Below are 71,541 nucleotides of genomic sequence, written 5' to 3'. Positions count from 1 at the left end.
AAGCATGTACTTTCGTTACTGATTTGCTCAAAGATGTCTTTGAACTGTCAGAAGAACCAAGAATAGACGTCGCTAACCGAGTTGGGTATGTTGCACAAGGAAAAAAGTATTCAAGACAGATAATCGTGAAATTCCGTGACATCTCTTCAGTGGAATTTATATTGAAAAAGATCATTCATGGCAAGAAGCTAACATACCGTGGGGATAATTTGCGAATATTTCGTGATTACTCTCCTGAGGTAGTCCAGAAAATGAGATTGTTTACACCGGCAAGACACACTTTGAGGGATGTCCCGGGAGTAAGATATGGAATTTACTTTCCCGGAAAAATGAAGATATCTTATAATGGCGTTGAACGCTCATTTGCAGTGCCCGGAAAAGCTTTAAATTATGCAGAGGACATCGCTAAGAAAACATCGGGGCAAGCTGCCGACAAAGAAGAAGATTGAACTTTTTACAGAGCTTTGAACTGATTAAAATGGCCGAGCTAACCAGACAATTAAAAAGCTTATCTCGTTGGAATGTGTTATTCAGAGAGCTTGGTTATATTCAACCTTGGATGAAAAGCTCAAAGTTTAACCCCTTGGCACCTGCCTGTACGGTAGTTAACCCTTTGGTACCGGCCTGTATGATGTATGGTAGTTATAGAAAGGGATATTATGTAAGAATCCTGGGGGGATATATATTGGAAAGTTTAGATTAGACTAAGATTGGATAATTGGAAGGACATATATACTTATATAAAATCGTGTATATGTTGTGTTCTATATTTGTTTTGGGTTTTTTTTTACTCTTTATGTCTCTTCCTGGTAACTTTTTTTTTTAAATTTTTTATTTTTTCTCTCGGCTGTCACTCACTGGTTTGATAAACTCATATAAGAAAAGACAAAATATGAAACGGTATGTAACTTTTTATGAGGATTCACCAAGGGGGAGGAGCTCAATGTATAACAACATCACGGAGGTCGATACATTTTTTGCCATCATTGATGGCTATTCGTCCTTAAGGTATCTTCCCTTAGATACCTTAATAGCACCTTTTTTTTTTTAAAGCACAATTTTTATCTGTTTAATTTTTTTGAAAGTAATTGTATATCACATTCTTTTTTTCTTTTTCTAAGGCACTTTACAAGAAGGAGATGCAATATAAATCTAATGAACCGGGATGACCACCCAAGTCCTAAAATTCTGAGGTATTTGGTTGCACCATATGATTCAGGAATATTACCCTGATTACAATGCAAGACGATAGACAAATAAAGAATGGAGGAATTACATTTTGTAGTTGGAATATAAGGGGTGCCAACGAACCAATTAAGAGGGGTAAAATTTTTGCCCAACTAAAATCGTTGAAAAGCGACATAATGTTTTTGCAGGAGACCCACATGAAACAACAAACACAAATAAGATTAAAGGCGAATTGGATAGGCCAAACATACTACTCCTCATTTACTTCTAAATCTAGGGGTACAGCTATTCTTATTAGGAAAGGTATTCCTTTTAAATTAAAGAATACTATATCAGATAAAGAGGGAAGGTATACTATAGTCTCGGGTGAAATTTATGCAACCCCACTAACTTTGATAAATATTTATGCTCCGAATTTTGATAACCCCCAATTTTTTGATAAAATTATTGATATAATATCAGAGTTTAATTACCAAAATGTGATAATAGGGGGGGACTTTAACTGTGTTTTAGATTCATATCTAGATAAGTCATCAAAACAAAAGAAGAGTAATTTAAAATCTAAAACTAGCGAACTTCTAAATACATATATAAAAAATACTAATATAATAGATGTATGGAGATCTGCTAATCCAGTTGGAAGGGAATACTCGTTTTACTCTCCGGTGCATAAAACTTATTCAAGAATTGATTATTTTTTAGTGGACATGAAATTAATGCCTTATACAAAACAACCCAACATACCACATTAGTAGTATCTCAGATCATTCTCCGTTGACATTCTCAGTAAAATTTGAGGGAATGCCGGGTAAAAAAAATTTTTTGGAGGTTTAATACACATATTTTAAATGACGTGCAAGGATATCAATATTTAAAACAACAAATGAAACTTTTTTTCGATACAAATGATATACCAGGTACTTCGCCTTCTTTATTATGGGAAACTTTTAAGGCATTTATGAGAGGAATTATAATTTCATACCAAAGTTTTCAAAATAAAAAGAATAAGACAGAACAATTGTTGTTAGAACAAGAAATCAGACAGTTAGAGTTGGATAATGCCAAAGATTCCACGACAGATAAACACAATAAGATAGTATTACTGAAATTTAAACTTAATCGAATTTTATCGGCAAGAGTAATAAGACTATTCCAAATTACAAAACAGGAACATTTTGAGTTTGGTGACAAGCCACATAAACTTTTAGCTCGCCAATTGAAAAAACAAGAAAGGGAAAATACTATAACCAAAATTAAATCAGAGAAAGGCGAATTACTAATATTACCTAAAGATATTAATAATAGATTTGCCCAATTTTACCAAAACTTATATACATCTAAAATTAAAATAGAAGATAGTAAAATAAAAAAATTTCTAGATAACTGTAATCTTCCAATACTGGACCCTTTGGAACAAGAGGAACTAGGAGCTCAAATTACAATCAAAGAAATAAGTGAAACAATAAAATCGCTGAAAAATGGTAAGACACCGGGACCAGATGGTTTTAATAATGAATTTTATAAAAAATTTCAGGAGATAACGGCCCCTTATTTATTTAATTTATACTCCCATGCTTTTAAAGAAAACAAACTACCTGAAACACTAACAGAATCAACTATTACGCTTATTCCAAAAAAAGATAAAGATTTAGAAGATCCGGGCTCGTACAGAGCTATATCACTTTTAAATACAGATCAGAAAATTTTAGCAAAGATTTTAGCAAGTAGATTAAGCAAATATATTAGTAAACTGATAAACCCTGATCAAACGGGGTTTATACCTAAAAGATACTCATTTAATAATCTGAGACGTCTGTTTAATATAATGTACTCGCATAAAGTAGAGGAAGAAGATATATCAATTATTTCTTTGGATGCAGAGAAAGCATTTGATCAGGTAGAGTGGCAATATTTATATAAAGTACTACAAAAATTTAACATGGGAGAGAATTTTATAACATGGGTAAAATTATTATATGATAAACCGATGGCAAGAATTTTAACTAATAACATGTTATCTCAAAAATTTCAACTATCAAGGGGTAATAGGCAGGGATGTGCACTATCACCCCTGCTATTTGCCCTTATGATAGAACCTCTGGCTGAAAGTATAAGAATTCATCCGAATATTCAGGGCTATAATACCAGGGACTCAAAGAATAAAATCTCATTATATGCAGACGATATACTTTTATATATTACAAAGTCACAAACGAGCATACCAAATTTATTAAACTTAATAGAGGAATTTGGGTCTTTTTCTGGATATAGAATAAACTGGAACAAAAGCGAAATCATGACATTAAAACCTCAAGAACCTACACACTTACTGAAGTTCCCCTTTAAAATCGCAACAGAAAAATTTAAATATTTGGGTATTCAGATTACTAGAAAATATAAAGCATTATTCAATGCTAATTTCATACCTTTATTAAATAAACTTAATACACAGATTAAATTTTGGAAAACACTTCCCTTATCATTATTAGGTAGAATAAATGCAATAAAAATGATCTTCCTACCACAATTACTATACCTATTTCAGTCTATACCGGTATATATACCAAAATATTTTTTAAAAAAATTAGACTCTAACATTACAAATTATATTTGGGACTATAAATCACATAGAATCACAAAAAAACACTTATGTAAACCAAAAGAGGTCGGGGGACTTTCACTTCCGAATTTTATGTATTATTACTGGGCAGTGCATATTAAGAATATGATTTATTGGTTGGATAGTTCTACACAACAGACAGAATGGATAAAAATGGAGAAGGAGGATTGTCATCCTTGTAATATAGGAACGATCCTCTTTTCCCCCAAAAAAAACTGAATAACACAATATATAAGAAGAACCCAATTATATATGGTACAATAAGAATTTGGAAACAAATAAAATTATCTTTAAAATTAAGAAATCTATCACTGTTAATGCCAATTGCGAATAACCCTTTATTTAAACCATCTCTTATTGATAAGACATATAACCAATGGGAAAGTCTCGGAATTAGAAGGATCAGGGATATGTACGAAACAGGAAACCTACTATCATTCCAACAACTACAATTAAAATTTAAATTGAAAAACAATCAATATTTTAAATATCTTCAGATTTGCGACTTTGTGAAAAAATATATACAAGGATATCAAAAAGTAACTCCTGACTTATTGGAAGAAGCAATGAATATTGAAGCTGACTCACAAAAATTAATATCCTATTTATATAATAGTATTCTAAATATAGACCTACCATCGACAGAGGTACTTAGAGAAGAGTGGGAACGGGAATTAATGATAAAAATTACGAAGGTTAAATGGGAAAAATACCTGATATATATTCACAAATGTTCAATTAATGTAAGACATAATCTAATACAATTTAAAATTGTACATAGATTATATTATTCAAAAACAAGATTGAACAAATTTTATCCAAATATATCCGCCACTTGTGATAAATGTCTAGCCCAAAAGGCAACTATAACACACTCCTTAGTTTCCTGCATAAAACTTTATAGATTTTGGAATGATATTTTTGAAATACTTACAAAATTATTCAAGACAAGAATGGAACCTAATACTGAAATGATTATATTTGGTGTAATGGAAGATGGGAATAAATTGAACACATCTCAAAATCTATTCCTTAATTATGGTTTAATAATAGCAAAAAAATTAATACTTAAATTTTGGAAGGGTACATCAATACCAACGCTTAAAATGTGGATTGCAAGTATGTTGGACACTGCTCATCTTGAGGAAATGCGATTCCTCCTAATGGATAAATCAGACCAATTCATAACGAGTTGGTCTCCATTCGTCGTTTTTTTGGAATCATATGGTGTAACACAATTGTAAAAAATAACTGTTTCAGGACTGGACGAGGGTTGGTTGGTCAAGACTATAAATAATGATCTCCTTTTCTTTTCACTATTTTCTCTCTCAACTTTCTTCATTTACTCGTTTTCTTTCTTCACACACTTATATATTTCACATTTTTCTATCCTTTACTATCTAACCTCTTTTTCTTATTCTCATCTTTTTTCAATGTAACAAAAAAAAAAAAAAAGAAGTTGTACATAAAATGTATTATGAAAATATATATTAGGCACTTTGGTGCCATATGACTGTGCTTACTTCTAATAAAATAAAATATAAAAAAAAAAAAAAAAAAAAAAAAAAGAACTTCTTCATCCAATTTACTTCCCCTGAATTGAATACAGAAACTTGGTCTGCCCTAACACTGGGGAAGGTGAGCATTCAGTGGTGTGTGTGGGACCTGGAGTCTCCCCCCAGGAGCAATGGTCCTGGTTCCAGGCTCCCCGCACCTTGGAGCCCTTCCCCTCTCTCTTCCCGCCTGTCTGAATGAGAGCCTGTGGACTGTGTGCAACACCCGCTGGTTTGCAGCTTTGTCGGTGGTCGTCACCAGTTCCCCGGGTTCAGCCTGAAGCCGTGCGGTCGGGGGGAAACTGGACGCGGTTCGCAATCAGCACAGCACGGAACTGTCTCCAACGGCTGTTCAACGACAATGCCACAGATAAAGTGATATCAGTACCGGCCCCTCCCTGTGGCACCGGACACACCACAAGGAACTGCTAAACTTTATATGATATCAACTATTATAACATAAACAGGCATGAGATCTGTATTTCTTTTATTCAATGATATAAATATTAAAGGTTTGAATAGGAAAAAAAAAAAAAAAAAAAAAAAAAAAAAAAAAAAAAAAAAAAAAAAAAAAAAAGAAAAAAATGGGATAGGTTGACAAAATGTTTTTAGTTCAGTTGAGAGATACAGCGTGGAAACTGGCCCTTCGGCCCACAGAGTTCACACCGACCAGCGATCCCCGCACACTAACACTTTCCTACACACACCAGGGACATTATTTATAAATTTGCCAAGCCAATTAGCCTACCTGTAAGACTTTAGAGGCAACTGGAGCACCTGGAGAAAACCCGCGCAGGGAGAACATACAAACTCCACACAGACAGCATCCAGAGTCAGGATGGAAGCCGGGTCTCTGGTGCTGTAAGGCAGCAACTCTACCGCTGCGAAGCCGTGCCACCCAAGTGAAGCAAAATGAAAGAGTCAGGAGTGTTTAATTGTCCAGTCCAACAAAACAATGAAATTCTTGCTTGTAGCTGCATAACAAGGATGTAAACACAATACTCACAGACAACACACAATAACCAAATAAAATCAATTAACAGATAACCTCCAGTACTAATGCATCAAAGCTCAGTCTTTAGTGGAAGAAGAGTTGTGGTTTAAGGTGTTCAGGAGCCTGGTGGTGTTGGGCAGACACTATTTCTGAACCTACTGGTCACGGATTCAGTCTCCTGTATCTTCTTCCCGAAAGTTGGAGTGAAATGAGAGCATGGCCAGAGTGGTGTGTGTGTTTGATGATGTTAGCTGCCTTTTTGAGGCATTGCCTCCTGTAGATCCCTTCAATGGTGGGGAGGTCAGTAACCCGTGATGGACTGGGCAGTGTTCATCACGTTTTATAATCTGCTTAGTTCTTGGGTGTTCAAGTTGTCAAACCAGGCTGTGAGGCAACCCGACATTATGCTCTCTCCCGTATACCTGAAGAAATTCAGGAGAGCATTCGTCAACATACATGTCCTTTGACAACTGATTTCTCGCTAAAATCAATAAAGACCGCATTGCCCTCATCAACCTTTTTGGTTACTTCTTCAAAAACTCACAGATATGTGAGACACAATTTCCCACACACAAAACCATGCTGACTATCACTAATCAACCCGTCTATCCAATGCAAACATATCTTATCCATCAGAATAATCTCGGGTAATGTAATGTTAGGCTCACCAGTCTATAGTTCCCAGGCTTTTCCTTGCAGCCCTTGCAAATTAAGGCACAACATTAGCCACCCTCCAGTCTTCTGTCACTGCACCTGAATCTAATGATGAATCATATATCTCAGCCAGGATGCCTGCAATTTCATCCCAAGCTTCCCAAGGTGTCCTAGGATTTACCTGATCATGTCTGGGAGAATTATCTATCTTAATACACTCTAGCACGTTCAGTATCTCCTTGACCATAATACAGGCTTTACTCAAGACAGATTGAAGAAGGGTCTTGACCTGAAACCTCACCTATTCCCTTTCTTCAGAGATGCTGTCTGATCGTTGAGTTACTCCAGCATTTTATATCAATCTTCTGATCTCATGACACATGTATTAACTGTCCCAAGGTCCACAGTCTTTGTGTGTTTCTCCACAGTAAAGCCAGGGTTGAGACACTCATTGAAGACTTTGCCCATCTCCTGTGGATCCACACAGAAGTGACCACTTCGACCTCTGAGGGGCCCTACCCTCTCTCTAGTCACCCTCTTTCCCCTAATTGACATCAAATCTCTTTGGATTTCCCTTAACTTTATCTAGCAGAACTATCTGATCGCTTCATCTGTAAAAATGAGCAAGCTATGAGGGCTGATTCCATGGCTAAGAAGCTGCTAAGTAACAATGCTACAGATTTTTGAAAGGAAGTGAGAGCTCTTAGCAGTTGCAAAACATCTCTACCATGTACTGTAGATGGAATCTCCGGAACAGCTAATATCGCGGAGTTATGGCGACAACATTATAGCACTTTATTCAACTGTGTCCAAGGTGACTTGTATAGGGTGGAAAATATTGAGAGTAATGACTTGATGGTGATTATGTCACATGAGGTGTATCATGCCATGAACAAGCTGTCCAACAACAAAGCAAGTGGCTTGGATCATATCTCTGCTGAACATCTTAAGTATGCGAGTATGAGGATAGCTCCTCTCCTAGCTATTTGTTTTACTGGCTTTATGATTCATGGCTTGTTACCAGACTCAATGTTGTCTGTCCTGTTAATGCCGGTCATTAAGGAGAAAGCTGGTAAAGTAGGCAGCCTAAATAATTACAGGCCCATAGCTTTAGCCAGCATATTGTCAAAAGTCTTAGAAAGAGTTCTGCTGGATAGAATAAATGAGTTTGTTAACTCCACAAATAACCAGTTAGGCTTTAAAGCTAAACATGGCACTGACATGCATATATGCCCTAAAGGAGATTGTAAACAAATATAGAGGCAAAAACTCTTCAATCCTTATGTGCTTTGTTGATGCTTCCAAAGCCTTTGACCGTGTTAATCACAGAAAGCTGTTTGGTAAACGAGTCAAAGAGGGGTGCCTGAATACACTGTTAGAATTCTGGCCTACTGGTATGCCCACCAGACTATGCAAATAAAATGGGGCAATAGGGTCTCAGCCCCATTTGGGGTTAGCAATGGTGTTAGACAAGGGGACATTTTGTCCCCAGTCCTTTTTAATCTATATATTGATGATCTGTCTAAACAATTGAAAGCCTGTAACACTGGGTGCGTGATTGGTAATATTTTAGTGAACCATATTATGTATGCAGATGATCTTGTGGTCTTTAGTCCATCTAGCGCTGGTCTCCAGCAGCTCCTTACTATATGTTCCGTGTATGGTGTGGAACATGACATTAAATATAATGCTAGTAAGAGTGCTGTTATGGTCTGTAGAACCAAAGAGGATAAATGCCTAAAATATCCTGTTTTTAAATTGTCTGACAACAATCTTAGTGTCTGTAATAAGATAAAATATCTAGGGCATATTATTACAGGACAAATGACAGATGATGAGGATATTAATAGGCAACGACGCATGCTGTATGTACAGGCAAATATCTTCTTGCGTAAATTTGGTGCGTGTGCAGATGTGGTGAAGATGTCGCTATTTAGAGCATACTGCACACCCCTCTACACTGCGCACCTGTGGTCGAACTATTTAAAGTCAAGTATGCAGAGACTAAAGGTGGCATATAACGATGCCATGAGAACACTGCTAAGGCAACCTAGATGGTGTAGTGCCAGTAATATGTTTGTGGCTGCAGGAGTCAGTACTTTAGAAGCTATCCTAAGACACCACATGTATAAATTCATTTGCAGGATAAATGACTCTAAAAATGTGCTTATTGGGGCCTTGACAAACATAAGGGTTAGCACTACACGCTACGAATCCCAGTTGTGGAGACACTGGTATCGTTGTCTCGTTGTAGGATATTGATCATCTTTTAATCTGGATTTTTAACTTAAGTATTGTGGGTTTTAAAAATATATAAATTATGATGTTTTTATGTGATATACCATGATTTTATATGTATTTATGATATTTGATATGCAATGCATTTTTAATGTAATGTTGCCCCTTGTCTGGGCCTTGAGTCCGTAATAAAGATTATTATTATTATTGTTATTATTATTATCTCCTGCCCCCTTTTATGCCCTCCAGATCTCCTTCTTAATTATGCTTCTCAGTTCCTGAATCTCCTCCAGGGATACACTTGATCCCAGCTACCTTCCTCTTCCACCAGTACCTCAATTTCTCTTCTGAATTGAATACAGAAACTTGGTTGCAGTCTGCCCTAACTCTGGGGAAGGTGAGCATTCAGTGGTGTGTGTGTGGGACCTGGAGTCTCCCCCCAAGAGCATTGGTCCTGGTTCTTGTCGGTGGTCATCACCAGTTCCCCGGGTTGAGCCTGAAGCCGTGCGGTCGGGGGGAAACTGGACGCGGCTCGCAATCAGCACATCACGGAACTGTCTCCAACGGCTGTTCAGAGCCAGCCAATGCCACAGATAAAGTACTGATATCAGTAGTGGCCCTCCCTGTGGTACCGGATACCACAAGGAACTGCTGAACTTTATACGATATCAACTATTACAAAATACTATGACCACGTGAGCTCTGTACTCAAACACAGCTTTAACTATTTAGTTTAGTTTAGAGAATCAGAGTCCGCACTGACCAGCAATCCCGACACATTAATCAATGGCTCGAAGGGCCGAATGGCCCACTCCTGCACCTATTATGTATTGTCTAATACCCTACACACATTAGGGACATTTTACACCAATAGGGTGATTTCACGAAAGGTCACTGGATCATAGATCCTCACCCACGTGGACGCTAAATTTAACTGTTTAAATAATCGTAAACCATAAATGCGTTTTGAAATGAATTTGACTCAGATGCAAGCTAAGGAATGGGATAATTGTCAGCTGCTAATTGGACAAAATCAGGACATTTTATTATTATTATCCAATTAACAGCTGACAATTATCCCATTCCTTAGCTTGCATCTAAAATTCATTTCAAAACGCATTTATGGTTTACGATTATTTAAATGGTAAATGTAGCTTCAGAAGCATTTTCTTTTTGCATGTTAAAACCCACCTGAGAACCATGGAAGATTTTGCAATTTTAATGATGGATTTTCCACTTTTAAAACTTATTAAATAACAAATTAATAAAGATAAAACACAATGCCTTACTTTTGATGAAATGCATTGAGCAAACGCGATAATTCCCAATATTTTCTATGGTTATATCTCCACGGCCAATGTTTGCTAACCACTTCCGCTGTTGTTGCCCCTTCAGCTCCCTCTTGTCTTTACCTTCGTTTTTCTGTATCTTCTGGACTCTAAAGTAAGATAACTGTGCCTCACGGTCACCCCGACTGGCACAGTTATTTACAGCTCAAAAACGGGCCGTTTTCGCGGTTTTTAACGGGTGTGAAAGTATGCGTTTCCAGCATCAATAACATGTACCGGAAGTGACGTTTGTACCCCAGTTAAATTTTGCGTCCACGTGAGTGAGGATCTATGATCTAGTGACCTTTCATGAAATCACCCTATACCAAGCCAATTTACCTACAAACCTGTACGTCTTTGGAGCGTGGGAGGAAATTGAAGATCTCAGAGAAAACCCACGCGGTCACGGGGAGAACGTACAAACTCCGTACAGACAGCACCCGTGGTCGGGATCGAACCCGTGTCTCCGGGTAAGGCAGCAACTCTACCGCTGCGCCACCGTGCCGCCCTGTAACTGAATTCATTGTAACTGAATCTTCAATAAACATCTGCCTGTCCACAACTCCATCACCCAGAGAAACTCAATTCCATCTGTAAAGGGGATGCCTCTGTCTGAATAGCTCAGTTACTCCAGCACAACCCATGGATATTCATCGGTTACACAGAAAAGCTGGAGAAACTCAGCGGGTGCAGCAGCATCTATGGAGCGAAGGAAATAGGCAACGTTTCGGGCCGAAACCCTTCTTCAGACTGATCGGGGGTGGGGGTGGGTCGGGACAAGAAAGGGAAAAGGAGGAGTAGCCAGAAGGCTGGAGGGTGGGAGGAGATAGTAGGGGAGCTGAGGAAGGGGAGGAGACAGCAAGGACTAACAGAATTGGGAGAATTCGATGTTCATGCCCCGGGGGTGCAAACTCCCCAAACGGAATATGAGGTGCTGTTCCTCCAATTTCCGGTGCTGCTCGCTGTGGCCATGGAGGAGACCCAGGACAGAGAGGTCGAAATCAATATTCATATCACTGGGATGTAAGCTGCCCAAGTGAAATATTATATAAGATGCTGTTCCTCCAATTTGCTTTTCGCCTCATACGTGCGTATGGCGTGCACAGCCTAAAGTTGTTCTATTTGATCTTATTTGATTGCGCACGCCAGGTTGATTGCATTCATCGAAACAGGGCGGACCACGTGAAGGTTGCAATCTCCCACCCCATTTTGATACACTCAGTGACCCCACTGCCTTCTGTCTATTTACAACATTTGATTTTCAAATATTCTCTTTTTGAACCACCTACAGTTAGAAATAAATTTCCCTTCACAAGTACATGGTAGGTTCACTGTATTACATAGAATAGAGAGCACGGAACAGTACAGCAGGAACAGACCCTTCAGCCCACAATGTTTATGCTGAGCATGATGTAAATATAAATTAATATTATCTCCTGCACATGATCCACATCCCTGCATTCCCAGCAAATCCATGTGCTTATCTGAAAGCCTATTAAACACCTTTATCGTATCGGCCTCCAACACCAACTCTGTAGCATGTTCCAGGCACCCACCACTCTGTAAAAAAAAAAGCCTCACACATCTCCTCTAAATTAGTTAAGTCACCTCCGGATGTGGTTGCAGACACCAGCGACTTCCAAGTAAGTAGGCAAATCGAGTTAGCCACAGGTGAGGTCAGGCTGTTCCTGCACCAGGCAGCAGCCCTCGTTGACATGCAACGTGGCAACAGAATGGGCAGTGAGGTGTAGAGAAGGGGACAGCAGAAGCTGGAAGACAAAAGTGCTGGAGAAACTCAGCGGGTGCAGCAGCATCTATGGAGCGAAGGAAACAGGCAACGTTTCGGGCCGAAACCCTTCTTCAGACTACAGCATCTAACATGCAGAAGCTGATTGTCCAGACAAAGTGTGGGTGAAGGAGAGTGAAGCCATCACTGGAGCTGACTGCAAGACCACCAGGGCCGAGACCCAAACCGTTGACTCACCAAGTTAGAACAAAGAACATCGACAGGAACTGGCCCTGTGGCCCACATACAGTATCTGTGCCGTACATGATGCCAAGTTAAATTATCTCCTCTGCTCGTGATCCACATTCCTCTGTTCACTGCATTTCCATGTTCCTTCCTAAAAGCCTGAGGGCAGTGGGCAGGTGGTATAGACCTGCACGGGAATGTATACGCGTGGGAAGGCAGTCCATCTAGGAGATGGAAAACTCTGATTTAAAACCTCCACTGCCTTGTGGCAATATCCAGTCATGGAAAAGGCTCCTGGAGTAAACCTTAAGAAAATCCGGCATCGGAGCCTCTAAGGCAGTTTGTCGTTGTCTACAACCTCGCTCTGGGACGGCGCTGGTGCCAAACTGTAATGACCCTGCTGTTCCTTTGGATCGATCAGCGACGTGGAAAGGGGGGACGTGCTACATGGGCAACAGCCTGTCCTCCATGTGACATCGCCCAGGCTTGCATCCGACCAGGATGCATTGCCAATGGTCAGTCATGACCGAGAGGGGCCTACTACTACCTAAAAGCCTCTTCAACACCACTATCATATCTGCCTACACCACCAACTCTGGCACCCACTGTGTAAAACACAGTGTGAACACCTCCTTTAAGTCTTTCCCTCTGATCTTAAAGCTATGCCCCCTGTCTTTGACATTTACTCCCTGGGAGAAAGGCTCTGACTTGCAACCTTCCCTGTGCCTCTCATTATATATACATTGGTGAAGTCCTCCCTCAACCTCTGGCTTTCTGGAGAAAACAGATGTTTGTCCAGCCTATTCACATAGTTAATACTCTCTTGGCTCCCCATCAGATTTGTCAGGCATAATTTCCCACACACAAAGCCATGCAGACTATTGCTAATCCATCCTTGCCTTTCCATGTGCTGCCAGATACTGTTCCTCAGAATCCTCTCCAGTAACCTTCCCCCCACTGACGTTAGGCTCGCTGGCCTGTAGTTCCCTGGCTGTAGTAGCCTTTCTGAAGCAAAGACACAACTTTACTTCACCCTCCAGTGTCCCGCTCCTTCCCTCTTGGCTATGGTTGATGCAATCACTCTCTAATGTGTCCTTTCAGTCCCACAATGTCCCAGGATACAATTGATCAGGACACAGGCTTTTATCCACCTGACAAGAGGATAACCGAGGAGAAGGTGTTGCATTTTGGGATGGCTAACAAGGCCAGGATCTGCACAATGAATGGTAGGCCTCTGGGTAGTGTTGTAGTGCAGAGGGATCTAGGATTGCAGGTCCTTGAAGGTCGACTCGCAGGTAGATGAGGTGGTCAAAAAGGCTTTTGGCATATTGGCTTTCATCAGTCAAGAGTATTGAGTATAGAGGTTGGGAGGTCATGTTGCAGTTGTATAAGACGTTGGTGAGTGCATTTAGAGTATTGTGTTCAGTTCAGGGCACCGTGTTCTGGAAAAGGTATTGTCAAGCTTGAACGAGTTCAGAGAAGATTTACAAGGATGTTACCAGGACAAGAGGGTCTGGGCTATAGGGAGAGGTTGAGTAGGCTGGGTTTCTAATGCTTGGAGCACAGAAGGATGAGGGATGATCTTATAGAGGTGTATAAAATCATGAGAGGAATAGATCGGGTAGATGCACAGAATCTCTTGCCCAAAGTAGGGGAATCGAGGACCTGCGGGCATAGGTTCAAGGTGAAGGGGAAAAGATTCTGAGGCGCAACTGATGGTGCAAAGCTGAGGTGATACAGACACACACCGCGATGAACAGGAAGGTTGGCGCTGTAATTAAGACTGCTAGTACAGTGTACAGTAAGTCCTTTAAAAGAAAGTATCTGTTGGGGGGGGGGGGGGGGGGGGGGGGGGGGGCAGGGGGGGGGGGCAGAAAGGAAACATATGAGATGCAGTACGTGTATTTCATTGTAATTGTAGTCTGTGCAAGTGTATCCCAGTCTTGTGCAAGGGTGATATTTGTGGTGTTACAAGCTTAATAATGGGCTCGGATTAGTGGAAGATAGGATACAGGTGTTTAGCATTTGTTCTTGGATGCCAGACCCAATTGTTGAGCCTTCCTGAGGTGTCGTGGCCCTAACTCAACGAAGCACCAATGATGGGAGTTGCCCACTTGATAACCGCAATGATATATTTGCATCTACAGGATTTGTATGTTGGTTTTAAGAGCTAATTAATATGTAGGTAGCTGGGAGGTTTTTTTTGCATATGGTGTCATTTATTGTAAATTGGTGTATTTAGTTAGATCATACTTTGGTTTTGTGCTTGCTTTTCTTAGTTGAGTGCTTACCCTGGAGTACTTTGTACTTTGCACAAGTACTTTATGTTTTAATTGTAATTTAAATTGAGGGGCAACCTTTTCACACAAAGGGTGGTGGGTGTACGGAACAAGCTGCCAGAGGAGGAAGTTGAGGCTGGGACTGTCCTAACATTTAAGAAACAGTTAGACAGGTACATGTATAGGACAGGATTGGAGGAATATGGACCAAGCGCAGGGTAGGTGGGACTACACCAGGGGCGCCATACGATAGCAGCCTCTGCCTATAGTCTGTCTGTTTTTTCATCTTTTTGTTATTTTTAGTCTGTTTAAAAATATGTTTTTGGAGGTTTCTTAGTCTTTTTATGTGGGGTAGATGGGAAGGGCAAGGAGGAAACCGTTTCTCAGTCACTTCCTGGTCGAGGATGCGTCTATTCTCTGAGTCGCGTTTTCGCATTTGATAAAGTTCCGCATGGTAGGGTGACTCAGAGAATTAAGATGCATGGACTCCTTGGTGACTCGAGGGCCTGTCCCACATGGGCATAATTTGCGTCTCATTTACGTGTCATGTAGAAAATTGGTCGACGCGTGGGGGGGCGTGTGGGTGACACGCGCATAGCGCATGGTGAGGCTTGGAATCACATGTAGTACCACGCGGTACCACGCGGCGCTCCAGAATTTCGTAGCGTACATAAATCCTCGTGCGCCACCTGTGTGATGTATCACTTGCGCACGCTGGTGCATTGGCCTCGCACGCTGTATCGCATGGTGACGCATGGTTACGTCATCGTGCATCAACGTCCGCAAACATGCACCGCTGCGTGACGCCCATAAGCAGTCGGCCTGTCTTTTACACGTCATGTAACCTCTAACCTCGTCCACACTGACCTCTTCCTGGGTTTCTTGCTCACCTTTCTTGTTGTGCTCCTGCCTGGCTGATCTGTCAGTATGAGGGCTGCTGCTAACAGAGGTCTCTGTTGAAGTAGCAGTAAAATCTGGAGTTCTTCCATGATGGTCATGATGCAGAATAGGGAAGCAGGGTTTGCTAATGACGTCACGCGCACTAGACGGCTGTGCTGACGCATGATCTGTGCTCTACAGTCTCGCGACCGCCGCACATCAGTCACTACCGGCCTGACGCGTAAATGACGTGCAAATGACGCCCAAGTGGGACAGGCCTTTCAGTCGTTTGGATTCAGAACTGGCTTAATCACAGAAGGCAGAGGGTTGAGGATGAATGGCGTTATTCTGCCTGGAGGTCTTTGACCAGTGGAGTTCAGCAGGGATCTGTGCTGAGACCTCTGTTGTTTGTGATATACATAAAGGACATGGACATAAATGTAGACTTGTTGGTTGGTACGTCTGCGGACCTCACCAAAATTGGTAGAGATGCGGACAGTGAGGAAGGCTGTCAGAGTATACATCGGGATATAAAGCAGCTACAGAAATAGGTGCAGAAAAAGCAGGTGGAGGTTAATTTGGCCAAACATCAGAAGTTGCACTTTGAAAGGTTGTGGGAAAGTCTGCAGTTAATGACGACAACCTCAGCAGCATTGATTAACAGTCCAAGTCCATAACTCTCTGAAAGTGGCAACACAAATGTTTAGAATGGGAAAGAATATGGTTGGCATTGAGCACAAGGGTCGGTAAGTAAAGATGCATATTTATAAGACTCTGATTTGGCCACATTTGGGGTATTGTGGACACTTTTGGTTGCCCTATAACAGAAGGATGTAGAGGCTTTGGAGAGGATGCTGAAGAGGTCCACCGGAATGATGCCTGGATTATAGAGTATTAGCTATGAGGAGAGGCTGAACAGACTCGGATTGGCGTCTCTGGATCACTGGAGGTTGGGGAGAGACTTCATAGAGCTATATAAAATGATGTGAGTCATAGATATGGACCTATTTCCTAGGGTGGAGGGCTTAGCTTTAAGATGAGACGGGCAACATTTTAAGATCATAATATCATAAGTGATAGCACAGAATTAGGCCGTTTGGTCCATCAAGTGTATACCGCCAGTCAATCATGGCTGATCTGTCTCTTATCTTAACCCCATTCTCCTGCCTTCTCCCCATAGTCTCTGACACCCGTGTGTGTGTGTGCGTGGCAAGATTTATACGCAGAAGGTGGTGAGTGTATGGAATGTGTTGGCAGAGATGGTGATGGAGGAAGATATTCGAGAGGTTGCAGGGAATAGGGGATATAGAGCACATGCGAGCAGAGAACATTATTTTAACTTTGCATCATGTTGGGCACAGACATTGTAGCTCGAAAGGCCAGTTCCTGTGATGTACTCTTCTGTGTTCTATGGTGTAATATGGTGAGTCGATAGTTTGGGACTCCACCCGGTGTCGGCTTCACTCTCCTTCACCCACACTTCGCCAGCTCTGGTGTTGGACAATCAGCGTCTGCTGTCCCCTTCTTTACATCCCACTGCCAGACGTTGCCCATTCTGTCTCCACATTGCATGTCAACGAGGGCTGCTGCCTGGAGCAGGAACAGCCTGACCTCACCTGTGGCCAACTCGATTTGCCTACTTACTTGGATGTCGCTGGTGTCTGCAACCACATCTGCCGGTGACTTAACTAATTAGCCTTGTCAATTTGTTAAGCAAATCTATTAAGTGCACCATCCCGCATCCCCTCTCCTGCCCGCTGTCAGATTTTGAGGAATGCAAGTCTTCTTTTATACTTCGTACCGTGAGCTACATCTGCTTGCTAAATAATTGTGTTTGAAGCGTCTGGATCCTGAGATCACTTTGTGGATCAACATTGTGTAGTCACGCTTTGTCTAATTAATATTTCTGTTTTCATTCTTCCTTCCAAAGGTGGGAAACCACAAATATTCTCACATTATGTTCCATCTGCCAACTTATTGTCAACAGTTGAGGCCCCAGATCTAATCCTCGTTTGTTGTAAAATGTACTTGGTTAAGAAAGTATGATTATGATTGTGTCTCAATGTGAGTTACTGAGTGACCCATTTATTGGTCTCTATGCTGTTATTTACTCACGCCACTCTCTGTGCCTGTGCATCAGCACAACCCCGTCTGCCCTTTGTGCTCTCCATGTAGTCGGGTGAATTGGTTTAGGTCATTATCTCACTGAAACCAATGCCCCGACAATATAATGCAGACGTGCGATTATAAAACAAAACCAACATACTGTTGGAAACATCTCAATACCTGGTGTGACTCCAATATGTTTCTCCCCAGTTGGGTTTGCCTCACTTAGTGTTAGCCCAGCTGTGGTGTCCTCTGTTCAATTCTAGGTCCTGTCCTTGTAGAGCTCCTGTTGCTTGTTTCACTTCCAGACCAACACTCTCCCTCCTCTCCTGGTTCTTTCTCAGATTTGTTAGTCATAATTTCCAAGACATGAAGCCGTGCTGAGTGCTTCTGTCCTTCAGAATCCCCTCCATTAACCTTTCCACCACTGGCGTTAGGCCTTCCTGGCCTGTAGTTTCCTGGCTTTTCTTTGCAGCCCTTCAACCTTCGCCACCATCTCGCGTCCCGCTCCCTCCCCCATGGCTAACGCTGATGCAGTCTCTCTGCCGGGCCCCTGTAACTTCACCCCTCACTACCCGCAATGTCCCAGGATACACTGGCTCACGCTCCAGGGGTTTATCTAACCTTGCATTAAGGTAACCAGAGTAAAGATAGGATCACTCAAGCATAAAGTACAGTACATGTCCCTGGAGTCAGAGGTACTAAACAAGTACTTTGCAGCTGTATTCACCAAGGAGGGCTCGGAGGACAGTGACATCAATGTGGGGAATATTAATATGCAAGGGCAGTTTGAGATCAATAAGGAGGTGGTGGTGGAGCTCTTGAAGAACATTAAGATGGATAGATTCCCAGGGCCTGATGGGATCTATCACATTACGGAGAGAATCAAGAGAGGAAATAGCAAAGGCATTCATGAAGAAGGTCTTTGCATCCTCATCCAGTCACAGATGATGTCTGGGGGAATGGAGGTTTGCCAATGTCATTCATGTGTTTTACAAGGTAGTTGACATTTTCCAGGGAATTATTAGCCAGTCAGCTTGATGTTGGTGGTAGGAAGTCCTGGCCCACGTGAAGGAAGATGTACCCACACAGTCAGCTGATTAAACACCTTCGCACAAATGAATGAAGGGAGCAACCAGGTATCTTTGCAAGCATTCCTGGAATCAGCTGTCGGATGTCATGACAAAATCCTAACCACAAGAATCTAGATTCTGATGTTGACACTCAGATTAATGGCAGCAGAGTTTGCTCCACACCCTCAGTTCCAACCTGCGATTGGGTGTGACTGGGTTCAGCGGAATATAAATTGCAGCATCTTGTGCCCAGACTATTGGACCCTCCCCTGAGGTGAAACCGGCTTGTTGGAGACGGACACAGTGAGTACCAGAGGGACTGTTTGTGCGTTGCTGACACACGGGACTGGCTGCTGGGGTGGAAGATTGCAACCTTCAGGTGGTCCGCCCTGTTTCGACTAATGCAATCAACTCGACGTGCACAAACGGAAGATCAAATAGAACAAGTTGTTGAACAACTCTAGGCTGTGCACGCCACATGAAAGAAGAAGGGACTGGCTGCTGGTTCTTATTTTCAATTGATTGGCACCAAGTGAAATGAAATGAATTGGGAATTCTTTCTTTGAACAGGTCGGAGACAGGATGAAGCCCTTCGTTACAATTGTGCTTGTGATGTGCATTTACCTGTCGGGATCAGATGCAGGTGCAGGTTTGTAGAAGTTTTAATTGTGTGTTTGGACAGTGTGCGTCTGTACTGAACTTGGTGCCACCAATTCCACCTCCTTGCATATGGTCTGGACCCTTCTGTTCCTATATGTTCGTGTGGCTCTCTAAACACTATTGTATCTGTTTCTACCAACCCATGGCAGTGTATTTCATAATTTACTTAAGTCCTGAGCCGAATTAGGCAATTTGGCCCTTCAAATCTACCATTCCACCTTTCAATCATGGCTGATCTATCTTTCCCTCTCAATCCTATTCTTCTGCCTTCTTCCCATAACCTTTGTCATCTTTACTAATCAAAAATCTGTCTGTCCACTTTAAAAATACCCAATAACTTGACCTCCACAGCAGTCTGTGGCAATCAATTCCACAGATTCACCACCCTCTGACTTTCTATGAGGCTGTGCCCTTTGGTGCTATGAGGCAGTGCCCTGCACATCCACTCGAGCCGGGCCTTTCACTATTCGGTAAGTTTCAATGAGTCCTCCCTCGCCCTTCTAAACTCCAGCGATTACAGGCCCAGAGCCATCAAACGATCATCATACATTAACCCACTCATCCTGGGATCATTCTCAAAATATCACCAATCATTGAAGTCAGGCTAACCAGCCTATAGTGTCTCTCTTTTGCTTTGCAGCCTTCTTGAACAGTGGAGTAAAATTTGCAATTTTCCAGTCCTCTGGGTCCACTCCAGACTCTAGTGATTCTTGAAAGAACACCATTAATGTCTCCACAATCTCTAAAGATACACCTTTCAGAAACCTAGGTAGACACAAAATGCCGGAGTAATTCAACAGGTCAGGCAGCATCTCTGGAGAGAAGGAATGGGTGACGTTTCAGGTCGAGACCCTTCCTCAGACTGATGTCAGGGGAGGGGGCGGGACAAAGATAGAATGTAGTCGGAGACAGTGACCCTGGGGTGTAGACCATCTAGTCCAGGTGACAGCTTCCAAAATGCGTTCTCCTTAGTAATAACAACTCCACTAACCGTTGCCCCCTGAATCTCTTGAATCCCAGGCACGTTGCTGGTGTCTTCCCTGTGAAGACTGCATGAAAAACGTATACAATTCATCAGCCATTTCTGTATTCCCCATTATGACTCCTCCAGCATAATTTTCCAGTGGTCCAATGTCCATTCTTGCCTCTGATACTCCAGGCAACTTCCATTCTGTAAACAATACAAAAAACTTGCCTTTTACATCTCGTTTTAACTTTCACCCTCGCTGTTTAAACCTGTACCCTCTGGTACTTGTCTCTATACCTTGTGGAAGATTGTCTCTATACCTTGTGCTCCATCTCAGATGACAATGTTACCATTTCAAACAGAGATTTAACAATCTAATTCTTTATATTCCACAGGAATGTACGGGAAATCAGTGGTATTCCCAGCCAAGACATCCAACAGCTTTGTCATGCTGCGTACACCTGATTTCTCCAGTTTGTCTGCTTTTACTCTCTGCTTCAGGGCAGCCTCTGAAGCGACTCGCTCTTACAGTTTGTTCTCCTACGCAACAGACTCTGACGCCAATGAACTGCTGCTTTGGCAACATTCTAAAATAGAACTCCGGGTGGAATTCAGAAGCCACAAATCTGTGTTTATCCTCTCAGAAATGAATTCTTTACTAAGACACATCTGTGTGACCTGGGAGTCTCAAGAGGGGGCGGTAACAGTCTGGGTCAATGGGAGACGCAGTGTACGGAAGGTTGGTGGAAAGGGTTGGGTTATAAAAGGGCTTGGTCAGTTTATTCTAGGTCAGGATCAGGACTCAGTCGGTGGAGGGTTTGACGCCAGTCAGTCCTTTGTCGGAGAGATCTCTGATGTTCACCTGTGGGATCATGTTCTCCAATCCAATAAGATTAAGAACGTCAGTCAGGGTTGTCTCAGGAAAGGAGGGAACATCATTGACTGGGGATCAACACATTATACATTTGATGGGATTGTGGAAATTAAAGACAATAAGGATTGCCCAAATTAGATACAGTAAACATTTAAATGTGCAGAGTGGAACACAATCTCCTCGAACTACTCTAGCTGAATATAACCTTGCTTTGCGATCTTTCCTCTTTAAACCAGATCAGTAGTAGAAGTACTGATGTTGATTCCAGAATAAAGGGCTGTTTATGTCGGGGTAAGGGACAACTCACTGAGTCCGTCCAGTTTATCTTCAAACTCAAAACACAAGAGTCTCGGCCATTCTCCGTCACACATTGAGAGAGGGATGGGGAGCGGGGAACCATGGTGGATGTCTACAGGGATCAGCAGGGTGTAAACCCCAGGGCACTGCCCCACACACTGACCCTTGACTGAAGCACAGGGACTGCTCAGAACAGACAAGTCCGCCCTCTTTAACCCGACTCCCCTCCTCGTCCAATCTGCTGGAGCCCTTCCTCAAACCCCACTGGGAATAGTTGGGCATCCCAGTTAAAAGGTTTGTTCCTGTCTTGATTTAAATTGTGCTGATTGGAATTATTACTGTCTCTCTCTGTATTACCCTATTGATTTCACATTGTTTGTTACACCAAGGTTTGGGAAGCTCACAATGTGTTCTGTGCTTCCAGTGAATGTGATTGAACTGTAACATTGCAGTTTCATCAGCTTAATAAACAAGCATCAAAACAACAAAGATCTTCTCTAAGAAATGACTCTGTGTTTGTGCGTGCATGTGTGTGTGTGTGTGTGTGTGTGTGTTTGTGCGTGCGTGTGTGTGTGTTTGTTCCAGTTAATGCACTCAGTACACTCTCAGTGTCCATCACTAAATCGACTCCTGACACAGCCCAGTGTGGAGCTGATCTGCTGACAGTAAGATCACTTTAATCTGAGAGACGATGAAACAACCCGGGTGAATGTGAATCCGTGGGGAACTGGGCAGAACTCCACTGGCTGGTGTAAGGTGTAGCACCATGCTGGCCAGTCGAGGCCATTGACACCCAGTCATTGTCCTTTTCCTGATAACTTTGTTCAAACAAAGGGAGGTAAGAAGAACATCTATTGCCCCCACCTCATTGGGAAGGAGATGATGAGCCACTGCTTGGGACCACTGCAACCTTATGGTCAAAGCCCTCCCACTGTCTTGCCTAGGGACTCGCAGGAGTTGGACCCAGTAACAATGATGGAACAACATACTTCATCGGACAGAGGGTATTCCAGTGTCCACGGGCTTCAGTGGTTCATGTCGCTCTGAGAGGTGAAACATAGAAAAAATATGTGCAGGAGTAGGCCGTTCGGCCCTTTGAGCCAGCATCGCCATTCAATAAAATCAGTACCCCGTTCCTGCTTTTACCCCATATCCCTTGATTCCTTTAGCCCTAAGAGCGAAATCTAACTCCCACTTGAAAACATCCAGTGAATTGGCCTCCACTGCCTTCTGTGTCAGAACATTCCACAGATTCACAACTCTCTGGGTGGAAAAAGCTTTTCCTCCACTTATCGCACTGATCATGCGATGGTTTGTTGCCGGTTGTCACTTGGAGCGCAGGAGGATGAAGGGTAATTCTCTTGGAGGTGTACAAGATCATGAGAGGAATAGATCAGGTAAATGCACAGAGTAGGGTAATGGGGGAAAAGGTTTAAGGTGAGGGAAGAAAGATTAAATAGGAACCTGAGGGGTGATGTTTTTTTACACAAGGGTTGGTGGGAACATGGAATGAGCTGCCAGAGGAGGTAGTTGAGGCAGGTACTATCATAATGTTTAAGAGCAATTTATACAAGTACATGGATAGGATGGGTTTCGAGGGTTATGGGACAAGGTAGGTGTGTGTGCGTGTGTGTGCGTGTGTGTGCGTGTGTGCGTGTGTGTGTGGTTTTGATAGGCAGATGGTTGGACAAAAGCCAGAGATGAAAAGACAGAAGAAGGGAGAGAAAAGGATTGAAGAGTTGTGAATGATGAAACTAAACAAAGGAATGGAGGGGAGGGAGAAATAGTTAGGGCACAAGTAAGAAATTGGGGGGGGGGGGGGGGGGGGAGAGATGTGGGTGGGCGGGGGTGACATTCCAAATACGTACAGATTTGTAGGTTAATTGTCTTGGTAAATGTAAATTGTCCCTCGTGGGTGTAGGATCGTGTTAATGTGCAGGGATCGCCGGTCAACGTGGAACCAGTGGGCCGAAGGGCCCGTTTCCCTGCTGTATCTTTAAAATAAACAAAACTAAACAATACAAATAGGCTGCACAGACCCTTGATAATACTTGCCGGTGTTAGGAAGTAGCGCTATAACTTTAGCTGGTGAGTGGGAAAGCTGCCAGTGTCCTCAGCTCATCATGACTATCAGATATTCACTGGTGGATTACACATTCCCCTCTACCAAGTGCATAGTGATTAGTTGTCAAGGCTACACTGGTACCACGTCTAAAACCTGTGACCTCCACTGTCAAGGAGAACAAAGGCACATGCATCACAGGGACACTGGTAGCAGAAGATCGCCGTCAAAGTCAAAGTCAAAGTCAAAGTATCCTTTATTATCATTCAGACCTTTGGGTCTGAACGAAATTTTGGTCCCTTGCAGTCATACATATAATAAAATAACAAAAACACACAATAAACACAAATTTAACATCCACCACAATGAGTTCACCAGACACCTCCTCACTGTGATGGAAGGAAAAACTAGCTGTTTCAGCTACGAAACTCATATTTGAGGAATTGGGGTTTAGCACGGTGGCAGATACCAGATCACGTAAATTTAATGATCACACGGAGTGGATGTTAGATCACAAAGTGTTTAACGACATTATTGCTCATTATGGAACACCTGATATTGATTTGTTTGCATCTAGGCTTAATCACCAATTGCCAAGATATGTAGCATGGGAGCCAGACCCAGGGGCGGAGTTATTGATGCATTCTCATTAGACTGGGGGGAATGTTCTTCTATGCCTTCCCTCCATTTTGCCTCATCAGTCGGTACTCGTAAAAAATCATGCAAGACTTGGCTTCGGGTATTGTAGTAGAGCCTAACTGGACTACGAAACCATGGTTCCCATTACTGTTAGGAATGCTAACAGAACCACATATGGTTGTTCATAAACATAAATACTTACTTATTCATCCCGTCTCTCGGGAATCTCATCCTCTGCATGACAGAATCAACCGATTAATTTGCAGAGTCTAAGAAGACCTTTTCTGGGGCTCGGATTATCCGACCGAATGGTGGACGTAATCACTGCAGCTTGGCGGGAAGGCACTAAGAAGCAGTACATTTCCTACATCAAACAATGGAAAGTTTTTTGTCTCAATTCACATATAAGTTACGTTACGGCGGATATAGCCGATGTGTTGGAATTCCTTTCAACTTTATATTTTGACAAAAAATTTATTTACAGGGCTATTAGCACTGCTCGAAGTGTTTTATCGTCATACTTGCTGCTGGGATCGGGGCACCATCCTATCGGCCCTCACCCATTGGTATCCAAATTTATGAGGGGTATTTTTAACCAGGCCCAGATATACGGAGGTATGCGACATAAAATTAGTATTAACGCTGCTTCGCAGTTGGGCACCAGCTGCATCTTTATCTTTGGCCCAGCTCACCTACAAATCTGAAGCTCCCGGTGGCTTCAGAAAACCGCTTCTTGCTAGTAGAGGCGTAGGGGTGCTGACGCCGGAAGAGCGGAGACTTGCTCATTGGAAATGCTTTAATCAATCCTGCTGCTCTAGATTCATTGTGCAAGTCATTGACCTGCTTACTCAGGTCTTCTCTGAAGAGGAGATTAGGAGGCTGAACATTACTGGCCCTGCACAGATGTGCAAACTTCGGGTTCAGTACTCGCCTGATAGCGTCTTTCCAGAAACAATTTATTTCGAAATAGGCGTTGCACATCAGCGCCATAGCATCTTGCTGAACATCAGATAATGGACCGCCATCGATCGACCTGGCAAAAGCCGTGATGCCTGCAGACAATAACTTCAGGATGCGTTGGAGCTTCATCTCTTTGGCTTTGATGTTAGGCCCAATATAACCCCAAATAAAGGCGTTGACTAAAGGCACATTTAAAGTTGCACAATTCTCTGGAGTGGGGTATTTTGCATTCATTCCCACCATAGTTTTCTCTTATGGTTGCTGAAGCTTGAGGCCAATTCCCCAAGAAGTGGTTTTCCTGTGTGTGAAGGAACAGCAAATTTGGAGGCCAGAGCGGGCAACTCTTGTATATGTAACTCCGCATATCATGCATTGCAGCATGAGCCTCCGACACACATCCATATTCGGAGTCAGCTGTATAACGATCTCCTAAACTCTCCTCATCCGAGTGGGAGGAAATAAGCAGCCCTGTACCAGGAGCTGCGACAGGTGTTAGAATAGGGCTGCCTGGATATGCCTCCATACCACGGAGCATAATGTGTGTCAGCATCCTCTCCATGAGGTGCTCCATCTGTGATAAACGGCCGAGCACATCAGTCATTGATGTGGGAGCAGTATCCTCCTGGCCTGAATCATCAGAGAGTACATGCCTGATAGATTTCTGTTTGGACTTACCCCCCTTCGGGGTTGCCAAGCTGCTCCCTGCAGGAACTAAATCCGAGGTAGCTGAGCAAACTGCCAGCGACTTTGAGGATGAAATAGACGGCCGCCGGCTTTCCGCACGCCCGCGGTCTCCTGCAGCCGGTTTTACCGCGGCCCGTCTAGTTTTATTGGTCCGAGGTTTTTCCATAACTAATACATAATTATTAAATGAAAATTATACAAGAGGAATATTTATTAAAAAAACATCAATGCTTTCTGCAATATTAAGTGTTCAACATTCCAGGACCAACTTCACCAGCATCCCGCTAAGTTGCATTAAAACTTCCCTACTTTTACACATCATAACTTTCGAAATTAAGACCAACATAATGTGATCTTCCAATTACCTGCTACATCTGCCTGCTAAATATATGTGTTTGATGCATTTGGATCACATGATCGCTCTGTGGATCACCATTTTTTAGTCTCACTCAGTTCAATTAATATTTGTGTTTACATTCGTCATTCTAAAAGTGGGAAACCTCACATTTTCTCACATTATGCTCCATCTGCCAACTTATTGTCCACTCAGTTAACCTGTCCATATCCCTTTCCAGGCTCCTTGTGCCCTCCTTACAACTTGTTCATCCACCAGTCTTTGTTCACCATAAATCTGTCTACAGTTCACTCAGTTGCTTCATCTATCACTAATGTGGAATGTTGTGGCCCCATCTCCTCGTGAACTCCCACAAGTTACTGAGTGACCCATTTATTGGTCTCTATGCTGATATTTACTCACTCCACTCTCTATGCCTGTGCATCAGCACAACCCCGTCTGCCCTTTGTGCTCTCCATGTAGTCGGTTGAATTGGTTTAGGTCATTAACTCACTGAAACCAATGCCCCGACAATATAATGCAGACGTGCGATTATAAAACAAAACCAACATACTGTTGGAAACATCTCAAAACCTGGAGTGATTCCAATATGGTTCTCTCCAGTCGGGATTGCCTCATTGCTAGTGTTGGCCCAGCTGCCATCTCCTCTGTTCAATCCTTGGTCCTGTCCTTGCAGAGGCCCAGTTGCTTGGTTCACTTCCAGACCAACACTCTCCCTCCTCTCCTGGTTCTCTCTCAGATTTGTTAGTCACAATTTCCCAGACATGAAGCCATGCTGAATGCTTCTGTCCTTCAGAATCCCCTTCATTAACCTTTGCATCACTGACGTTAGGCCTTCCTGGCCTGTAGTTTGCTGGCTTATCTCTGCAGCCCTTCAACTTTTGCCACCCTCCAGTATCCCGCTCCCTCCTCCGTGGCTAACAATGATGCAGTCTCTCTGCCGGGCCCCTATAATTTCTCCCCCCACTTCCTACAATGTCTCATGATACACTGGATCACGCTCCAGGGATTTATCTAACTTTACATGAAGGTAACCAGTGTAAAGATTGGACCACTCAAGGATAAAGTACAGTACATGTCCCTGGGAATTATTGGCCTGTCAGCCTCACGCCTGTGGTAGGAAGTCCAGGTCCATGAGAAGGAAGTTGTACCCACTGAAGCAACTGATTGAACACGTTTGCACAAAGGAATGAAAGTAGCATCAAAGTTGCTTTGCAAGCATTCCTGGAATCAGCTGTCAGAGATCGATAAAATTCTGGACTCTGATGTTGACAAAAATCTGGACTCTGATGTTGACTGATGTTGACACACAGATCAATGGCGACTCTCGGACTGTCTGTTGGCCGCCAGGTTTTTCACCCCCTCTGTTTCTTCTGCGATTGCCTGTGACTGGGTTCAGCAGGATATAAATTGCAGCATCTTGTGCCCAGGGTATTGGACCCCCCGATGTGAAACCGGCTTGTTGGAGTCAGACACAGTGAGTACCAGAGGGGCTGTTTGTGTGTTGCTGACACACGGGACTGGCTGCTGGTTCTCAGTTTCAATCGATTGGCACCAAGTGAAATGAAATGAATTAGAGATTCTTTGTTTCAACAGGTTGGACACAGAATGAAGCCCTTCGTTACAATTGTGCTTGTGATGTGCATTTACCTGCCAGGATCGGACAGTATAGGTATGTATGAGGTTTAATTGTGTGTTTGGACAGTGTGTGTCTGTACTGAACTTGGTGCCACCAATTCCACCTCCTTGCACATGGTCTGGACCCTTCTATTCCTGTATGTTCGTGTGTCTCTCTAAACACTTAACCACTGCTATTGTATCTGTTTCCACCAACCCATGGCAGTGTGTTTCATAAGTCTCATAAGTCCTGAGCCGAATTAGGCAATTTAGCCCCTCAAATTTACTCCACCATTCAATCATGGCTGATCTATCTTTCCCACTCAATCCTATTCTCCTGCCTCCCCCCATAACCTTTATCACGTTTACTAATCAAAAATCTGTTTCGCCACTTTATAAATACCCAATGCCTTGGCTTCCACAGCAGTCTGTGGCAATCAATTCCACAGATTCACCACCCTCTAACTAAATAAATCTCTCCCAATGGGGCCCTAAATTTCTCACAATACTCCAAATGCTGTCTGACCACAGCCTAATAAAGGTAGACATAAAATGTTGGAGAAACTCAGCGGGTGAGGCATCTATGAAGGAATAGGTAACGTTTCGGGTCGAGACCCTTCTTCAGATTGATGTGGGGCTCTTAACCCAAAACGTCACCTATTCCTTCACTCCATCGATGCTGCGTCACCAATTGAGTTTCTCCAGCATTTTTGTCCACCTTTGATTTTTCCAGCATCTGCCGTTCTTTCTTAAACACAACAGCCTAATAAAGACTCAGCATTACATCCCTGTATTTATACTCTTGTCCCCTCTAAATAAATGTCAGTTGTCTTCCTCGCTACCAATTCAACGTGTAAATGAACCTTTTGGGAAACCTGCAACAGCAAGTCCCAAGTCCCGTCGCACCACTGATTTCTGAATCCTCTCAATTAGAAAATAGTCTAGGCCTTTATTCCTCCCATCAAAATGCATGAGTGCACACACCTTGCTGTGCTGTATTCCATTTCCACTTATTTGGCCACTCTCGCAACCTGTCCAAGTTATTCTGTAGAGTCCCTGCTTCCTCTACACTACCTGCTCCTCCATCTTTGTATCATCCACAAATTTGCCCATAAATTCCCTCATCCAACTCATTGATAAACAACGTGAGGAGTAGCGGCCCCAGCACCGACTCCAGCGAACACCACTGGACACTGGCGGCCAACCAGAAGAAAAACCTTTTTACCCCACTCTTTGCCTTCTGCCATCCAGCCAACCTATCCATGAAAGTTTCTTACCTCTCATACCATGGGCTCTCATTTTCTTTAGCAGCCTCACGTGGGCCATGTTATCAAAGGCCTTCTCAAAATCCAGGTAAACCACGTCCACCGACCCTGTATCTCTATCCTGCACTTGACTTCCTCTAAGAATTCCAACAGATTTATCAGGCAAGGTCTCCCCTTCATAAAACCATGCTGACTTCAGCCTATTTTATCGTATTCGGAAACCTCATCCTTAATAATGGACTCTGAAATATTACCAACCATTGAAGTCAGGCTAACCAGCCTATAGTGTCTCTCTTTTGCTTTGTAGCCTTCTTGAACAGTGGAGTAAAATTTGCAATTTTCCAATCCTCTGGGTCCACTCCAGACTCTAGTGATTCTTGAAAGAACACCATTAATGTCTCCACAATCTCTAAAGATACACCTTTCAGAAACCTAGGTGGACACAAAATGCTGGGGTAACTCAGTGGGTCAGGCAGCATCTCTGGAGTAGGTGACGTTTCAGGTCGAGACCTTTCTTCAGACTCTTCTTCCTCGTGTCCGGCCATCTTCTATATCACGTCTTTCCGGTCGGTCAGTGACGGTTGACGGTCGGTTATTGCAGAATTGGCTACTTCAGTCAGTCACCGTGGTACAGTTTCTGTCGTCAGCACTGCCCGGGATGCGCCACCTGGAGGCTTCTGCTTGCATCCCTTCTTCAGACTGATGTCAGGGGAGGGGGCGGGACAAAGATAGAATGTAGTCGGAGACAGTGACATGGGGTGTAGACCATCTAATCCAGGTGACATCCACCTTCGGACCTTTCAGCTTCCAAGTCACCTTCTCCTTAGTAATAACAACTCCACTCACCGTTGCCCCCTGAATCTCTTGAATTCCAGGCACGTTGCTGGTGTCTTCCCTGTGAAGACTGCATGAAAAACGTATACAATTCATCAGCCATTTCTGTATTCCCCATTATGACTCCTCCAGCATCATTTGCATTGGTCCAATGTCCATTCTTGCCTCTGGTACTCTAGGCACCTACCATTCTGTAAACAATACAAAATAACTTGCCTTTTACATATCGTTTTAACTTTCTCCCTCGCTGTTTAAACCTGTACCCTCTGGTACTTGTAATTCCCATCTTGGGGGAAAAAGATTGTCTCTATACCTTGTGCTCCAGCCCAGATGACAATGTTACCATTTCAAACAGAGATTCAACAATCTAATTCTTTATATTCTACAGGAATGTACGGGAAATCAGTGCATTTCCCAGCCAAGACAGCCAACAGCTTCGTCAGGTTGCATGCACCTGATTTCTCCAGTTTGACTGCTTTTACTGTCTGCCTCAGGGCAGCCTCTGAAGAGACTCGCAATTACGGTTTGTTCTCCTACGCAACAGACTCTAACCCCAATGAACTGCTGCTTTGGCAAGAATCTAAAACACATCTCCGGGTGGAATTAGGAAACCAAAAAATTACGTTTAGCCTCCCAGAAATGAATGCTTTACTGAGACACATCTGTGTGACCTGGGAGTCTCACGAGGGTGAGATAACAGTCTGGGTCAATGGGAGACGCAGTGTACGGAAGGTTGGTGGAAAGGGTCAGGTTGTGAAAGGGCTTGGTCAGTTTATTCTAGGTCAGGAACAAGACTCAGTCGGTGGAGGATTTGACATCAATCAGTCCTTTGTCGGAGAGATAACTGATGTTCATATGTGGGATCATGTTCTACAGCACAATGATATTAAGAAGGTCAGTCAGGGTTGTCTCAGGTATGGAGGGAACATCATTGACTGGGGATCAACACATTATACATTTGAAGGGATTGTGGCAATTGAAGACAATAAGGATTGCCCACTTTGAATACAGTAAACATTAATATGTGCAGAGAGGAACTCAATTACCTCAAACTGCTCTAGCTGAATACGACCTTGCTTTGCGATCTTTCCTCTCTAAACCAGATCAGTAGTAGAAGTAGTGATGTTGATTCCTAAATAAAGGGCTGTTAACATCAGGGTAAGGGACAACTCACTGAGTCCTTCCAGTTTATCTTCAAACTCAGTACACAAGAGTCGCGGCCATTCTCCGTCACACGTTGAGAAAGGGATGGGGAGCGGTGAACCATGGTGGATGTCTACAGGGATCAGCAGGGTGTAAACACCAGGGCACTGCCTCACACACTGACCCAGTTAAAAGGTGCAGCAGTACAGAGCGGTGTCCAGTGCATTTGGTGCCATCTCTCTGACACACACATGGAGACAAGAAAGTGTCAGGGGCACGGGGGTGGTGGTGACGGGCAGACACGGACTGTGGGAAAGTCCCTGTGGTGGAGGCTGATCCTGTCTTGATTTAGATTGTGCTGATTGGAATTATTACTGTGTCTCTCTCTGTATTACCCTGTTGATTTCACATTGTTTGTTACACCAAGGTTTGGGAAGCTCACAATGTGTTCTGTGCTTCCAGTGATTGTGAATGAACTGTAACATTGCAGTTTAATAAACGAGCATCAAAACAAAAAGGATCGTGCGTGTGAATGACTGTGTCCAATATCCAGTTAACGTTCTCAGTGTCCGTCACTAAATTGACTACTGATACAGCCCAGTGCCGAGGTGAACTGCTGACAGAAAGATCAAACCACCCCCTCCCCAGGTACTTTCCCCTGCATCCACAGGAAATGCAACACCTGCCCCCATACCTCCTCCCTCCACTCTGTCCAAGGACCCCAACAGTCTTTTCAGGTGCGTCGGAGGATCATTCGCACCTCCTCCAACTTCATCTACTGTATCCGCTGTTCCACCTGTGGATCCCTATATATTGGTGAGACCAAGCGCAGGCTTGGCGATCGTTTTGCTGAACACCTCCGCTCAGTCTGCCTAAACCTACCTGTTCTCCTGCTTGCTAAACACATTAGCTCCCCCACTCATTCCCACACTGACCTTTCTGTCCTGGGCCTCCTCCATTGTCAGAGTGAGACCCAGCACAAATTGGAGGAACAGCACCTCATATTTCCCTTGGGCAGCTTACACCCCAGAGGTATGAACATTAACTTCTCTAACCCTTCCTTACCCTTTTTCTCCATCCCTCCCCTTCCCAGTTCTCCGTCCAGTCTGACTGTCCCTGATTACATTTTATCTCTCTTTGCTTTGTTGTTACCTTCTAGCTGACAATGATCTATTCACCATTTTCCTTGATCGCCACCCCCTTGGATCTCTCGTTCTCACACCTAACACTTCCTTATCTTGATTCTTGATTTGTATGGGTGTCAGAGGTTATGGGGAGAAGGCATGAGCATGGGGTTAGGAGGGAGAGATAGATCAGCCATCATTGAATGGCGGAATAGACTTGCAGGGCCAAATGGTCTAATTCTGTTCCTATCACTCATGATCTGACCCCCATATGTCCCCCTCCCCTGACTCAGTCTGAAGAGGGGTCTCGACCCGAAACGTCACCTATTTCTTCTCTCCAGAGATGCTGCCTGTCCCGCTGAGTTGCTCCAGCTTTTTGTGTCTATCTGCTGACAGTAAGTTCACTTTAGTCTGAGAAACTATGAAACTACCCAGGTGAATGTGAATCCGTGAGGAACTGGGGCAGTCACGGTGGCGCAGCGGTAGAGTTGCTGCCTTACAGTGAATGCAGCGCCGGAGACCCGGGTTCAATCCCGACTACGGGTGCTTGTCTGTACGGAGTTTGTACGTTCTCCCCATGACTTGTGTGAGTTTTCTCCGAGATCTTCGGTTTCCTCCCACACTCCAAAGACGTAGATTAGAGACTGACTTCAATCACCGGCTGCGGGAGCTTCCATCGCCCCTACTCCAGATGATTGGACTGCCCCGACCGCAGGAAAATAAAGTGGAAGATTAGACTTTATTGCCTTCCATCACAGTGAGGAACATGGGGAATCCACTGTGGTGGATGATTATTTTAACTTTTATGTAGTTGTGTATCTTGTTTTTTTTAGTATGGCTCTATGGTAATTTGAATTTCACTGTACCTTTGGTACGTGTGACAATAAACTAACCTTGAAGTTTGTGGATGATAGGTGGAAGGGCAGGTAACATTCAGGAAGCAGGGAGTCTGCGGGACTTGGACAGGTTGGGAGTATGTTAAGTGGTGGCAAACGGAACACAACATCGCAAAACGTAGTCCTGCACTTTGGTAGAAGGAATAAAGGCATAGAGTGCCTTCTAAATAGTCAGAGGATTCACAAATCTGAAGTGCAAGGGGACTTTGGAGTGCTGGTGCAAGATTCCCTAAAGATTAATTTGCAGATTGAGTCAGCGATGAGGAAGGTAAATGCAATGCCTGCATTCATTTCAAAAGGACAGGAATATGAAAGCTTAGATGTAATACTGAGGCTTTATAAGGTGCCAGTCAGGCTATATTTTGAATATTTTGAGGAGTTTTGGGCCCTTTTTCAAGGATGTGCTGAGTTTGGAGAGAATCCAGAGGTTTATGAGAATGATCCCAGAGCTGTTTGGTTAATGTATTTGAAGGCTCTGGGTCTGTACTCACTGGCGTTTATAGGGGCAGGGAGAAACCTACAGATAATGAAAGGCCTGGATAGAGTGGACATAGGAAGGATATTTTTTTATTAATGGCAGCGTCTAGAACCAGAGGGCGTAGCCTCAGAATAAATTGACGCACCTTCAGAATGGAGACGAGGAGGCATTTCTTTAGCCAGAGGGAGGTGAACTGACTACCACAGATGGCTCTGGAGGCCAAGACATTGGGTTTTTTGTTTTTTTTTAAATTAGAAGTACAGTAAATTACAATAATACACATCAGATATATCTTATTACATTTGTTGTACAACTTCGTTTTTCGAGCTTTAAAAAAGATAGAAATAAAAGTAAGGAAAGTGAGCAAGAATCGTGAAGGTGCAGGAAAGTGTTGGGGAAAGAAAGCCCCTTAGGGAAGAAGTTAGAGAAGGAAGTAAAGAAAGGAAATAAGACCCTAGAAAGAAAAGAAAACAAAAGGAAAAACAATTGCTCTTTGTAACACAAAACTCCACAAAAAAGGATATACCAACCGTATTTTTTTTTTAATTTATTTTACCAGATCCTGGTACCATTTACATTTTAAATTACTATTGCACCTTATGCTTGTAATAGTTCCATAAATGCAGACCACGTCTTTTGGAAGTGGTCTGCTTTGCCTGCTAGGAGGAATCTCATCTCTTCCAAGTGTAGTGTTTCGAACATGTTTGAAATCCACATTTTTATTGTTGGGATTGGAGCATTTTTCCAAAATTTGAGTTTAAGCTTTTTTCCCATTATTAGCCCGTAATTAAGTAAGTTATTTTGAAACACGTTTAATTCGGGGTTACCTTTCCGATATTCCAAAAATGGTCCATTCTGCTTTTGGTACAAGTTTTATTTTAAATAATTTTGTGAAGATTTCAAATATTTCATTCCAGAATTTCTGGGATTTTTATACAAAAAACAAGAGTGCGCTATGGTAGCTTCTTGTGACTGACATTTATCACAAATGGGTGAGACATTGGGAAAAAGTTTATTTATTTTAGTTTTTGAACAATATAGTCTATGTAATGTTTTATATTGAATTAGAGTATGTCGTACGTTGATCGAGCATTTATGCACATATTGTAAGTGTTTATCCCAGCTCTCTTTTGAAATTTTTATAGCTAGTTCTTGTTCCCAGTCTCTTCTAATACCATCGGTTATAGGTATTTCTATATTTAAAATAATGTTGTATAAGTATGATATTAGATTTGCTGATTCAGCCTTTGTCTTCATGGCTTCATCCAATAAGTCTGGGGACATGTTATGATAGTCTTTTGTGTATTTTTTCAGATAGTCAAGGATTTGAAGATATTTAAAATATTGATTATTTTTCAAATTATATTTCAGTTGTAATTGTTGAAATGATAATAATTTTCCTAATTCATACAAGTCTCTGAGCGTTTTGATTCCCATTCTTTCCCATTGTGTAAATGATTTATCTATAATTAAAGGTTTAAAGAACGGGTTATTGACTATTGGCATTAAAAGAGATAGATTTCTTAATTTTAGATTCTGTTTTATTTGTTTCCAAGTTCTAATTGTACTATGTATCATTGGATTTTTATTATAATTTTTGTTATTCAGATTCATTGGTGAGAGGAGAGTTGCTCCTGTATTACACGGAGAGTAGTCCTCTCTCTCCATTACAATCCAGTCCACCTGCTGGGCAGAGTTGTCCAGCAGGTGAATCATATTTTTAATATTTACTGCCCAATTATAGTACATAAAGTTAGGGAGCGCTACTTTGTACTCTGTGGGATTTATAATCCCATCTCTTTTTTTTTGGAAGATACTATTGGAATTGATTGAAATTCAGGTGGGCTCTTTGTATTCTGTGGGATTTAATGTTATAATAGAGCGATTCCCTCTTTCTTTCTTTTCTAGGGTCTATTTTCTCATTTTACTTCCTTCTCTAACTTCTTTTCTAAGGGGCTTTCTTTTCCCAACACTCTTGCACTTCACGACTCTCGCGCACTTTCTTTACTTTCCTTACTTCTACCTTTTTCTTAAAGCTCAAAAAAAATGAAGCGGTACAAAAAATGTATTAAGATATATGTGTTGTGTAGGATTGTAATTTACCGTACTTCTAATAAAAATAAAAAAAATAAAAAAAGGAATTGATTGAAATAAATATAGGATTTGTGGTAAAATGATCATTTTTGTAGCATTTATTCGACCTATTAAAGACATCGGGAGCGTTTTCCAGAATTTGATTAGATTATTTAGTTTCTTAAGTAAGGGGCTATAATTGGCGTTAAACATAGCGTGATAGTTTCTAGTGATTTCAATTCCTAAATATTTAAATTTTTCTGTGGCTATTTTAAAGGGGAATTTCAAGAGATGTGTTGAGTCTTTCGGTTTTATCGACATAATTTCACTTTTGTTCCAGTTTATTCTGTATCCTGAGAAAGATCCAAAGTCCTCAATTAGATTTAATATGTTTGGTATACTGATTTGGGGTTTTGTGATATACAGTAATACATCGTCTGCATATAAGGATATTTTGTTATTTGAATATTTTGTATTATAACCGTAAATATCCAGGTGTGTTCTAATTTTTTCAGCTAAAGGTACAATTGCCAGAGCGAATAACAGCGGTGATAATGAACATCCTTGTAAATTACCCCTTGATAATTGGAATTTCGTAGATAGTAAATTATTAGTTAATATTCTAGACATTGGGTATTTTTAAAGTGGTATTTGATAGGTTCTTGATTAGTACGGACATCAAAGGTAATGGGGAGAAGGCAGAAGAATGAGGTTGAGAGGACTTGCAGTTAGTTTAGTTTAGAGATACAGCATGGAAACAGGACCTTTGGCCCACCGAGTCTGTGCCATCCAATGATCACACTAGTTCTAATCGACAAACATGGGGCCAATTTTACATAAGCCAATTAACATACAAGTCTTTGGAATGTGGGAGGGAACCATAGCAACCAGGGAAAACCCACGTGGTCACAGGGTATGAACTCTGTAGAGAGCACCTGTACGCATGGTTAAACCCTGGTCTCTTGTGCTGCAATTCTACTGCTGTGCCACTGCACAGGATGAAATAAATCAGCCATGATTGAATAGCAGAGTAGACTTGATGGGCCGAATGGTCTAATTCTGCTCCCATGTCTTACAAGCCAGACATTCAGTAAGACTTACAAGCCAGACATTGACAGATTGAGGCTAAGTAGATTTGGGGGTGGAAGATTGCAACCATCATGTGGTCCACCCTGTTTTGACGAATGCAATCAACCCGGCGTGCATAATCAAATAAAATCAAATAGAACAAGTCGCCCAACAACTTTAGGCTGTGCAGGCCATATGCAAGAAGAAGTAGTAGATTTGGGAGGGGGGGGGGGGGGGGGGGTAGAGGGAACCTACAAATGCCAGTGATACAACTCGTTAGCAAGCCAGGATCATGCCTTTAGAAGTATCTCCCATGTCCTGGTATCAGTATGCCTCATCACACTCCTGATGATAACCAATGAGATTCACATTGCTCAAAGTTTTCAAAAAGTGTACTAGTATATTTGAAAAGATAAATATTTATTAATTGGACATTGAAGTTTTAACACCTTCCATCGCAATGCAGATGTTGCAGGCACCAGAGGTCACACAGGCGTCCCTTCCTTGCTGACAGACTGTTCTCTCTCTGCAGCCACTGCCTTGCGCCTCTGTCGTTCGGCAGCACGGATTTTCCTAACTTCCTGGAAAACCTGAATTAGAGAAAATGTCAGAGTGAGAGTAGGATAAGATGGGAATGCGACTGAGTGCGGGTGTTTGGATTTCCCTGCTACTTGGAGTCCGCACTGGCTTCCATTGTCCACCCTTTCATCCGATTCTTTGTTGCCAATCAAATTACCCAAAGATATATCTGTCAGCGTCCCTCATATTTTGTCACATCTTTTCATCTAAAATAAGTGTGGGGAACATTGAGAGAAATCTCGGCAGTAATTGTCATGTATCGTCTAATAACTCAACTTAAGGTTCATGCACAATAACCATCTTCGTTCTCAGTAATGTGCGCCTACTGGGCTGGAGTTCAGCCCGCATCACAGCCTTCAGCCCTTGCCCCACGACTGTTCTTTGTGGCCGACTTTGGACAATGTCCAATGGATGTCAGGTTGTTCGAATGCAAAGTTATCACAGCTGAAGTTGATCGCAGCTGCATGCGATATCAAGGTTTATCAGTAAAGGGTGGAAGCTCCAGTCAAACTATAACAGTATGGATATTGGTTTGGTTATGTCACCAGTGTTCCCAGTGACACTAGTGCACCCTCCAGAATCTCAGTGATGGAATCAGTTTGCCTATGGCACGCTTGCCTTCATTTTGTCAGGCATTAAGTATAAGCATCAGGAAGTTATGATGGAGCTCTATAGGACTTTGGTTAGGCCGCATTTGGAGTACTGCGTACAGTTCTGCTTGTCTCATTACAGGAAAGAATGTGGAGGCATAAGATAGTGCAGAAGAGTTTAATAGAACGCTGCCTTGATGTTGGACAGACTTGGATTTTTTTTTTTTTGGAAGGTCAGAGGTTAAGGGGAGACCTGAAAGAAGTAGATAAAATCATGAGAGGCATGGATAGGGTAGACAGACATTACTTTTTTCCTCAGAGTGGCAATGTCAAGGATTAGAAGGCATAGCTTCAAGATGAGAGATGTTTTAAAGGAGATGTGTGAGGCAAGCATTTGTACAGAGGGTGGTGAGTGCCTGGAACTTATTGCCAGAGATGGTGGTGGAAGCAGACACATTAGATGGATATGGCAGATGAGGCTTGTGTTGGTTCAGTACTCAAGTTATTCTTTAATGGATGACACTGGCACATGACCTCTGCAAACACAATATCCTCAAATGTTGCACTAAATGGTGATCAGAGAGGTTCAATTGACAGTTTAAGCCTTGCACGTCCTGAAGAAGGGTTGACTGCAGCTCCCAAATAACCACCCCTGATGAAACAACTGGCAGATATCCATACCTTTAAGCACAAAGCCTTCTTGGCAACCCATCGCTGTGTTGCCTTCCTGTAATACTCAGGGGGAAAGGTATACTGAACACCCAGCTGTGTGCAGACATTCTCGAAGACCTCGTAGCGTGTCCGCCGGAGGTACTTGAGCAGCTTCTTCCGTCTGTCGATTGCCAGCAACATGTAACGTTTGTTGGTCTTATCCTGGCCAAGTGGAAACGAGAATGAACACTGGATACTGGGTTGTGTAACTATCAGAGGCCCAAACATTGCCTCCAACATTAGGTCAGCTAACAAGATTGGAAAGGAGGGGAACCGTTCAGCCTCTGTCTTCTGTTCAATGGGCATAAATGGGAGAGTGCTCCCTTTAGCTCCGCGTAAGACAGTAGGACAAAAGCCACACAATGACCATGTTTAGAGAGCACAGGGCAATGGGAATACGCAGAGATGGATGCATTAATGGGGTTATTGGTTGATCTATGTGGCCTGTTCCTCTCCTACATTATTGGGAGATGCACACGTGGAGAGTAAGCGAGGCAGAACTCAGTGGCATTCATTGTCATGGTCATATTCATTAAGGGAGAGAAAAAGAGTTGACATTGAGCAAAATAGGAGGCTGAGAACAAAGGGAGTAGATTAACACAAAATGCTGGAGTAAACTCAGTGGGACCGGCAGCATCTCTGGAGAGAAGGAATGGGTGATGTTTCGGGCCGAGACTTCTTCTTAGTGCCTGTCCCGCTGAGTTACTCCAGTATTTTGTGTCTATCTTCAGTTTAAACCAGCATCTGCTGTTCCTTCATACACAGTCAGAGGGAGCAGAGTGGGAAGGAAAATTAGAATGGGAAAAGAGGGAAGGCAGGCTATTTTTAAATTGCAGAGTTGGCGGGAAGGAAAAGGAGGATGTCTGCAATAGTATGCAGCCAAAATTGTCAAAGTAACAACTATTTAACAACAGGCAGCAGGAACGATTTGTGACATTTGTTAATACAGAAAGTACGGATGTGTCTGCACAAAGATGCAGTGGAACTCCGATGTACACACCTTTCTGTGGAGCTGCAGGTGCTCTTGGTAATTCCGAATTTTTGCTGTTAGGATGGCAACTGTGGAAAGGAAGAGAGAAAGGTGGGTAATTTAACACATGACCCACCCTACACTTCACCCTGTGGGCAAGGGGCCAAATAATCAAGTGCTGCTAGTCTGAAGTTAAAAGATAACAGTAGAAACACTCGGCAGCTGCATCATCACATTTATGTTTCAGATTGCCTACAGTTTAGCTTGTCCCCTAGGTTTAGCTTTTTCAGAGTCTGTTACAGAATACAGAAAGGGGCTAAAGCAGGGACATGGGAGGAAACTCTAGCACCAAGATAATCAACTAGAGACATCAAATCTGCTTTTCTCTCCACAGATGCTGCAGGCCCTGCTGGACACTTGCAGCACATCCCACACAGAACCACTCGGGGGTTTGGTGAACTCCAAACACCACCATCTATCTCTGTCCTTTGGGTTCCTTTTTGACTAACCTGTCATGTGGGACCTTATCAAAAGCTTTGCTAAAATCAGTGCAAGGTGCATCATTGCTCTCACCAACTCTGGCTGTTACCACATCAAGAAATAATTCAATCCCGAGTCAGACATGGCGTACCATAACAATGCCAGGGCAGATACAGTAGAGCTATTTAAGAGGTTTTTAGATGGGTACATGAATAAGCAGTTGCTATCGTTTTCGGCACAGACATTATGGGCCAGAAGATTATATTAAACCCCTCTGTTGCAATTGGTCTGAATCAAAGCGCCATAAGGCCCAGCAACAGTCCCTTTGACCCAACTTGCCCGTGTTGGCCACTAATCAGGCCTTCTACATTCTAATCAACATTGTTGATATAAACCATAAGCAGCAATGGGCCCAGCAATGAACTAGAGGCACACAACTAGACACAGACCACCGGTTCAAAAAAATACCTGTCACCATCACCCACGGCTTCCTTCCATGAAGCCAATTCTTTATCCAATTGGCTAGCTGACCCAAGAACCCATGCGATCTAACCTTCTCGAGCAACCTACCACACTAAACCTAATCAAATGCCTTGCTGAAGTCCATATAGATGGCTTGGCCCTCAACAGCTTTACTGCTTACTTCTTAAAAAAAACTCAATCAGATTCGTAAGACACAATCTCCCACGTACACAACCACACTGGCTATCTCTAATTAGCCCGTCTATCCAAATTCATATCCAGTCTTCCAGCACCTCACCCATGTCTAATGATGATTCATATACAACAGCCACGGCGCATACAATTTCTTGCCTGGCTTTCAACAGTATCCTTGGATATATATGATCAGGCCCAGGAGATTTGTCTATCTTAATACAGTCCCTGTCTTTATTGGGAAAGTTAATTCCCCTACTATGACAACCTTATTAGTCTTAGCCTGCAATCTTCTGGAATATTTGATGTTCTAATTCCCGTTGACTATTTGAGGGCCTATAGTACACTCCCAGCAAACAGATCATCCCCGTTTTATTTTTCAGCTCCACCCATATAGCCTCACAGGACGAACCATCAGTAATGTCACCTTGAACCATTGCTGTGACATTCTCCTTGATCAATAAAGCAACTCCTCTTTACCCGCACCTCTAGCACCTGTACTTTGGGATATTTGCCAGCCCTGTCCCTCTCTCAGCCAGGTTTCCGTAATGGCTACACTGTCCCTGTCACACATACCTACTCACATCGTGAGTTCATCCGCCTTGCTTGTCAGGCCTCTCAGTAAAATAAATGCAATTCAATCCAACACTCCCCCTGCCAATGTGGTTTAAACTCTTCTGAGTAGTGCTAGCAAATCTGCCTACCAGGATATTGGTTCCCTTTCATCCCTCTTGTACGGGTCATCTCTACACCAGAAGAGATCCTAATGGTCCAGAAATTTGAATCCATGCACCAACACCTCAGCCATGCATTTATCTGCCCTTCTGCAGTTGTACAGAGCCCTAGTGAGACCACACCTGGTGTATTGTGTGCAGTTTTGGTCTCCAAAATTTGAGGAAGGACATTCTTGCTATTGAGGGAGTGTAGCATAGGTTCACAAGGATAATTCCCAGGATGGCGTCATAATCTGAGAGAATGGAGCGGCTGGGCTTGTATACTCTAGAATTTAAAAGGATGAGAGGGAATCTTATTGAAACATATAAGATTATTAATGGTTTGGACAGGCTAGTGGCAGGAAACATGTTCCCGATGTTGGGGGAGTCCAGAACCAGGGGTCACAGTTTAAGAATAAGGGGCAAGCCATTTAGAACGGAGATGAGGAAACACTTTTTCACACAGAGAGTTATCTGTGGAATTCTCTCCCTCAGAGGGCGGTGGAGGCTGGTTCTCTGGATACTTTCAAGATAGAGCTAGATAGGGCTCTTGAAGATAGCAGTCAGGTGATATAGGGAAAAGCCAGGAACAGGGTACTGATTGTGGATGATCAGCCATGATCACATTGAATGGCTGTGCTGGCTCGAAGGGTCGAATGGCCTACTCCTGCACCTATTGTCTATTTTCCTATGTCATTTGTGCCAACGTGAACAATGTCTTCTGGTGGCTCCCCGTCCTCCTTGAGGATGTCATGCAGCCACTCCGAGACATCCTGGACCCTGGCATCAAGAACTCCACCCTGGAGTCTCAATTGTTGTCACAGAATCCCCTGTCTGCCTCCGAACTAATGAGACTCCTACTGCTATGGCTCTGCTTGACATTACCCTTCCCCTCCACACAGCACATCCTCACTCACCACTCAGGTCTCTCCTAATAAGGTGCTCTGCTACAACTTGCCTTATTTTTATTGACTGCGAAATTAGCTAATTTTTATCACTAAACCCATCCACCGGCTGCCCTTTGAAATGTCCTGCTGCTGCTGCTTCAACCTTGGAATAGACTCAATCAACCAATTTAGCAGCTCTTTTGAAATCTGCTACTTCTGCTCAGACACTGAAACCCACTTATTCAGCCAATGCAGCACTGACTCAACCAATCCTCTTAAATTTAAACAGATTTTGCGATGTGTTTTTTATGCCCCGGCATACACCAAAACAATAATTCAATGGGTGTTCATTTTTATTGCCTATACTCTGAGCATGCTTCACTGACACGGAACAATAGTAGACCAAGGCCCTCTGCCCCTCTTCTCCGCCAGAAACACGACTCGGCCTTTCCTCGGCATCCTTCCCAATAATAAACAATAACTCTATTGACCTGTGGAGAGTACTTACACTCAGCAACTGATTGGTATCGTATGCAGTAAATTCCAAATATTTACGGCCCTCTGGAAAGGCTGAACCAGAACAACTTACTTCCTCCATGGACATCACAACTGGCCATTACTGCGGAAACTTGTCCACCTGCAACATTAACCCAGTGATTCTCTCTCCATTAGCACAGCCTGATATGCTGGGCATGTCCTGTATCTCTGCCGTGGTAACACATAGTGGAGACAATGACACATTATCACCTAACTCCCCATTCGCCTGTAGTGGATTTAAACATGTCACCCCTCCATCCCTCTCAGCCTCCCCTGCAATTTTAAATTCTTCAAATTTATTTTTCCCAATCTTTGATGAAGGGTCTCTGACCCGAGATGTTGAACGTTTTTCTCTCCACAGATGCTGCCTGACCTGTTGAGTGTTTCCAACATTTTCTGTTTTTAAATGCAAAATTGTGTGGAGTTCAATAAAATTACATGAAATTTAATTGAAACTAATAAGGTTTTTAAGACATTTGACAGGGTGGAATCTGATAGGCTGTATCCTGAATGCAGAAATTAAAATGGGAGACAGATTAGGATAAGGAGTCGCGCTTTTAGATGCTTTTACACAGAGGGTTTTATTTTATAATTCTCTATCCCCAGAGGGCTTTGGGTATGGAGACACAGAGTTTATTTGGCACAGTCATGTCTGGGAAATAGTGATTGGGTAGGGAAATGGAGCTGATGTCAAGGAACAGCAATAGTCCTGCTTCACCTGTGTCCTGAGCTATTGTTAGTGGTTGAAATGCTAGTGGAAGGCAAAATAAAAAGCACTCACTTTGGACTTCCGTGGAACCAACGTCAATGGGACTCCTCCGCACCTTCTCCACCAGAAGGCTGGTTTTCAGCTGCAGCTTCTCTCTCTAAAAGTGAGTCAGTCACACAATCAAATCTGTACCAGTAGAAGGGTCAAAGCAGAGTCAACAGCACGAGGAGGAAATAAAGGCTAACCCTGCCCTTTCACCCTATCCACAGTGAGAATCTCTGGAAGGAGTACTCCTGAGAACTGTCGGCCCCGTGACTGTATACACTGGACATATGTGATTAAACTCTCATCAATAGTCAGGCCGTTACTAAGTTCAAGATGCTATTGCAAGATATTAATTAGTTTTGTTAGGCAGCATCTTTTCACAACTTGCCTAAAATGTTCCATGATCACACAAGGATAGTGGAAATACACAATATTCAGTGCAAAATCTTAAACTTTCTCTCCTTTCTGAAACTAATAACATGACAACCATCATCACAGTCTCGTCAGTCCTCTCCAACGTTCTATTTCCATCCATCTTTGAAGGTTTTCCAGTAACATCTGTAGCCTTTAGCCAAGTCAGTCAACTGTAGTGATCTGGGGCTTGTGATGTTATCATCTTCCTCTCCACTCTCCCCATATTCTTTCACCATTATTTAACAGTTACACATTCAGTCTCCTTCTCTATATTCAGCCCTGAATCACCTGACTAGAAATGTCATCTAAATGCTCCCTGACCCACTGATTGCTTCAGTGCTTCGTGACTGGTTAGCTCTCAACAAAAGCTTTTCACTGGTACCTCGGTACACGTGCCAATAAACTAAACTAAAACTAAACTTTTGCCTAAGATTTAAGCATCTGCAGTCTCTTGTGTCTTCGCTTTTGGAATGCCAGCCACAGTGCTTTTCTTAAACACAATCCAAAAATGGGAAGGACTTACATGACTTGCCATTTCCAGTGACAACAATCTTTGAACCACGTCATCAGTCCTGTAGAAAAACACATCATAGTCCTTACATACAAGAGTTAGGGCCAAAGCCTTTATATTCCTGCCCCGCTTCCTTCTTTGCCCTCCTGCACATCATTCCAATTCTGTCAGCATCTGCTTCCTGGCTCAGTAATGATATATAACAGGCCAGATGAGCAAGTGGCTTGACGTGCAACATTCCTGCTCATGAACAAATGTTTTCTCCATCTCCCTCAATGTTCATCCGCATTTTCCAAAGCCCCACTCAGTAACACTTCACTCAGTAACCACATTCTGTGTATCCTCACTCCCAGACTCACTCCCCCCCGTTTGAAGAGCTTTCCTCAAATGCACCAACTCACTCAGACAGAGCAACCACAGCAATTCATCCATTCTGTAATGCAGGGGTTAAAAAACAAATGGGCTCCCATTCAGTAGAATTCTATACCCAGTATTTGGCAATTTGATATTCAAAATACCAGGTAAGGATTTCCTCTTTCTCAGCACAATATTCTTCAATGGTTTGAAAGTTTGTTTTGTTCAGAACCTGATCAATGTATTCAAACTGTCTAAAATAAACAGGCCCGGGTTCAAATAAGTAGTGACAACTTTAAATTAAAACAACAGCCAACAAAAATACATTAAAGTGTTTACTTTTTAACACTCAGCCTAATTTAAATATGGCAGCACTTTTGTAAAGACTTGACTGATTGAACTGTAATGTAACACTGTGGGTGTCAAAAGGGACGTTAAACTGAGCTGATGGCTGGGAAACACTGAAGGAGATTCCCAAAAGGCATCTCGACTTGGCTGCAAACAAACACATCAGGGTCTTATGCAGCACACTTTTGCAGGTAAGTTCAGGGGAGAGTCTATGCAAAAGGAGGCAGTGTAGTTCAGATAATTGTGGAAATCCCATTGTGAACAGTGGGATCAGTTAATATTTTTTTTTTTTAATTCTAGGACATTCAAGATGTCCTCTTTCTTTAGTACTACACTTCCTCCCACCCTCCATTACATCGGCAATTACATCGGCAAGATCAAGCATAGACTCAGCAATTATTAGTCAGGCCTGCTGGATCTCCCGGTTGCAAACCATTTTAACTACATTTTCATATCTGCACTGACCGTTCTGTTCTGGGTCTTCCATTACCAGTGACCACACGCGCAATCTAGAGGAACAGCATTTTATATTCCAAGCTATTGATAGCTTATAACCTAACAGTATGAACAATGAATCATCCAATTTTAGGAGAACCATTTATTGAAATCTTTATTTTCATTTCTTCTTCCCCTCCTTTCCGCTGTGCCCCACCTGGACTTGCACCCATTTCCAGCCTTCCCATCAATCTATAATTCCTTCCACTGGCTTCACAATTCGCACCTTCTATCCTTATCTCACATCTTTTCATCTCTGTCCTTTGTCTAATCATCAATTCCCCCAGCATTCACCAGGCTTTGTCCTGCCCCTTCTCTCAGCTTTCTCCCCCCATCCCCCACCAAAATGTCTCTGACAAAAAGAATCCCGACCTGAAACCTCACCAATCCATATTCTCCAGAGATGCTGCCCGAGCTGTTGAATTACTTCAACATTTTGTTTTGTTTTTTTCGTTAAACAACATCTGCAGTCTCTTGTGTCTACCGGGTTTAAGAGCTATGCTTCAGCAGAAGTTGCTTAGTTCTCAGCCACTTGATGACAGTTGGCAGCAGCCCTCCATTTACAAGTACATGCTGGCCCCTAACAGCTCTCACTTTGTTTCAGATTCTGCTAGACAGAAAGGTGTTGGAACAAGCCACGTACTTGCTCACAACCGCCACATCTCGGTAGTTTTTCTTCAACATAGTTGGGGACAGATCATCCAACTGGCTGGGAAATTCTATCAAAGAAAAATGTTACATTGAAGAGCACTGAGACTTCATTCAATTACACAGAAAACAATCATGCATGTACAAACTTTGTAAACACTGAATTAGTCCACTCAGCCGTCCTTATTCTACAGTTCTCCTGTAACTATAACCTTGTAAAACTTCCCATTGAAAATGTTTCCATCATATCACCAGGTGGAAATGTTCTGCCCCCGTTGCTACGCAACCCTCTTTAATCCCACAGTCTCTCCACTTCCTAGTGTTCTTTCCATTCAATCTGAAGCACAGTCCCAACCCAAAATGTCATCAGTCCATCCGATCCAAAGATTCTGCCTGACCCTTTGAGTTCCTCCAGCACTTTGCATTTTGCTCACGATGCCAGCACCTGCACTCTGTTTCCCTCCATCCTGGTTCTCCTGTCACGTTCCCATTCCTCAGCCAAGTTTAAACCCTTCACAAAAACATTAACAAACCCGCGGGGATACTGGTCCTGCTCACATCGAGGTCCTACCTGCCCCAACCACAGTCCCAAAGGCTCATAATTAGAGAGCCCGCACTCCAGCTTGTACATTCATTTGCCCTATTCTCTTTTTCCTGTACTTGTTAACATGTGCAACTGGGAGCAATCCCAACCTTTGAGGTCCTGTGTTTTATAATACCTTTTCCAACTTCCTAAAATCTGCTGCAGAGACTTAATTCTTCCCTTCCTTCAACCCTTGTCATTGGTACTAACATGAACCACAATTTAGTTCTTCACCCACTCCCTCACAACCATTCAATCTGCTCTTTTGCCCTGGCATTTGGGAGGTGACTTATCACCTTGTAGTCACACCTCTGATCACAGCATCACCAGTGCGTTCCTCCAACCATTAAATCCCACCACTATTACTTTCCCGCTTGCTCCTCCACTACGGCCCTGCGCCACTGTGATATTTTGCTTCTCGCTCTGTCTGCCAGTCAGTGTCAGGCCTTTCCCCTTGGAGCTAACACAGGAGCCAGGGTTCTCTGAGGGAGGTCACAAACTCAGCTGCTCCCCCAGCGCTGAGCTGCACTCACCTGGTGTCCTCCTCGACACCGCAGCATAGCGACAGCCGGCCGGCTCCCACCCCGCACCTGCAACAGACACGGGGAACGTCAGTGGGCTTGTCAGCCCCCAGCACCGGCCGCCATCCCCGGGTTATCCAACCCCCCCCCCGTCACTGCCAACCTACCTCCCTCCTCGCTCCAACACCTCCCCAGCCGGGTTTCCTCCCTCAGGTTCCCGCCTCCCTGGATCCCTCCCCTCGACCCCCCAGGTCTCTGGCTTTGTCCTACCCGCCCTTTCCCATCGCTGGGATTTCTCCCAAGGGCGGATTCCCCTCTCTACCCCATCCTCGGCCCCCCCCCGTCCCCGGGTCGCCCCGCAGCCTGACCCAGTCGCCATCCAGGCCCGGGGGCCGCCGCCCTGCTCCAGCCGAGGAGGAGGCCGCGAGCCCCGGGCTCCAGCAGCGCGCACACCGCCCTCCGCAGCATCCCCGCGTCAGCGGCAGCGCGCCCGACACGTCATCAGGCCGCGCCCGACAGATGGAGTGACGGGCGGTGCCGTTGCTGGGGTGACGGGCGGGGCGATCGCGTTGCCGGGGTGACGGGCGGGGCGATCGCGTTGCCGGGGTGCGGGGCGGGGCGATCGCGTTGCCGGGGTGACGGGCGGGGCGATCGCGTTGCCGGGGTGCGGGGCGGGGCGATAGCGGTGACGGGGTGCGGGGCGGGGCGATAGCGGTGACGGGCGAGGCGTTGCCGGGGTGACGGAGGGCGGGGCGGGGCTTTGTCGGGGTGACGGACGGGCGGGGCGGTTGCCGGGGTGACTTGCTTGCCGGCCGGGTGCGTTGCCGGAGTGACGGGCGGCTCCACGGCGGGGAGTTGCTGCCGAGACTGGGCCTGGACACCAGGACACACTAATTGCAGGTAGTTCTGTGATAACGCCAATGAGGGAACACTGTTTACATTACGCGGACTGAGCCGGTTACAATGCAATTCCCACCGGGAACTGGAGAGCGACTTGAAACGTGCAAAGAAACAACTGCAGGCGCGGAAGGGTCCCGACCCTAAACATCAGCCGCCCATTCCCTCCCTCCACAGATGTTGCCTGACCCACCGAGTTCCTCCACCACATTTGTAGATCAATTTATGCTACTTACACAGATTTATCTTACTAATAAATCCATTATCTCATTTTAAGAATATTTTCTTCATTTGCAGAACTTTGATGTTTGACCAACGATATACTAGTTTTTTGGCAATTAAACTCACGTTGTAACCAATTGGTCAGACCTCTCCCCTCAAATACTGAACCTGCCTAAAGTACGATAGGAGCAATCCAGACAGGAGATGGGAAAGAAGGATGCTTGCGAAAAAGAAAACAATATTTTGGTACCAATACTTAGTTTGATAGAAACATCAGAAAAGCAGATAGATGCATCAAAGCTTCCATGGTGAAAATTATTTGAGACGGGAAGTAGAGCAGCCAAAGGAGCAAGATCAGTAGGAAATTTGGGCAGGTAAATGGCAGATAGAGTTAATTTAGACAAGTGGGAAGAATTGCATTTTGGGAGTTCAAATGCAAGATAAAAGGATACAGTAATGGTATGATTTTTGGAAAAAATAATGTAGAGAGGGATCCTGGATGCATGTCCATTGCTCCCAGATAGCGGCTTCACATGGATAGGATGTTGAAGAAGGCTAACTTGATGCTTGCTTCTATCAGTCAAGGCGGAGTACAAAAGATGGGAAATTAGATATCAAATTATCCTGAGAAGTGCATTCAAGGAGACAAAAAGGACATGGAATATGCAATAAACAGTGGTTTTAGTGCTGGATTGGTGTGCTGTGGAGGAACAGTGGAACATGGAGTTTAGATCCATAGATCCCCAGGAATCAGTAATTTACTACATATGAAATGTTTTTCTTTCTAAGCGTTGTGGCATTGGTTTTGAAGCCAGGTTGACAGAGACTGCACTGAGGTGGAAGATTACAACCTTCACGTGGTCCGCCCTGTTTCGACTAATGCAATCAACTCGACGTACACAAACGGAAGATCAAATAGAACAAGTTGTCCTACAAATTTAGGCTGTGCACGCCACACGATAGAAGAAGTGACTGCACTGACACTTGTAGTTGGGTGAACTCGCATAACATGGTTTGTTTCTAAAGACAGACAATAATGGCAAGAAAGTCCAGGTCCGAACAGGGGCATAGTCCTTCATCGTCATTGAGGTGGCATAATTAATGGTCTGTCTTTTACTCCCCCTTTCTTCCTCTTACTTCGTCATGCATTCTCTCCCTTCTTTGGCTAGAACTCCTGGGTTTATAAGGAGTAGGACTTACACGGTGCACATAACCACTTATTGGATCCAGCTGTGGCTCACTTGACTGGCCTTAGCTCAGTCTAGAGAGCCAGTGTTTTCAGCAGCCAGGCACTGTTGGTAGGCTTCTTCAGGCCCATCTGCTGGCAACAAGGATTGGAGTGGACCTTAGGTTGGCTGCATCGTCACAGCTTGTACAGAGCAGTGAGACTACATACATACAGAAACATAATTGGCGAGTTTCAAGCATAGTTGTAGGAAAGAACGGATTCGTTGTGGGATGTGAAAACTATTAAGGGCTTTAGGTGGAAAAGAGAACTTGGAAATCGGGTAATAATTTACAAAGATAAAGATGTTTTTCAAGTATGCTTGTACTTTCTGACATGAAATGTGTTGCCTACCAGCCTATATCACACATGATCTTTGGGTAATGATATAGAAGAACATGTTTAATGATGACCATTCTAGAATCATTAAAACATTTAGAACATCCAAGAACAAAAATATTTGACGCCAATTGACCCATTGAGTCCATGTTGACTCTTAAAGCAACCTTGTCTATCCCATGTCAGAAATACTGGAGAAACTCAGCGGGTGCAGCAGCATCTATGGAGCGAAGGAAATAGGCAACGTTTCGGGCCAAAACCGTTCTTCAGACTTGTCTATCCCATTTTGTTCCCTGTAACAGATTCTCTCTCTCGTATGCATGAAGATATACGAGACATATGCCTGACTGACTGCCATTTCTCTCTCTTGTAACACGAGGTAGAAAACACTCACAACTTAAATTGCCTCTGCACTGGAAAGTCAATAAAACACTCTTGACTTGGAAGGATCCTCCCTTTCGTAGAAGATGCTGCTGTAGAATCTGGAGCCACAGCCAATGCCAATACTTTAGAAAATGGAACTGGATCTAAACTGCAACTTCCACTAATCTACACAGGCACCGTTCTCCACTATTTCCCCACTACATCAATGACTGCATCGGTGCTGCCTCCTGCATCTGTGCAGAACTTGTTGATTTAATCAACTTTGGCACTAACTTCTACCCTCCACATAAATTCCCTTGGACCATCTCTGACACATCTCCCACCTTTATTGATCTGTTTCCATCACTATCAACAGAAGTCTACTATAAACTCACTGACTCCCAGTTATCTTCACCTCATAGAAACATAGAAATTAGGTGCAGGAGTAGGCCATTCGGCCCTTCGAGCCTGCACCGCCATTCAATATGATCATGGCTGATCATCCAACTCAGTATCCCGTACCTGCCTTCTCTCCATACCCCCTGATCCCCTTAGCCACAAGGGTCACATTTCATCTCATCCTGTCTCTTGTAAGGACACCATCCCCTACACTCAATTTCTCCATCTCTGCTGCATCTGCTCCCAAGGTGACGCTTTTTCACTCTCGGACATTCGAGATATCCTTTCTATAGTGAACATAGTTTCCCCCTGCTGTTGTGGATGGATCCTCACCCGCGTCTCCTCTGTGTCCTGCAGTTCTGCTCGTGCTCATCCCTCTCTCCACATGGATTAAAGATAGAATTCCCCTGCTTCTCACCTTCCACCCCACCAACCACCGCATCCAACATACACATCATCCTTGGACATTTCCAACACATCTTCCCGTCCCCACTCCTATCCGCTTTCCACAGTGACTGCTCCCTCCGCAACTCCTCGGTTCACATCCCTTTTCACCCAAACTGCCCCCCACCCCAGGTACTTACCCCTGCAACTATAGATGTTACACCTGTCCCTACACCTCCTCCTTCACTTTCACCCAGGGACCCCAGCAGCATTTCCATGCCCTCTAGTGGCAGCAACATCTTGGTGAATCTTTCCTGGAATCAAACCCTCCAGATTAGAGGTTGGTCCCCACAATACAGGGGTTACCTGTGGAGGCCATATGCCCATGAGACAGTGTGGTGTGAGCTAGTTGGCAACTGGTAGCAATTGCCCAGATGGAGGCAAAGTCATAAAGTGTGGTGGGGAGATGATTTGCATCACATTTTGGTTTCTGAAGAGTTGTACCCAAGAGTTTTACAAGTCATCCCCCTTAATGTACTATAACTTTTCTAATCTATTTTCTTCTTATTTATTTTTTCTTCTTACTTCCTTTCTTATCATTCTTCCTTCTCTTTTACATTCCTTTTATTTCGATCTCTGTAATTTCCTTCCTTTACTTTTTGTCATCCTCTCTCTGCTGCTCCCAATCCCATTTTCCTGCATTAATGCTATATCTCTCTCCTGTTAAGATGCCTTTTAAATGTTGTTACCGTTACTGCCTCCACCACCTCCTCGAGAAGCCCTTTCCAGATATCAACTACTGTGTGTGTGAAAACTTACTCCTAAGATCTCTTTTAAACCTCTTTCTGACATTAAACCTATGACCTCCAATTTTGGACAACCCTATCAATTGAAATAGACCACCCTATTTCACCCTAATTATCCACCCTATCTATGCCTCAGAATTTTTTATATACCTCTATCATGACACCGCTGTGTCCTTTGCTCCAGAGAAAACAGACTCAATCTATCCAATCTCTCCTGATAATTAAAGCCCTCCAATCTAGGAAACCACCTTGTGAATATTTTCTGTATCGTCTCTTGCTCAACTATTCCTCCCGATAGTGTGGTGACTAGAACTGCCCACGATACTCTGTTTGGTCTCCGTGTGGTCTAACTAACATTTTGTACAACTGTTAGCATGACGCCCCAACTCTTGTACTCGATATTTCGACCAAGGAAGGCAAGCGTGCCAAACACTTTCTTTACCTCCCTGTGGTTCCATTTTCAGGGAACTGTGTACTTTGTACATCCTTCCCTAGTTTAACTACCCAAAGTGCATCACTTTGCACTTGTCAGAGTTAAATTCCATCTGCCATTTCTTCAATATCAATATCCTGTTGTAACCTTAGATAACGTTCATGATCGTCCACTAGATAGCTCCATGTAATCCGTAAACTTATCGTTGAATCTGAAAATTCCAAGGAATAGCTGAGAGTGACAGAAATGGGTATCCCTTGAGGCTGATGCTGGGGAACAAATATCCAGGTTGAGGAAGATTTGGAGCTTTTTCTTGTATCTTCTTCTGACCGTCTGAAGAACATGAAATCCCAAAGATGCTTTTGATTCCAGAATTGGGATTATCAATCAGAACCTCTTTGCAACTGCAATGGCAGAGCAGAATTAACAGGGGACAGAGAAATAAATAATTTACAGGCTGTACAGGTTTATGTAGACTTTAATAAGGTGCTCTGCACATGAAGAGCGCTAAAAAAAAAGATGTCAGTTACTGCATGAAGGGCTATGGATAAGAACACTGTCTGGTTAGCTGTTAAAACTGATGACTGCACTTAACTTTTCTGCCAATGCGTCATTCTAGACAGTCATGGAAATCAGTGCAAACACCCAGTTAATTTTATGAACAAAACGAGTAGGAATAACAGCACACAAATAGCTCTCCTTTAAAGATACACAAAGCTACCATGAGCTAAACTCATCAGTGATGTAAACAGAGATTTTGAGGAACGAGGTTTGGATCTTGCTGCCATAGTTAACGAGCTCACTCACAGCTGGAAGAACAGCCGAGAGGCCACAGAGGGGCCACTGGATTCTTGAAAGAGCAGGTCTCTCAGTTTTGTCCAGATCTCATGCCCATTTATAGATCCTTGCACCCTGCAGGACTTTGCAATTTAAAACCTGCACACACGTGGATATATTCTGCTTGAGGAATCGGCCTCTGGCTGCTCCGAATGTATGTGGAGAGGGAAGCATCAGGATGGCCGTCACCACAGAGACAGCTCACGTACACAAGCACGTCATTGGTTTAACAATGTATCTTTGTACAACTCACAGATCTCTTGCTCCCCGCTGTCACACAAATGATAAATCATTAACTCTTAATATTCATCCTACCTCATCACATCACACTCATACATGTTCATCTGACTGAATAATTGGCACAAAGTGGACATTCTCTTTAATTACAATCAACCCATTTGTAAAATAAACTTTTCTACTTTCTTCTCACATAATGCTTCCTGGGTTGCTAATTGTGAATTTCTTTCTCCCCTCCTACAGTTTCTCCTGGGTGCAGCCCGAGTATCGCAGTAGGTGATCAGCTATTCCTGTGCCACAAATGGCTTGTGAGACCGGAGCAAGACAGGTCCACCTCCTCCTTGCGCTGCCGGCTCCTGGCTGGGAGCAGCCGCTGCCTGCATCTCCTGAGCTCCTGCATGAGCTGACTGACGTTGCTTCCGAAACTCTGATGCTCTGGTACTGAGAGGGGGCAGGCCAGACCTCTGCCAGGTGATGCTGTCCTGAGAATTGGCCACACCAGGCAGGTTACTCTCAGCTACACTGGGCCCTGCATTTATGTTCCCATTGACCAGATGAACGGTTGGTCTAATAGCAGCTATAAGTTCCTGAAAGCCCTGCGACAAAGCAGTCTGTATCCCCAATCCCAGAGTCTGAAAGCCAGCATGTAGGGTGCCATCGATTCTCTCCCCTATCAGGGCCATGGCTGCACTTTGCAGGGGCACGGAGTGGTTCCTGGGTGTTACGGAGATGAAGGTGTGCTGCAGTTTCAAGTGAAGCTGCCACGTGCTCCATCGACGTCTGCAGGGAAGCGAAAGCTTCCTTGATGCTGCTGCAGATGAGGGCTGTAGATTCCAGTGTTACTGTGGTCAGGTGCTGCACATCCTCGAATATCGATCGCAGGGGCTGCAAGTATGCAAGATGTTCGTTGAACATCCTTCGCTTTGGCCGAGTGCCCGACAGGTCAGGGTCCCACGGCTCCGAGACAGGATGCATCCTTTTTCTCGGCCTCCGCTGTGAAGATGACACGTCCTCGTCCGCTGCCCAGTTATATGGCTCCCTGACATCTTGGCCATCGCCCAATGCATCCTCCTCACTGATGCTATCTAACCGTTCTCTGGTGAGCACATCGGAGCTGGAGCAGGGGAGTGGAAAATCTATGTTCGAGGAGGTTGAGAATGAAGGGGCTGGACCTGTAGAACACGGAGATGGATCAAGTTGCAAGGACTCACGATCTGGTTTGCTTTCAAGATCCTCATCCTCCTCCTCATTATCGTAGTCAATGAAGAAGCAGGGCTTCTCATCATCATCCTCATCCTCATCATCGTCATCGTCATCCTGCTCCTCTGGACCCCACTGCTGTGAAGGCTCTAAAGTGAAGCAAGAGGCAAGATAAAAATTCCCCCCCTGTTTTGGAGTGCTGCAATTCAATGTACTGATGTAATACCACAAACCTGTAGCCTGCAGCGTCACACCAATCTCACCGTCCGCCACCACTGCAAGACCACACTGTCTACCCGCCAACTCCACAGCCTGATCCTCGTAAGGGGTGAGCTCCTTAATGTTGGGGATGTACCCTTTGCATTCCTGTCCCTCACGCGCGTTGTGCATTAATTTTTCCTGTAAAAAGAATGCATCATTAAATTACGGTTAGTCAGAGAAATTTCTCCCAGATCTGACTATCGACCAGTGGCACTAACGTCTGTGGTGATGAAGTGCTTTGAGAGGATGATAATGCGCATATCAACTCCTACCTCGACAAGAACCTCGACCCACTGCAGTTCCCTTACCGCCACAACAAATCAACGGTGGATGTGATTTCACTGGCTCTCCACCCTGCTCTGGACCATTTGGCCAACAGAAACTCATATGTTAGGCTGTTATTTGACTACAGCTCGGCATTTAACACCATCATCCCGTCCAAACTGGTTACCAAGCTCTCAGATCTGGGTCTCTGAGCATCCCTCTGCAATTGGATCCTTGACTTCCTCATCCACAGACCACAGTCTCTCCGTATTGGTGGAAATGTGTCATCCTCGATAACAATCAGCACGGGAGCACCTCAAGGCTGCGTGCTCAGCCCCCTGCTGTACTCACTCTATACTCATGACTGCGTAGCTGGATATAGTGCAAACTCCATCATCAAGTTAACCAACAACACCACTGTTGTGGGACGAATCACTGAGTATAGAAGTGAGATCGAATGATGAACCAAATGGTGCCAGCACAATAACCTGGCTCTCAACACCAGCAAAACCAAGGAACTGATTGTGGACTTTGGAAGGGGTAGTACAGGGACCTACAATCCCGTTTATATCAACCGGTCGATGGTGGAAAGTGTCAAGAACTTCAAATTCCTGGGCGTGCATATTTCCGAAGATCTTTCCTGGTCCCAGCACACTGATGCAATTATAAAGAAAGCACATCAGCGCCTCTACTTCCTGAGAAGATTACGGAGAGTCGGTAAGTCAAAGAGGACTCTCTCGAACTTCTACAGGTGCACAGTAGAGAGCATACTGACTGGTTGCATCGTGGCTTGGTTCGGCAACTTGAGCGTCCAGGAGCGGAAAAGAATGCAGAAAGTTGTGACCACTGCCCAGTCCATCATCGTCCCTGACCTCCCCACCATCGAAGGGATGTATCGCAGTCGCTGCCTCAAAAAGGCTGCCAACATCATCAAGCACCCACACCATGCTGGCCACACACTCATCTCCCTGCTGCCATCAGGTAGAAGGTACAGGAGCCTTAAATCAGGTACATCCAGGTTCAGGAACAGCTTCTTCCCCACAGCCATCGGGCTATTAAACTCACCACCAAACAATCTCTGAACTATAACAGCCTATTGCACTTTATTTGTTTATTTATGTGTGTATATATGGTCTATGCATTATAGATACACTGAACTGTTCTGTATTTATGTTTACAATACTCTGTTGTGCTGCATGAAGCAAGAATTTCATTATCCTATCTGGGACACATGACAATAAAACTCTCTTGCCTTGACTTGATATGTTATAACCTTGTGATATAACACAGGAAGGTTCTGCATGCAAGGGATCTGGCATAGGAATAAAGGGACAAGTAGACCATTGAGCCCATCCCACAATCCAATAAGATCACAACTCATATAAGATTGACTCTACCTACCTGTCTTTCCCAGTGTCCCATAATACCATTGATCAACAGAAAAATGATCAACCTATGATTTAAAAACTAGAACTTGATCTAGAATGAACTGACTTATGTCCCATGACTCTGACACCCACCATCACAAAGTGCTATGAGAAACCATTCATATTGCACATCAATTCCAATCTCCCAGATAGCGTTGATCCACTACAATTAGCACTCCACTGGCAGATTTCCATGGCAGATGCTATCTCCTTGGCTCTACACTCATCCCTGGAACATCCAGATAACAAAGACATCTACATCAGTGTCCTCTTTATTGACTAAAACTCTGCCTTCACCTCTATAATTTCTAACCAAACTCATCTTCAAACCCCTGAACCGAGGACAAGACCCCATCTCTTCAACTGGATCCTTATCTTACTGACCCATCTTCCTGTGAAGATGAACCTTTTATTGTGATTTTATGGGTAACATGATTTCTAAAGTCAGTTCCCTCTTAACCACAAAGTGGAATGACTTTAGAGGGTGAGAAACATGACAGTGCACAAGGGAGAATGCCTGGAGAGTTACCTTGCCTGCTCTGGTTAGGTCATTGAACTTCTTCCGACACTGGTCTGCAGTCCTTGAGGTCAGAGAGGTGGCGTTCAGTGCCATTGCCACCTCTCTCCACATGGCACGTGAAATAGATTTCTGTGGTTTTCTTCCATGCACACCCAGCAGTCTGTCTCTCCTTGGCTGCATCTTATTCAGAAGCGTTTGTAGGTCGGTGTCAGTAAAATTTTGTGCCCTTCTTCTCTGCCTCGTTGAACTGCCAGGCTCCCAGGTCTGGATGTCATTCCCAGATCCTCCATTGGAAGAAATGCTTTAAAGAGTGCCACGAAAACTAACATGAGCCAATGATTTCAGACACTTGATAGTCGAGTTGATTTGCAACTCACTTGCCTAATGGAATCATACAGCACAGCAAAAGACCCTTTGGCCTACCATCAATTATCTAGCTATACTAAACCATTTACCAGCACAAGGCTAAAGGTGTCAGCCATTCTTGGCTTACCCAGGTGCTACGCCACTAACTTGTGAGCTCCACACAGCAGTAGTCCTGGCACAATACTACTCAATCTAAAGAATCTCTCATGATTATGCAAATAACACAAGGGTCAACTCTGAGTATAATCAGGAAGTTGTTTTAGCTGAGGGACATACAAGCGTAAATGACTGAAACTAATTAATTAGATACATTGATAATTGGATGCATAGAAATCTAATTGAATACAGGGAATTGCTGTGGATAGATAGATTAAAGGTTTGCCTGGCCCTGAATCACTGGATTGCTGAAGGTGAGTGGGTATTTAGCAGGTCACATTTAATGCACAGACTCACACCATTTTTTTTTAAATTAATCAATATACCAAATTATAAACATTCTATTGTTGGTTATCAAGTCAATCATATCCTCCCCAATATACTAAAGATACTGATTATTTTAAAGCTGAATGGGAACTTACTCGTTTAAATGCTCTGCTGTTTTCAGGCAGTTTGCCAGTTGACTCCTGAAGGTGCTTGGAATCTCCATTGGCTGTTCACCCTGTTAATTCCTTGAAACAAAAAACATACTCCAGGTTACACGTGTCACAATCAGACAATTCTCCAGCAGCTGATAGTGAAGGCTTTGATAGAAACAAAATGCTGAAAGTGACTTAGCAGGACAGGCAACACTTCGAGAGAAGGAATGGGTGATGCTTCGGTTTGAGACCCTTCTTCAGACTTCCTGAGTTTCCTCGATCCGAAACGTCACCCTTCACTCCAGAATGCTGGCCCACTGAGTTACTCCAGCATTTTATGTCTATTTTTGGTGTAAACAAGCATCTGCAGCTGCTTCCTACACAGTGAAGGCTTTGGACAGCTTTGGGAGTTATAAAACTGCACTGGGTTTAAGCACTTGCAATAAGGTACTCCCCCATCAATATGGGTGTTCCTTGGGGAAATCACAGCAGTAGTGCCATTCTGATGTGCAGGATGTACTTGAGTTTGAAGGTGGTAGAGGTGATGGAGCAGCAGAATGGTGCAGCAAGCAGTAGAACCCCCACTTATTTCCAGTGACCTGGGTTTGATTCTGACCCTGGGTGCTGAATATTAAAAGCACTTGTGACCATGTGGGTTTTCCTGGGAGCTCTGGTTTTCTCCCACATCCCCAAGAAACTGTGACTGGTTAATTTCCTCTAGTGTAGGATTCGTCTAGTGACAGATGAATCCAGGGGATTGGTGGGCTTGTCAGGTAGAATAGTTACTGGGAAATTTGGCTAATGTCAGTGCTCTAAGAGCCAGCATAAATTTGATGGCCAAAATGACCTCCTTTTACTGCAAGAAAATATGAGAATATAAGATCAGATTTAGTGGTAATGAGGAATCCATGGAGAATTAGCTCAGTACTCTCAGAGATGATATCTCGTGGGATCATCTACTGGTGCTGAAGGCAGTAAATGTCCAGGGATGTTGGATATTCATCAGGCAACATCTCCCTTCAGGCTATTGAAGGAATAGATGATGACGGCCTAGATGATGACGGCCTAGAGATCTACATGAAAAGTGCTGGTGGGAAGGGTTCCAGTATTTAGACCCAGCAATGACGATGATATTGAGGAATGCATGCAAGCTGGAGGACAACATGCAATGGTGGTTCCCCAGTAACTGCTGCCCTTGTTTCTTCTCATGGTAGAGGTTCCAGGTTTGGGATAAGCAACGTTAAGATGGTGAAAGAAAACTCTTCTTACAACCAAAGTGATCAATTGGTTGATCTACATGAGTTACTGGTTAATGGTAGCTCTCAGGATGTTGATGATGGGCGATGTGGATATGGTGATGTAATTTAATGTCAAGTTGATTGATTAGTAGGACTGGATGTTACAATCCCTAAGGTTTTTAACTACAATTGACATTTGATATTCTTGGGGAATGACCGCTAGGTGATTTTGCTACCAATCAGACACATCTTCAGTTGTGTACCTCAACGTCACTGGGTGTTTCGGCCTTTTATCACAAGACACCCTCAGTCGAGGCAGGGAGATCAGACCTGGCTGAGTAGATTGATTGAAAGATACAGCATGGAAACAGGTGGTAGTGGTACGCACGGACTGGAAGCGAAGAGGAAGTTGTGTGGGCCAGCATTAACAGGCCAGCATGGTGGTGAAGGTCGATGGGTCTGACTTGGAAGTGGCCGGGGTGGCGGTGCTATCAAGGCGTTACGTCGGCAGCCAAGTCTGGAAATGGCCGTGAGTTGTGTCAGCAACCTAGCCTGGAAGCTGCCGGGGGGGCTGAATCAGGCTGAGCTTTGCGTCGATAACTCGGCCTGGCGGTGAAGGTCAGTAGATCCATCCACTATATCCAAAATTCGTTATAAAGAGGTCCATAATAAGGAGGGTTTACTGAATTCCCTTTTCTTGCCTTCAAGACCGTGCAAAAATCATGTCAGTGAGGCAGAAGAGCACATTTCTGATGTCTATTTTTTTTTTTTGTTTCCTTTACCTGACACAACTTTCCACCACAACTATACAGCCCAAATTTCCCATTGAATGCCTGAACCAGTTGCAGGAGACATATGGCCTAATCATATTTCTTCAGGTTTATATTATTACCTTGTAGTTACGGCCTTACTGCAGCATCTCCTTTGGCAGGGTGGGTCCCACTACGACAGACTGGGCAGCAATATAAAGGTCTCACCATAAATGTAAACATAGCTCAGCATGAGTGAATAGCAGGAATTGCAAGAAAACTGAAAATATATAATGAAAAACAAATAAAACTACAGATGCTGGAAAAACAAAAATGTTGGAAGAATTCAGGTAGTCAAGCAGCATCTGTGAAAAGAGAAACCAGTTACCATTTCAGCTCATTTTAGGATAGCATAGTGGCACAGCTGCTGCCTCACAATACCAGAGACTTGGGTTCGATTCTGACCTTGTGTGTTATATGTGAGCAGTTTGCACATTCTTCCTGTTACTGCATGGGTTTCCTCTGGTGCTCCGATTTCCTCCCACATCCTAAAGACGTGCAGGTTTGCAGATTGATTGGTTTCCTCTGTAAATTGCCCATAGTGTGCAGGGAGTGGATGAGAAAGTGAGATAATATAAAACTACTGTGACTGATGATCGACGTGGACTCGGTGGGTTGAAAGCCATGCTACATCTGTAAATTAAAAAAATCAACTGGGAACAGTCACCGACATATTTTAATTAATTTCTCTCTCCGGGATGCTGCTTGACTGGCTGTGTTCTTCCGGCATTCCTGAAAATATTCAGTATGTGATGTCCTTTGTACTGTTTCACAGGTTGACAGGGCAGCGTAGTAGGACCAGGGAGGGGGGGCTGGCAACAACAGGGGGAGTAATGGGAGGGAGAAGTGTGATGGGAAGGGAGAAGGAACGTGATGAAGAGAGGATCGTGGAGTAAGAAAATAGTACCAGGTGCAAACCTGAAACCTCTCCACTATTCAATGTGATCATGACTAATTTTCCCAGACTTCAATTCGTCTTTTTTACAAGCTCTCCACAGCCTTCAATACCCTGGTCATTCAGAAATGTATCCAACTCCTCTTTCAACACCTTCACCCATCCACCCTTCACAAACATCTGTGGTAATGAATTCCAGAGATCCACTACTGTAAGCTGGGGGGGTGAAGACTGGGAATGGAGGTTGGGGTTGCAGACAGATGTGGAAAAGGTCAGACATCGTGGGATTGAGGTGAATGCAGATTTTTAAGGAGTGAATGTTAGGGTGGGCGCATTTGAAGAAGGTTGGGGTAGGACATTGAGGGAAGATGTGGGTGTGAATGGGGGAGCATGTGAGAATGGGGACATGTTTGGGACTGAATGTCTGGGTGAGCCAGATTAAGAGGGTTGGTGTTTGGTAGGAGATGTGAGGGTCGGAGGTGAGGGGGCGGGGAAGATCTGGGGGATAGAGAGGAGATGGGGACGTTGAGGACCTGGAGGTGAGGCAGGTTTTGAGAAGGTGAAAAGGGATGCTGGGGCCAGAGCTGAGGGGGTATCTGGAGTTAGGGAGCGTCCAGGTTGCGGGGGGTGTGGGGAGGTTTGAAGGTCTGAGGGATAGGGCAGGTATGGAGATGGTTAGATGGGGATTGGGGATGAAGGTGGATCTGACGGTGCTGCAGGTCTGGAGAAAGTTGGGGTGCAGGGAGTTGGAACTGAGGGAGGAATCAGTAGGTGAAACATAGAAAATAGGCGCAGGAGTAGGCCATTCGACCCTTCAAGCCAGCACCGCCATTCAATATGATCATGGCTAATCATCTAAAATCAGTACCCCATTCCTGCTTTCTCCCCATATCCCTTGATTCTGTAAGTCCTAAGAGCTATATCTAACTCTCTCTTGAAAACATCCAGGGCCTCCACTGCCTTCTGTGGCAAAGAATTCCAGATTCACAACTCTCTGGGTGAAAACGTTTTTCCTCATCACATTCCTATTCTTACACTGTGACCCCTGGTTCTGGACTCCCCAACATCGGGAATTGTTTCCTGCATCTAGCCTGTCCAATCCCTTAAGAATTGTATATGGTTCTATAAGATATCGTCCCATCCTTCTAAATTCCAGTGAATAGAAGCCCAGTCGATCCATTCTTTCATCATTTGACAGTCCCACCATCTCGGGTATTAACCTGGTGAACCTACGCTGCACTCACTCAATAACTCTTGAGAGTTTATAGAAACATAGAAAACATACATAGGTGCAGGAGTAGGCCATTCGGCCCTTCGAGCCATCACTAAAAATCATTATTCCGATCTGGCTTTTTCCCCATATCCCTTGATTCCTTTAGCTCTAAATACTGAATCTAACTCTCTCTTGGAAATATCCAGTGAATTGGCCTTCACTGCCTTCTTTGGTAGCAAATTCCACAGATTCACAACTCTCTGGGTGAAAATATTTTTCCTCATCTCAGTCCTAAATGGCCTACCTCTTATTCTTAAACTGTGACCCCTGGTTCTGGACTCCCCCAACATCGGGAACATTTTTCCTGCATCTAGCCTGTTCAATCCTCTAAGAATTTAATATGTTTCTATAAGAACCCCTCTCATCCTTCTATATTCCAGCAAAGACAAGCTCAGTCAACCCATTCTTTCATTATATGTCAGTCCCGCCATCCCGGGAATTAAACTGGTGAACCTACGCTGCAATCCCTCAAGAGCAATGTCCTTCCTCAAATTAGGCGACCTAAATTGCACATAATACTCCAGGTGCAGTCTCACCAGGGCCCTGTACCACTGCAGTAGGATCTTCTTGGATCCTAAACTCAAATCCTCTCGCAATGAAAGCCAACATGCCATTAGTTTTTTTACTGCCTGCCGTACATGCATTCAGTAACTGATGTACAAGCACACTCAGGTCTTGTTGCACCTCCCCTTTTCATAATCTGACACCATTCAGATAATAATCTGCCTTCCTCTTCTTGCCACCAAAATGGATAACCTCACATTATACTGCATTTGCCATGCATCTGCCCACTCGCCCAACCTATCCAAGTAACCCTGCAGCCTCATAACATCTTCATCGCACCTCACACTGCCACCCAGCTTTGTGTCATCTGCAAACTTGGAGATGTCACTTTTAATTCCTTGAATCTCAATCGTTAATATATATTGTAAATAACTGGGATCTCAGCACCGAGCCTTGCGGCACCCCACTAGTCACTGCCTGCCATTCTGTAAAGGACCCGTTAATTCCTACTCTTTGTTTCTTGTCTGCCAACCAGTTCTCGATCCATGTCAATAACCTACCCCTAATACCATGTGCTCTAATTTTGCACACTAATCTCTTGTATGGGACCTTGTCAAAGGTTTTTTGAAAATCCAGATACACCATATCCACTGGCTCTCCCTTAACCATTCTATTTCCTCAAAATATTCCAGAAGGTTAGTCAAGCGTAATTTCCCCTTCATAAATCCATGCTGAATTGGACCGATGCTATCACTGCTTTCCAAATACGTTGCTATAATATCTTTAACATTCGACTCGAGTATCTTCCCACTACTGGTCTATAATTCCCCTTTTTCCCTCTCCCTCCTTTCCTAAAAAGTGGGGTTAAATTGGATCAGTTCCTGTGGACTGTAGGGTAGCCAGAGTCGAGAGAATATTGGAAAATGATCACCAATGTATCCACCATTTATAGGGCCACCTCCTTGAGTATTCTGGGATGCATACCACCAAGCCCTGGGGATTTATCTGCCTTCAGTCCTGACAGATTACTTAACACCATTTCCTGACTAATGTGGATTCCATTCAGTTCCTCCCTCCCACTAGATCCTCGGTCCCCTAGTATTTCTGGGAGATTGTTTGTGTCTTCATAGAAACATAGAAAATAGGTGCAGGAGGAGGCCATTCGGCCCTTCGAGACAGTACCGCCATTCATTGTGATCATGGCTGATCGTCCCCCATCAATAACCCGTGCCTGCCTTCTCCCTATATCCCTCGGCTCCACTAGCCCCTAGAGCTCTATCTAACTCTCTCTTAAATCCATCCAGTAATTTGGCCTCCATTGCCCTCTGTGGCAGGGAATTCCATAAATTCACAACTCTCTGGGTGAAAAAGTTTTTTCTCACCTCAGTCTTAAATGACCTCCCCTTTATTCTAAGACTGTGGCCCCTGGTTCTGGACTCGCCCAACATTGTGAACATTTTTTCCTGCATCTAGCATGTCCAGTTATTTTATAATTTTATATGTTTCTATAAGATCCCCCCCACAAGCTTTCTTTAATGCGCTTTCCCCCCCCTCTTAATTAACCCCTTTGTCCTCCTCTGTTCTAAATTTCTCCCAGTCCTCCGGTTTGGTGCTTCCTGTGGCCAATTTATATGCCTCTTCCTTGGATTTAACACTATCCTTGATTTCCCTCGTTAGCCACAGTTGAGCCGCCTTCCCCGTTATATTTTTTTGCAGTGAGGGATGAACAATTTTTGAAGTTCATCCACGCGGTCTTTAAATCTTTGCCATTGCAACTCCACCGTCAACCCTTTAAGTATAATTTGCCAGTCTATCCTAGCTAATTCCCATATCATACCTTCAAAGTCTAATTTCTTTAAGTTCAGGACCATAGTCTCTGAATTAACCGTGTCACTTTCCATCCTAATGTAGAATTCCACCATATTATGGTCAATGTTGCCCAAGGAGCGTTGCACAACAGGATCACTAACTAATCCTTCCCATTGCTCAATACCCAGTCTAGGATGGCCTGGTCCTCTAGGCGGTTCTTCTACATATTGGTTTAAAAAACCATCCCGTATACATTCCAGGAAATCCTCCTGTTCAGCGGTGGTACCAATTTGGTTGGCCCAATCAAGTCACCCATGATACCTTTGCTGTACACATCCCTAACTTCCTGCTTGATGCTATTCCGAACCTCCCTACTGCTATTTGGTGGTCTGTGGGGATTGTGTAGGTTTCAAAAGGGTTGGGGTGAGGGAGAGGGAGGTTTGGAGCAGGTTGGTGTGGGATGAGAATATTTGAGGGGGCCAAGTTTGAAGAAAGTTGGGGTGAGAGTGTATCTGAAGGTCGCGCAAGTTTGAAGGGTGGGGAGGGGTGCATGAATTAGAGTTGGGGGAATCAGGGGTGAGGGTCTAAGTTCGGGGATGTATGAGGAGATTTGATGGGCCAGGGATGGATTGGACTGGTTTCGATGAGGGTTGGGGGTGAGATCGGTTTGGAAAAGGTTGGGGTGAGAGAGTATTTGTGGATAGGCAGGTTTAGATAAGGTTGGGTTCAAGGAGGATCGAGGGCAGGATTGGATGAGGTTGGGTTGAGGGAGCATCTGAGGATGGGGCAGGGTAGTATGGGAGGGGAGGTTGGGGTGAGGAGGAGCTATGGTGGGGTGGGTTTTTGAGCAAAGATTCCTCTATAATCTTTGGTTTGGAGAAGGTTGGGGTTGAGGGAGCATCTGAGGGTGGGGTATGCATGGTGAAGGTTGGGGTGGGTGGAGAGGTTGAGGGAGGGGCAGGCATGGGGAAGGTTGGGGGGGTGGAGAGGTTGAGGGAGGGCAGGCATGGGGGAAGGTTGGGGTGGGTGGAGAGGTTGTGAGTGGGGTATGCATGGGGAAGGTTGGGGTGGGTGGAGAGGTTGAGGGAGCATCTGAGGGTGGGGTAGGCATGGTGAAGGTTGGGGTGGGTGGAGAGGTTGAGGGTGGGGCAGGCATGGTGAAGGTTGGGGTGGGTGGAGAGGTTGAGGGTTGAGGGAGCATCTGAGGCATGGATGGAGCAGGTTGGGGTGAGGTGGGTCTGGAGGGGAAGCGGGGGGGCATGTGAAGCCGGGCTCGGTCCGCGGGACGCGGGCTAGCGAGGACTGTGGGCTCGGGGCCGTTGCGAGCGGTGGTGGCGAGAGTGGGCCCCGCCAAGGCCGGGTCGGTGCAGTCCCCGGGCCGCGGTCCCGGGCCGCCGGCGTAGGGTTAAAGGTCACTGACCTGAGGAGAGGAGGCTCCAAGATGGCGGCGCGGCGGCGGCACCGCACGGGCGCGCATGCGCAGGCACTGGGCCGCGCCTCCCTTCTGTGGCTGCGGCCGCCCGGAGGTGTGGGGCCGGTGGTGAGTCCGGCCCCTGTACCCCTCCCCTCCTCCTCCCCCGCCCGGTACTGGTTCCCGGTCCGGGCCTGGCGGCTGTGGGTGTCGGGTCTACCGGAGGCGAGGTGGAATATCCTCGCAGCGGGGCTACGGGAGGCCTGCATAAGCCCAGCCGCCCTCGCTGCTCCCAGGCTTGTGTCTACACCTCAGCTTTACACCTCTCATTCACTCTTGGCCTCCCCTTTATTCTAAGACTGTGTGTGTGGCCCCTGGTTCTGGACTCGCCCAACATTGGGAACTTTTTTTAAGCATCTAGCTTGTCCAGTCCTTTTATAATTTTATAGGGATCTTATAGAAACATATAAAATTATAAAAGGACTGGACAAGCTAAATGCAGGAAAAATGTCCCCAATGTTGGGTGAGTCCAGAACCAGGGGCCACAGACTTAGAATAAAGGGGAGGCCATTTAAGACTGAGGTGGGAAAAAAAACATTTTCACCCAGAGAGTTGTGAATTTGTGGAGTTCCCTGCCACAGAGGGCAGTGGAGGCCAAATCACTAGATGGACTTAAGAGAGAGTTAGATAGAGCTCTTGGGGCTAGTGGAATCAAGGGATATGGGGAGAAGGCAGGCACGGGTTATTGATTGGGGACGATCAGCCATTATCACAATCAATGGCGGTGCTGGCTTGAAGGGCCGAATGGCCTCCTGCACCTATTTTCTATGTCATCTAAACTGTTCAGGCTGATCGTCCCCCAGGAGAGTTTGACAATTACCCCACTTTTTGTGTAAAGGAATAACGTCACACAGCATGTAAACAGGTAGCTTGTCACTTGTAGAGGAGATTCACCAGGTCACCCATTCCTTCTCTCCAGAGATGCTGCCTGTCCCGCTGAGTTACTCCAGCTTTTTCTGTCTATCTTCTCAAGGATGAGTTTTGTTTGTATTGGAGGACTTTAGTTAAGGGGAGAGATTAGATCGGCTGTGCTTGCCTTTCTAGGAGCGAAGGAGGATGACTGATGACCTGATGGAAGAATATGAGGTGTAGATAAGGGCAATAATAAGAACTTTTTTCCCTCATGGCAGTGAAATCAAAAACAAAGTTTTTTCATAGGATGATGGAGTCTTAAAGCTTAAAGCTTAATAATTTTGTTCAGAATGGTCGATATATGAATGTCGATGGCAGAGGAGGTGGTGGATTTGTTACAATCGCTATATTTAAAAGGCATTTAGGTTGACTTAAATAGGTAAATTGGATTAGTATAGATTGGCAAATGGGTCAGCATGAAGGGCTAAAGGGCTTGTTTTGGCTGGACAACTTTATGAGTGTCTGAAGAAGTTTCTCGACCTGAAACGCCACCCATTCCTTCTCTCCAGATATGCTACCTGACTTCAGCTTCTTGTGTCTATCTTAACTTTATGATTGTATTGGTCAATCAGCCTGCACAATGTTCTGCCATTCAATGACATTGTGACTGATTCAGTCTTGACCTCAGCACCACTTTCCTGCCATGAGCATACTCCAAGAGTCATGCTGACAAACAATGGCTCTTATGTGTCCACATTCTAATTGTAAGCTTCTGTTCTAGTTTAAGTAACTGGTTTGAGGCATTTCCATCACAGGGCTCTTACTACATAACACCTTGTGCTGTGGTGCTCCTCTCCTCACATTCCTCCGTTAACATCTTTTTTGCATTTAACATTGGAGAATCATTCAGATCCCCCTATCTAACAGTCACGGTGGCGCAGCGGTAGAGTTGCTGCCTTGCAGCAAAATGCAGCACTGGAGACCTGGGTTCGATTCCGTCTACGAACGCTGTCTGTACTGAGTTTGGTACGTTCCCCCGTGACCTGCGTGAGTTTTCTCCGAGATCTTCGGTTTCCTCCCTCTTTCCAAAGATGTACAGGTTTGTAGGTTAATTGGCTTGATAAATGTAAAATAAATATCCAGTATAAAAATGGTCCAATTTCTAGTAAGGTTCAGAGGGTCCAATGGAAGGGTTTACAGGATAATAGAGCTGGAGAAGGTGACATATATCTCAGAGCAATGGTGGAATTCTAAATGTGAAGGTAGAAAATGTAATCAGCATTTATGCAGTAGAGATAAGGAATACTTCCAAAGAATGATAGTTATGAGAAAGAAATGAGGCACAACCAGCCTGACGCAAATATATTATATCACGTCTACAGACACAAAAGTTGGAGGTGGGCGGCGCGACTCACGTCACAGCGGCCTCTGCTGTCCGTCTGTCTTTTTATTATTTTTTTCTCTCGTTTGAATAGTTTTAATTTTTTTTGACTGGGTATGTGTAGCAATGTTACAAAATTTTGAGATTTAAAACATCAAGTCTGTAATTTGTCCCATCATCAGATAAAGCATAAAAAGAAGTTTAATTTGGCACCTAATTCACTTTCATATCTCAAGTATTTAAAAAGTTATGGCCATTTTCATACTCGGACATTAGCATCTTACTCCCTATTGATTTTCTATGGACATAACAAAAAAGCTGTGATCGTGAACAGTCAAAAGTCCATAACATTCTTAAAAATTAAGAGAACTGAATGAAATTTTCAGTTATCATAGATTGAACCATTCTGAAACAAATATAAAATAATTTTACTCGGATTACCTGAAATTAAAGCATATAATTAGTTAGTTACCCACTTGTAGCTAATTTCAAACTTCAATTACTAGATCTAAACATCTATCCATTTCTTAATAAATGATTAACATTTTTAAATAGCCTAAGTGTCCAAATAATATTCACAAATAATTCACAATAAAACATGATTTTTAAATCTCATTTACATTAATTTATAGGCCAAATGGAAGGAATTTAGTGTTCAATTGCTGTGAATGAAAGTCCATTTTAAATCAGCTTTCTAGTGGGATCCTGTGAACGCGCTGGTTTAGAACGTTCACATTGCGGTAGATTTGTGCCCTCAAATGCCCAGAAAAATACTGCGGGATATAATGAGCCCAAAATTAGCTACTCGCAACATTAAACTTTATATAAAGTGATCTTAAGAAGCCCTTTTTAATGTAGAAATATACTGCTACCCTTCAGATTTCTGCTCTATAGAGTCGGGGGTTTAGAGGTTAATTTTTAAACTACTATAGCACTTAGGAAAAACTCGTAAAACTAATAATAGCTCATGTGAGGGAACCTACCAGCGAATTTTCGTTAATAATTAACTAGGCTGAACAAACTCGATTTGAACAGCCTAGAGAAAATCGCGTTTTAAACCCGCCCCCCTCTAAACGGCGCCAAAATCGAGCACACGGGCTGGGGCAGATTTTCAGCGATGCTTCAGGTACGCTTTGCAACATACCTAGTATGTGTGTGGGGGGCGGGGGGTGGGGAACTTTTAAAATCTTTCCCCTGCACGGAGAACCCAACCTTTTCTTTGTCAGGTCTCCATTGTCGTTGGGGCCTAACACTGTGGAGCGGCCTCCAACAGGAACGACCTGGGGCTCCAGTCGCGGAGCTGCGGACCTACTCACCATCATGGAGCTGGCTGAGTTCGGAGCGGGTGGAGCTGTGGTGGCGCTCTGCTGCGACCTGACCTCAGAGATTCGGAGGCTTACCGCAGGTCTGGTGGACAGTGACACCGGGAGCCCGCGGGTCTCTGCTGGGAGACTGCTTTTCGGGGCTTCGGCAACGGCGACTTCACCCGCCCGAGTTGCGGAGTTGAAGAGTACCTGGAGCGGGGCCTTACACCATCGCGGCTTGGAATGGCTGTGGGACTTTGCTAGCGCACGCCGGGAGCTCTAACAACAAGAACCGGAGCGCGGCCTTGCATCACCCGGCGCGGCGTTAATGGCCGCGGGACAATTATCATCGCCCGCCGGGGGCTTTGACTCTGACATCGGGAGGGGAATGGGGAGTGCAGGGCAGAAATAAGTCTTTGCCTTCCATCACAGCGAGGAGGAGATGCGCTGTGATGGATGTTTGTGTAAATTGTGTTGTGTCTTGGTTCTTTTTCTTGTGTGTATGACTGCAGAAACAACATTTCGTTTGACATTCAAATTACAAATAAATTGTATTGTATTGAGTAACAAAGGCAGCTTGTCTGGAGTTACGGAGTAGGTGATCTTTTGGGTCGATATCCTTCTTCAGACTGGGTCAGGAAAAAGGACGACCCTAACCCAACTGCATCCCCTCTCTCTCCTTCAGATGAGGAAAAACGTTTTCACCAAAAGAGTTGTGAATCTGTGGAATTCTCTGCCACAGAAGGCAGTGGAGGCCAATTCACCTCATGTTTTCAGGAGAGAGTTAGATTTAGTTCTTAGGGCTAATGGAATCAAGGGATATGGGGGAAAAGCAACAACAGGGTACTTATTTTGGATGATCAGCCATGATTATATAGAATGGCAGTGCTTGCTCGAAGGGCCGAATGGCATACTCCTACACCTATTTTCTATGTTTCAGACTATCCCTTTTCTTTTCTCCAGAGATGCTGTCTGACCTGCAGAGTTACTCCAGTCTTTTATGCTTACAATAGCCTATTATGTGCCCCACATTTCTTTAATTATTGGTGTTTTTTGCATCTATTTCTCCTAAGTACCGTCAATATCTCTCGGTCCCCTTTCCCCCTGACTCTGTCTGAAGAAGGGTCACGACCCAAATCGCCTCCAATTCCTTTTCTTCAGAGATCTCCGACTATCACTTGCCTGGCTTTGTCCTGCCATCACCTCTCTTCCAGCTTTCTTCACCACCCCCTCTTCCTCCTCATCCTCACTACAATCAAACTGAAGAGTCCTGACCCAAAACGTCACCTATCCATGTTCTTCAGAGATGCTGCCTGACCTGCTGAGTTGCTCCAGCATTTTGTGCCTGTCTTTGGTTTAAACCAGCATCTGCAGTTCCTCCCTACACATATTATACAACTTTATTATACCATTGATGGGCCCATACACTGGAACTTAAAGCACAAGGTGAAGGCAGATAGATGTAGCCTGTCGGAAGGAACTACAAATGCTGGTTTACAGCACAGTCTGTGGAATTCTTAGCAACAGAAGGATGTGGAGTCAAAGTCAGTGGATATATTTGAGGCAGAGATAGATAGATTCTTGATTAGTACGGACGTCAGAGGTTATGGTGAGAAGGCAG

The 71,541-nt window shown here is 44.1% G+C and overlaps 4 protein-coding genes across 5 annotated transcripts; 2 read left to right on the top strand and 2 right to left on the bottom strand.

Annotated features, from left to right (window-relative positions):
• The first annotated feature begins 19,133 nt into the window (after window positions 1-19,133).
• Window positions 19,134-31,758, top strand: LOC129709634 (C-reactive protein-like). Of its 2 annotated transcripts, none has more exons than XM_055656107.1 (3): window positions 19,134-19,187; window positions 27,979-28,054; window positions 30,487-31,758. In XM_055656107.1, the coding sequence occupies exons 2-3, from the start codon at window positions 27,991-27,993 to the stop codon at window positions 31,101-31,103; spliced, it is 681 nt and encodes a 226-aa protein (XP_055512082.1). In that variant the 5' UTR covers window positions 19,134-19,187; window positions 27,979-27,990; the 3' UTR covers window positions 31,104-31,758. The 2 variants fall into 2 exon arrangements, with proteins under 2 accessions (XP_055512082.1, XP_055512083.1); XM_055656108.1 differs by lacking the exon at window positions 19,134-19,187 and adding an exon at window positions 27,776-27,859.
• LOC129709633 (mucosal pentraxin-like) lies at window positions 19,228-22,190 on the top strand. Its single transcript, XM_055656106.1, has 2 exons — window positions 19,228-19,533; window positions 20,907-22,190. The coding sequence occupies exons 1-2, from the start codon at window positions 19,467-19,469 to the stop codon at window positions 21,521-21,523; spliced, it is 684 nt and encodes a 227-aa protein (XP_055512081.1). The 5' UTR covers window positions 19,228-19,466; the 3' UTR covers window positions 21,524-22,190.
• A 5,525-nt stretch (window positions 31,759-37,283) lies between the features above and the next one.
• Window positions 37,284-48,153, bottom strand: mrps15 (mitochondrial ribosomal protein S15). Its single transcript, XM_055656105.1, has 8 exons — window positions 47,998-48,153; window positions 47,642-47,698; window positions 46,521-46,596; window positions 44,693-44,741; window positions 43,783-43,867; window positions 39,761-39,819; window positions 38,731-38,922; window positions 37,284-37,470 (listed from the first exon to the last, which is right to left on the bottom strand). The coding sequence occupies exons 1-8, from the start codon at window positions 48,095-48,097 to the stop codon at window positions 37,366-37,368; spliced, it is 723 nt and encodes a 240-aa protein (XP_055512080.1). The 5' UTR covers window positions 48,098-48,153; the 3' UTR covers window positions 37,284-37,365.
• LOC129709572 (histone acetyltransferase KAT6A-like) lies at window positions 48,131-66,446 on the bottom strand. The gene is made up of 9 exons (XM_055656021.1): window positions 66,333-66,446; window positions 60,515-60,651; window positions 58,388-58,477; window positions 57,453-57,744; window positions 55,205-55,370; window positions 54,468-55,120; window positions 54,106-54,367; window positions 53,419-53,506; window positions 48,131-48,560 (listed from the first exon to the last, which is right to left on the bottom strand). Exons 3-9 carry the CDS (start codon window positions 58,453-58,455, stop codon window positions 48,131-48,133), a joined length of 1,959 nt encoding a protein of 652 aa, XP_055511996.1. The 5' UTR covers window positions 58,456-58,477; window positions 60,515-60,651; window positions 66,333-66,446.
• Window positions 66,447-71,541: the final 5,095 nt, after the last annotated feature.

The sequence above is a fragment of the Leucoraja erinacea genome, chromosome 26, assembly GCF_028641065.1.
Source record: "Leucoraja erinacea ecotype New England chromosome 26, Leri_hhj_1, whole genome shotgun sequence".
Lineage (NCBI taxonomy): Eukaryota > Metazoa > Chordata > Chondrichthyes > Rajiformes > Rajidae > Leucoraja > Leucoraja erinaceus.
Note: the sequence above shows the minus strand (reverse complement) of the source record. Positions and strands in the feature narration are given on the sequence as shown.

Bases quoted from the DNA above. Each gene is read 5' to 3' on its own strand.
- LOC129709633 (XM_055656106.1), top strand. From the start codon at position 19,467: ATGAAGCCCTTCGTTACAATTGTGCTTGTGATGTGCATTTACCTGTCG. The intron at 19,534-20,906 runs GTTTGTAGAAGT...TATATTCCACAG, and splicing joins GGGATCAGATGCAGGTGCAG to GAATGTACGGGAAATCAGTG.
- LOC129709572 (XM_055656021.1), bottom strand. From the start codon at position 58,455: ATGGAGATTCCAAGCACCTTCAGGAGTCAACTGGCAAACTGCCTGAAA. The intron at 57,745-58,387 runs GTAAGTTCCCAT...CACTCTTTAAAG, and splicing joins ACAGCAGAGCATTTAAACGA to CATTTCTTCCAATGGAGGAT. The intron at 55,121-55,204 runs GTTTGTGGTATT...GCTTCACTTTAG, and splicing joins TGTGACGCTGCAGGCTACAG to AGCCTTCACAGCAGTGGGGT.
- mrps15 (XM_055656105.1), bottom strand. From the start codon at position 48,097: ATGCTGCGGAGGGCGGTGTGCGCGCTGCTGGAGCCCGGGGCTCGCGGC. The intron at 46,597-47,641 runs GTGAGTGCAGCT...TTTCTTTGATAG, and splicing joins GGTGTCGAGGAGGACACCAG to AATTTCCCAGCCAGTTGGAT. The intron at 38,923-39,760 runs GTGTGTACATCG...CCACTTGGCCAG, and splicing joins ACCTGCAGCTCCACAGAAAG to GATAAGACCAACAAACGTTA.
- LOC129709634 (XM_055656107.1), top strand. From the start codon at position 27,991: ATGAAGCCCTTCGTTACAATTGTGCTTGTGATGTGCATTTACCTGCCA. The intron at 28,055-30,486 runs GTATGTATGAGG...TATATTCTACAG, and splicing joins GCCAGGATCGGACAGTATAG to GAATGTACGGGAAATCAGTG.